General features: G+C 40.6%; 1 protein-coding gene across 1 annotated transcript; it reads left to right on the top strand.

Moving 5' to 3' along the window:
• The first annotated feature begins 6,962 nt into the window (after positions 1 to 6,962).
• LOC117434591 (rho-related GTP-binding protein RhoN-like) lies at positions 6,963 to 58,944 on the top strand. Its single transcript, XM_034057176.3, has 5 exons — positions 6,963 to 7,245; positions 7,691 to 7,778; positions 33,021 to 33,130; positions 52,928 to 53,062; positions 57,078 to 58,944. The coding sequence occupies exons 1-5, from the start codon at positions 7,102 to 7,104 to the stop codon at positions 57,324 to 57,326; spliced, it is 726 nt and encodes a 241-aa protein (XP_033913067.3). The 5' UTR covers positions 6,963 to 7,101; the 3' UTR covers positions 57,327 to 58,944.
• Positions 58,945 to 64,676: the final 5,732 nt, after the last annotated feature.

Raw genomic sequence — 64,676 nt, 5'->3', positions numbered from 1 at the left:
TTATCAGGTGTGCTGCGGCGCGAACGTGATGCAGATCAGAACCTGTAAATGTCTGACAAAGCAGCACCTAGGAGGTATGAGAGCGACGCTGAAAAGCAGAAACACAACAAGTACAGCGTCATCGCGAGGAAGATGTTAAACAAAACACCAACGCTGACAGCAATGTGAAGCTAGCAACAATAAGCAACAACAGCAACTTCCGGTAAAACTTACTTCCGCATCTCACTCTGGAAGCGACGTTTTTTTTCCCCCCAGATAAAAGTCTCTCGTTACTCTCATACAGCGGTTGTCTCTAACTCCTGTCAATCTCAGTTAACGGTTGGAGGAGAAAGAAGCAGCAAACAGAAGAGCACAAAAACAGCACAAAAATAGCAATATTTCAATCTACGTGGAAGGTCTACAATAAATATACGTAGGTAATTACATATTTTAAAATGACCTTTTATATTTATATGATATATATTATAGTATTTTCATTGTTATATTGTAATCTACATTAAATATCTACTTTAAATTGTATTAATTGTACGTGATTATATGTATATGCAATAAAAAAAACGCAGACAATAAATATAATTTAATTAAATACATAAATTAAACTTTGTGTACATCAAATTTATTTTATTATTAATTTTCTTTTTATCCACCCATTTTTGCATTGTATAATTAATGCTACTAATAAAGAACTAACTTTTTCTGTACTTTAGTGGTAAACGGCACAAGACTAACATGTGGCCAAGATCAGCAGTCACCAGCCACTACCACAAGACAGCTTTCCCTGAGAATGCAGGAAAGAACTCAAAGGTTTGTAAAGAACGAGCATAATCTATTAATTCATTTTTTATTTAGAAATTGTTTTTAAATAAAATGATCTGGCCATTTTGTGTTCTTTTTTTTAGTTTGTTTTGGTTTTTGGCGACTCGCATCTGAGGAGCCTGGTAGATGGTTACATTCAGATGCCCAAGGGTGACCTGCGCTGTGGATACAGCAGCACTCCAGGCGCTTGTGCAGCTGCACTCCATAAAGAGGTGCTGAATGAAACCCTACCTGAAGAGCCGGACCTGGTGTGCCTTATTGCACCAGGGAACAACCTCTAGAAAAACACCATCCAACAAGCAGGGAAGGAGTTTGCCAGCCTTATCCGTTCAGCCCAGGGCAGATGGAATAAGGTCATAAATTAAACACTTTATTTTATTAATCTATTCTTTTTTTTTAAAATAAATAAATACATACATACAATGTTATTATTCTGTTTTTAAAAGGTAGTGGTAATTGATTTTCCAAACCGGCTGACAGTGGAGTTCCCGTATCAAGACATGTTGTGACAAGAGTACCATTGAGTTGCAGCCAGCATGAATGTAAGGTATGTAGGAGCAATTGTGAATATTTTTGACGTTTTAAATAACCCACACCAATTAGCAATTATGGTTATTATTGATAATAATTATTTTTTTTTTCTTCATGGTTTTGTTGTTTGGATTATACACAGCTACCCACTTTCTCTTGGTGGTTTATCGGTTCAATCACTAGATCATGCTTTTTTGTGACAGCTCTGATATTAGCATGATATTAGTACTGTCCATTAAAACCTGTTTAACTCTTCCTACAGGTACCTCTCCACTGTAGATCACTCCCCTGCAAGGAGCTCTGACCTGTGGTGCCGTGACGGGGTGCATCTAAGTGATGACCATGGAATGCCCATTTTTTTAAATTCTTTTCACTAAGATATTGTATTAACAAAGATTTATGTCGGTTGAAATGTCGTTAATTATAATTAATCATTTTTACATACCACATGCTAAAATAAATTAATTGATTGGATTACTTTGTAATATTTTTTATAATAAAAACATTAATGTTAACTTGTGTTTTTGTGATACAAAAGTTAAACTGCACACATTTGTTTAATCGAAAAAAAAATCCAATACTTAACAATAACAGGAAATATATTTTATCATCCTTTAATTCTACAGCTTTTACATTTGTTGTGCTATTTGTTTTTCTTGTTATGTTTTTCATGGTAAATGCCATCAATAAAAATGCTTATCAGTAATATATTTTTATTGTCTTTTTTAAATTAATTAAAAGTGTGTCTGATATAAATCTCACTTTAATTAAAGTGTGTTATATCTATTTTTTGTTTTTACCATCGAGAGTTATGATTTTCGTCCACTTTCAGGATGTGAATGGTGGCAATGTTTGCCGCATCTTTGACGTAGATGTCGTGTGCTACCCTAAGGCATACAGGCCAGGTCAGAGAGAGGTGCCAGAGCAGGAGAGAGGGAAGAGAAAGGGAAAGGAGAAGGGAAAGCAGCAAAAGAGAAAAAGAAAGGAGAAAAAGATAAGTGTGACAGTTCAGAGAAAGGCAGGTAGATGTGAAGGGATAGTAGGAGGTAAGATGGCAAGGAGAGGTGAGGCAGGAGGCAGAGAAGGTGAGGCAGAATGGAGAGGAAGTGAGGTAGGAAGGAGAGGTGAGACAGGACAGAGAGGAGGTGAGACAGGACAGAGAGGAGGTGGCAGGAGGCAGAGAAGGTGAGGCAGGACAGAGAGGAGATGAGGCAGGATGGAGAGGAAGTGAGGTAGGAAGGAGAGGTGAGACAGGATGCAGAGGTGAGGCAAGATGTGCAGATGGTAAAACAAACTATAATTCTATTAATTATAATTCTATTAATAATTTTTGTTCTAGACTTTGTCTGAAACTAAAAGGAGGCAGTGGTATTAAACATAAGAAATGTAAAGGGAAGAAAAATAATTTGGATTACAAACAAATAGCAAATGCAATACATTACATAAAGGAAACTACTGATAGAGGCATAAATAGCAAGGAATTTTGGCAATTAGTAGCAAAATCTATGAATTGGCCACACACACGACCTACAGCTTGCAGAAGGAGTCAGGTACTGCTGTCTAGAATATGGGAAGAAAATAGAAACAACATACAAACACTTGTAGAGGAGGTGAATATTTTAAAATCAGAAAATAATGTAGACAATGTTAGTACACTAGTACATGTTGAAATTGATACAAATGTTTTATTTTATGCAGACACTGAAGAGGAATGTCAAAGAAGCCAAAAAGGTAAAAGAAAAAATTATAAAAAAAGACTTTGGTAGTGATGAGTGGGTCACAGAACCAGTGTTAAAAAATATATATATTTTGTGTTTGTAAATCACCCAATACAAGTAAAAGGCCAATGCTAGCTTGTGACATTTGTAACCAGTGGTACCATTTTGATTTCTTAGGTATTCCCTTAAACACAGATAGCAGCTCGGACTCATTTGGTTTTGTCTGTAGTTTAGAGACATGTCAGTTACAAGTAAATGCAGCACAAAAAGATGCACATAAATGCAGGTACAAAAAGAGTACCCTTTAAAACTGACAGCACATAAGAAAAGTAATATTCATGTTTGCAATCAAATTAAACAGAGTCACAATCTAGTTAAAGAATTAAGCTCTTCAAAAATAAGTAGAGGTGTACAAGCAGAGGTAGAAGATAAAATAGAAAAATCGCTTTCCGGGGCATTTGATGTTGTTGAGTTAAACTCTTTTATAGCTGTACCAAGTTTTAAAAACAGTACAGCAACACAGGAATCAACCGACTATGATCGCATTGACACTGATACGCACCCGAGTTCTAGCTCCTGGTATTATTCATATAGTTTTAAGTGATGGAAAGAGAGAACATTATAATCTCAATTCAATAGTGTGTCACACAGGAGGTTCCGGAGCAGGTGGGCACTACTGGGCTTTGCTGATGACGGACAATAAATTAAAAATCCATGCGAATGATTTAAATATATCATATGACTCTCCAAATAGTAAGCAAGAGGAAAACTGCAAGTTTATTTATTTTTTTGATAAATTAAAATTTTGTAAACAAACCACTACAGGTAATATAGAACACAATGTTTTTGGTAATGGAGATGTTAATAAAGTAGCCGATGTTGACGCTGAATTACCAGGCATGCATAACATTAGAGAAGATGAATACGTGCCTTTGCTAAAGTGTCTTAATTCCACAACAGCATTTAAAGAATCTTATCACCGATTAATAATCGCAAACAAAACATTTGCATCGTCATTTCAAAGATGCAATTTCTAAATTAGAAAAAATTAATGCTCAACATTTTTCAAAATCATCCTTGAACCATATCCCCTTTGATAAAATAGTAGATTTTATAGAATGTTTTGTAAATAACACCCTTTTGACTAACTTTTTAGTTAGTGACTTGCTTCACTTAAACATTTTGCTTGTGTATAATTGCAAGAAATGTAAAGGGCAACCCATTGCGCACGTTAAATATAAATCTTTACTTTTAATAAAACCAAAAGAAATATCCGAAGACGGGATTAAAAAATATATATTATCCCATGTATCTGTACAAAAACATGGTGCCTGCCAAAAATGTGGGAATGTAAATGTTGATCTTAAAACATTCCATGTATTGCATCTCCCAAAAACATTAATAATAACTCTTAATACAACCACTTCTAGACTACCTGCAAATATTTCTTTGTCTTATATTTTCAACTATTATGTCATGCTCTGTTAAATATCCATTTGTTACGATATTTAAAACAGACCAGAAACAGGAATGGTACTGTAATAATATTGATAATGTTTCCTATTCTTTTGAAATAGTGAAAAAAATGATTTCAAAATCCACATTTCTAATAGTTGCATATGATTTCATGTCATCTGAAGAAATACAAAAGTATTGCACAACAGAAGTTATGCGTTATTGTTCTATTCAATGCAAGAAAATGGTATGATTTGAATTAAACCAACCTATTCCTCTTGAAATTATAAACTTACTATTTAATTTGACAAATGAGGATATAGAAATAATACGTAATGGAAATTGGTTAAACGACAACATTACAGATGCATACCTGTGCCTTTTAAGTAGTAATGTCACAGACAAAAGTGTGTTAACTATTCCTTCCACATTTGTCAGTCAAAGTTTGAATAGTGTCTATTGTGATGACATTGAAGTACTGCCAAAACCCTCCGAAAATTAAGGAATTGGTGGTGCTTCAAAACTGTTCTTGTTCCTGTTAATATAAAGTCATCCCACTGGATACTTATTGCAATCGATATGAAGCATGATGCAAACAAGGCGAAATGTACAGCATTAAAAATATATATAATGGACTCATTAAAGACGTATGAAAAGGAAATTCAAAATATACTTCCCTCATTACAAAGATACATCACCATGCAATACTTGGCACTTTATGGTGTTGTTCCTAACATAACATTTTCTTTAGAATTTTGTCATAGGTGTTCCTGTTTTCAAAAGCAGTCTGACAGTAGTAGTTGTGGAGTACTCCTCTGATCTCTCTATCTCTGTTCCTCTGGAATCTACCACACTCTCTCCCTCTTCCTCCGCTAAGAACCTTGGAGTCACCCTGGACCCCTGCCTCTCTTATTCCCAGCACATCTCCACTCTGGCACTCACTTGCCGATTCTTCCTGAGCAACATCCGAAGAATCCGACCCTTCCTCACCAACTATGCTACCCAGCTCCTGGTCCAGGCCCTGGTACTCTCCCGGCCTAGACTACTGCAACTCCCTCCTGGCTGGCCTCCCTGCGTCCGCCACCCATCCGCTCCAGCTCATCCAGAACTCTGCTGCCCGCCTGGTGTTCTCTCTGCCTCGCTTCGCCCACACTACTCCACTACTCCGCTCGCTCCACTGGCTCCCGATCACCGCTCGCATCCAGTTCAAGACTCTTGTACTAGCCTACAGATGCCTTGACCAGACTGCACCCAGCTACCTCCAGACCCTCATCTCTCCCTACACCCCCACTCGACCTCTCCGCTCCGCCTGCACTAGAAGACTAGCTCTACCTCCGCTACGCTCCCCTGCCTCCAGAGCCCGCTCCTTCTCCACCCTTGCTCCGCAGTGGTGGAATGACCTTCCTACAGATGTCAGGACTGCCCAGTCCCTGACCACATTCCAGCGCCTCCTTAAGACTCACCTCTTCAAACAGCACCTGTAGAACTCCTCTGTTTGTATCCTGGGACACTATCACCCTTCATGTAAATGTGCTTTATTTTGCTCTTATCTGCCCCCTATTTTACTGCATTTAATCCTGTACTTCAGAATACTGTAATCTGCCAAGTGTTTAACCTGTAGTACTTTGTATGTAATCATATCCTGATGTAACTATCACTATTTAATCATATCCTGATGTAACTATCACTATTATCTGCTGTATTATTGAATTGTGGTTTGTCACACTTGTACTTTGCTTGAACAAAAGTTATTGTATTTCTTGCTCTTATTGTATTACTTGTATTGTAACACTTGAAATGTATTTGCTTACGATTGTAAGTCGCCCTGGATAAGGGCGTCCGCTAAGAAATAAACAATAATGTATGTTTGTTTGCAAAAACATTGCTATTTGGTTGTAATCACACTGCACTGTGTTGCCATAAAATGAGGGAACTTTTAATATATGAGTTAGCCTTCCAAGGAATTATTCCTGTATAAATAAATTTAAAATTAATCAAAAGTTATGTTCCTCTGTGTTCCATACCTCAAAATTAATATTTCAAGTGCTTAGTTTTTTTTCTAGTTCTCACAGTGTTTTGAGTAAATAATAAGTGTTATATTAAGCGGGTTTGACGGATACTGTTTGACGGATATCTGGAAAAACTCATCAATGCTAATGTTACTACACAGCAGTCAAGAGTTAAATACGACTGAGAGAATTACCTAACCTAACGCACAAGTGCACATTTTTCTGAGCATAGAGAAAGAGCCTTGCTAAATGTATGCGGCGCTACTGGAAAGACCGGCTTTTCCACGCTGCGTATGACCATGTTCAGACAAAATGTGTGATGACGACTGCGAGAACTTGCAGTTTTCACTCTGAAAAGGTCAGGCAGAAATCTTTTTCATTGGAAGTTTCATCTTGTGGGCGTGGACACCTAATGATGTCGCTCAAACTCAGGCATCTTGAACAGGAGTCTGAGATGCAGACTGTAGTGCACCATAGTGGGGACGAGGGGTTTTCACGTTCGGATGCTGCTCGTGTCTCTTACATATACGCGTGTAGGTATCACAGACTCTATATCCAACTGGGGATTGTAAATGAAGAATATACATCACAAAATTAGGCACAGATTTATCACAATGGAAAGACAGATGACCCGCTGTAAGGTTGTTGTGGTTGGAGATACTCAGTGTGGAAAAACTGCGTTGTTACATGTATTTGCAAAGGACTGCTATCCAGAGGTAAGGAGGACTGCATGCACTAACTGACTTAAGAAGTTTAACATTTTAAGAACCAAGGCATCCTTGTAATTGAGATGCTCTTTATTATGGGAATTAACTACATTTAACCCGGGCTATACTTACGTCAGTGATATATGATGTAATTAACTTTAAAATGGATTTAGCCGACTGTCGTTTGTCAGCGATTAATGTATAATAATAATCATAAAATTGTGTTAGCCTATTGTCAACATTAGCAATATACCCAGGTACCTTAAAATCAAAGAGAAAAAAAAGACACCTGTTTTTTGAAAGTGCGTACTAACGTATAACACAAAATCGAGCAACATATTGCGGCTTTTAAAATACATGTCTGATATGTACTGGGTACTTTTTATTTTAATAACATTTATAACGTTATTAATAAAGCATTTTAGTAACTTAAAATTACGTTGTTTTTTTTTAGAATTATGTTGCTACCGTGTTTGAGAACTACACTGCAAGTTTTGAAATTGAAAAACAGAGGATTGAGCTGAACATGTGGGATACGTCAGGTAGGGATGCATCGGATTTCACCAGCAGAGTGGATATGTGTATAATGAGCTCTATTGGGCACTGTGTGTGTTTCCTAATGGCACTAACATCCATGCCCCCTAAAACCTGTAAATTACAGGATCCTTGGTGTCCTGAAGCATCAGACAGATGGCAGATTATTGGGTTCTAGTGCCCGTAATTTCCGTTTAAACAGAGGTGTGCGTTTTTATTGTTATTATTATTATTTATTTCTTAGCAGACTCCCTTATCCAGGGTGACTTACAGTTGTTACAAGATATCACATTATTTTTACATACAATTACCCATTTATACAGTTGGGTTTTTACTGGAGCAATCTAGGTAAAGTACCTTGCTCAAGAGTACAGCAGCAGCGTCCCCCACCTGGGATTGAACCAAGTCCAGAGCCCTAACCACTAGTCCGCACTGCTGTGTAACGTACTAGCCTAAGCTATGAAGACCTTCTTGCTGTTCACATGTGATATGCCAGATATGATTCAAAGTGTTGGTATAGGATTAAAAGATATATATATATATATATATATATATATATATATATATATATATATATATATATATATATAACAATACCCAACTAATTGAAATAAATCAATAAAATAAATCAGTGAATAAATAATCATATAATCCTGGGGTGGCAATGGAATGTGAAGGAAGCAATGTGATTAGTCGAGCAACGTTCCAGCTGTTCGTATATAGGATGGATATGGACAGTTGAAGCCTTGTCACATATTCGAAATCACTGCACTGCCTAACAGAATTTAAAATATCGGTAGCCATCTTGCTTACAGTTACAGGTGTACACAGTAACTATGAAACTGAATGAACAATTACCTGCAAAAAATCCCAAAAGTAGTAAGTAGACATGCAGATTTGGAAAAAGGATAATTAAATGAACTGGAAGATAGCAAAAAAAAATATTGCTGTCTTTATACTGATTCACCCCAACTTTGTCACTTCAAATAATGTATTTTTAGCGGTTTGTAAACGCTACAGAAAAACACAGAAAGCATCTTCTGCACATTATCCACCCCTTTCAGACACATACCTTGAGAAATTACTGAAATCTGAGATGTCATTGTATTTATTTTTCTTCCTCCCATCTGTTCTGCTGAAACAGTGTGTCAGCACTGTCAGTGACAGGAAAAAAATAACTTGGTGTCGTCTCAACTCTGCCCCCTAGTGTGTCTTTTCAATGAAAATGTCCACAGTATCAAAAATGCAGATGTACTTTCTTTAGCATGTTCCAATAAAATGAATTTACTCAGCTTAACAGTGTGTAGCTCAAAGTTATAAATGAGACAACTTTATTGGCGTAAGGATATTTAATAAATAACTTTTTTTTTTCTTCAACTACACTTTTTTACCTGGATTATAAATGCAATAAGGACCTTCACAGTGTCCATATATGTGAAATATATGGACTTCTTGGGGGTTGGAGGCACTCAACTTCATCTCATGGTGCACAACGCCCCGAGGCGTCCGTACATTCGACGTATACGGACCCCCTGTTGGGCCTTATTGTGTGTGTGTGTGTATATATATATATGTGTACACATACACACACACAGAGGTCACGCTAGCTTTTCTGTTCATGCGTTCCTGAAATGCACATGCCCAAAATTTTGCCCAAAGATTCTTGAAAATGTGTACATCTGCGTGTATATGCATTTTTTTTTGCCTAGCAGCTTTTTCACACACACTACAGTACATCTTGCCATTTTGATAAACATGCCACGGGTACTTCATCTCCCATTCAGAATTAAGAACGTATTTTTCGTTTGTGTTTTTTTGCATTACTACTGCTTGCAACTGCATTGGTCACTGCACCGAACTCCCTGCCTTGCTATTTACAGTATTTATGCCAGACAAGCATGTGCAGCGGAAATTAAACTCGCTAAGAGAGATTATGAAGTTAACCAGAATTTATCATGTTGGCATTGTTATTCGAAGGGGAAGGGAGACCCCTTGTGGTTGTAACAGTCAATTAGCTAATTTGTGGCAGGAAGTGCACGACTTCCTTTATGGCTTTAGTTGGAAATCTGCTATTACCTGATGGAGAGAGAGAAAGAGAAATACTGCTGTATGAAGTGCCTGTTCCAACGACAGTCTGTTCTTCATCAGAAGTAATAGCCAGCCAGAGTGTAGAACAGCTAGCAAGATGAGACCGGTTACACATGCGCTTCTTTTCCTGCTCGTGTTAACCAGCATCTGATTTGCTGGTCCCATCCTACCAGCGAATCAGTTTTGAAAATGCTTTGTAAGTACGCCCCTCTATGTAAAAAAAAACAAACAGTGCCGCCTTGAATCCAGAGCAGGATAACAGGCTTGTTTTCCTGGCAAACAGCCTGTAAATAAATTGTGCACTTGAAAAAAAACTGACTATATAGTTTACGCTTCTTTGGGGTTTCAAAATGAACTGTTATGTAATGAATATTTAACAATATTCAATAACGTTAAAATATATATATATATATATATATATATATATATATATATATAATAAATGATCAGTGATGTTAAATACAATTTTGGAGTAACGATCAGCTTGATCTGTAGTGGGTCTACATGTTGTGGTAAGTAAATCAATGTATTGTTGTTGTTGTTGTTGTTATGTTTTAGGCAGGGATTTCCGCATTGTGTGTTTTACAGATAGCGAAGGCTAGGTGTTACAGTATTAACAAGATGCAATGCGTGATGCTGCAGCTGTCACTGAATAAAAATAAGTTTTTCATAAACCCGTGTCTAGTTTATATAGATTACATTCCAAAGTACTATAATCTGTTTGGAATAAATATTTTAGTAACACCTGTAGTACTTTAAACTTGCTTTAGGCTTATTGCGAATATTTTTACTCCTGATGCTACCAAGGCCTTATTACCCCTCGCATACAATTGTTGTGCACAAGCTTTTACTTAACAGCAATGATATTAAAATAATAATGTTGCGGGGAGAGTAATGGAGTGAAAAATGTATGCGGGCAGTACAATCATTGATAGTTACTCAACGATTATATTTTGTGTGCCCAATTAATCAGTTGCTATTTTGAGGCTTAACTGACAGCCCTAGTAGCAATGAGGTGCACTTGTGGAAATCAGTATACAATATGTCATATGACGGCGGTTCTGGAAAGATTTAATAAACCAATCGGTGTGCCTCAGACACTCTCGTGATGACAAGTCGCTTTTGAAAAGACTGAACAAACCATTTTAATTTCAGTTTGATGATAATGAGTTATCAGGTTACAAAACAGTACTGTATCGGTTGTGAACGAATCACTATAGGTGTCAAAAAGGTGTTCTTTTATGCGATGTTCCTGTTCCTTTAGCCAGAGTATTTACAATGGGAAAAATCAGTTTCACCCAAAGTGTGTTTCCTTAGGTAAAGTGTTCTCTTATGAGGTGTTCCGCAGAGACTACTGTACAGTCAGAAGATGCTGACTGCTTAGCATAAAAACTTGAGATTGACAACTGCTTCGCCATATTGTCACAGACACTGGTCTGGCGCCAGAAATGCCTAAAAGTAAATAGCATTCTTAATATTGCAGTGTAAGCCAAAGGCTTATTGATGCTACCTACAGGACTGGAGTGTACTTTAATCAAGGCTCTTACATTCCAGAACAGTTTTATTAAACAAATATTTTACGGTCATTTTGCTGCAGTGTAATAGATTACCACGAATATGCATGTCTGCGTCCCTTTCCCATTCTGTGCATCCCGTGAATGCAAGACAAAATGTGTTTCTGTCCAATGGATATATTTTGTGTCTAGGATGCAAAATTTTGCGTTAACGTGACCTCTGAGATTATATATATATATATATATATATATATATATATATGTACACTCAGTGCACAAAACATTAGGAACACCTTCCTAATATTGAGTTGCACGTCCCCTTTTGCCGTCAGAACAGCCTCAATTCCTCGGGGCATGTACTCTACAAGGTGTCGAAAGTGTTGGCTGGTAGTGGATCTCTACTCCGAATAGCTCGTTCCATCTCATCCCACAGATGCTGAATTGGATTGAGATCTGGTGACTGGGCAGGCCACTGCATTAAGCTGAATTCACTCTCATGTTTGTGGAACCATTCCTGGACAATCCTAGGCCTTGTGGCATGGGGCATTATCCTGCTGAAAAAATCCATTAGCAGATGGATACACTGCTGCCATGAAGGGATGCACCTGATTGGCAATGATGTTCAGATATCCTGTGGCTTTCAAACGTTGCTCCATTTTTATCAAGGGGCCCAATGTGTGCCATGAAAACACACCCCACACCATCACACCACCACCACCAGCCTGCAATTTTGACACGCGGCATGATGGATGCATGTACTGATGTGGTTTTCTCCATACCATAGTCCTCCCATCAGCGTGAAACAGCAGGAACCGGGATTCATCAGACCAGGCAATGTTTTTCCAATCCTCCAGTGTCCAGTGTTTTTGTTCCTTAGCCCACTGCAACCGCAGTTCTTGTGTTTTACTGAAAGAAGTGGAACTCTGTTAGGTCATTGGCTGCCATACCCCATTCGTGTCAAGGTACGACGAGTTGTGCATTGTTTTATGGTTCTTTTGGCACCAATGTTGTACTGGACTGTCAGTTGACTAACTGTAGCCCGTCTGTTGCTCTGCACAATTCGTGTCAGCCTCCTTTGGCCTCTTTCATGAGCTGTTTTCGACCACTGGTTCGTTGGCTGGATGTCCTTTGGGTGGTGGACCATCCTTGATACACACGGGAAAGTGTTGAGCGTGAAAAACCCAGAAGCGTTGCAGTTCTTGACACACTCAAACCAGCGTGCCTGGCACCTACTACCATACCCCGTTCAAAGGCACTTAAATATTTTGTCTTGCCCATTTACCCTCTGAATGGCACACATACACAATCCATGTCTCAATTGTGTCAAGGCTTAAAAATCCTTCTTTAACCTGTCTCCCCTTCATCTACACTGATTGAAGTGGATTTAACAGGTTACATCAATAAGGGATCATAGCTTTCACCTGGATTCACCTCGTCAGTCTATTTAATGGAAAGAGCAGGTGTTCCTAATGTTTTGTACACTCAGTGTAAATATATATATATATATATATATATATATATATATATATATATATGTATAATTACTACTGTCATTTAAATAGGAATAGAGAAAAAAAATGGAATGCAGGAAAAGACCACAGGCTGCATTCTCAAACATGGCAATTTGGAAGAGAATTGGTTCTCCTATCTTTAGCAAATCATATTTTTAAAACCTTCTTTTTGCCCCTTCAACAGAACTTATTAAGTCGATATAATCACTAAAATTTGTGGATTATAAAGAAATTCCTAAATACGTTTACAAAATATAGTGAACAAGATACAGCTGTACCGTTGGTCTATTCATTTTCGAACACCATTTGTTTGCGCATCTGAGTTAATTAATAACAATAATTAATAACAACTGTCTTTATTTGCGTGTGACATCAGTAGCATGGCTTGGCTGTACAGTGGAAAAACAACCCAGGCTCTCCTTAACCGCACTGTGAGGGCTCGGTTTACACTATTTTTGCCTGTTTTGTTTTTGCCATATAACATGAGGATAATACATGCTCACTGTCTGCTTTTTTTTATTAAAAGTGTTTCAAATGTAACCAGTGGTCCCATAATATGCATTTGCTCTTTGCTAGATTAAAAACTGATGCATCCCAAGCCCTTTTAATTTGCACAAGAAAGGCAGTTGTGATGTTTTGCCAGTTCACTGCATGAATATGGAGGATGCCTGTTCGTGTTTATGCAGTAGCCAGCTTTTGGATTGTGTGCCTGTGACAGTCTGGCTCGCAGTGGTGAAGTGTGATGACGTCACGGACCAGAAAGTACAGAAACCAAACAACAGTGGATGGGCGGGTGAAGCTGAATGCAATTGCATTCAGCGTATTTAATAAACAAACAAATGATTTTAACAAAACACAAAACAAAAGGGCACGAGGGCCAAACGAATAAACAAACAAACAAGTAAGTGTCCCGGTTAGCAGTCCCGGCGCAGGAACAGGGGCAGCAACAGACCAAAGGTGGCGGCCACGGTGGGATGTCCTCCTCCCACCCAAACAGCCGTAGCGTTCCAATGGCCCGCGCACCGGCCGGCTCCTCTGGCCAAAACATTTTTGGGGGTGGTCTCCAGACCTGCCCCCCCTTCTTCATGGCCGGCAGCTCCCCTCAGTGGGGCTCCGGCCACCCTTTCTCCTGCAGCGAAATTGCTGCGGGGGGAGCTGGTCTCCTGACCTCCCCCCCCTTCTTCATGGCCGGCAGCTCCTCTCAGTGGGGCTCCGGCCACCCTTTCTCCTGTAGCGAAATTGCTGCGGGGGGAGCTGGTCTCCTGACCTCCCCCCCTTCTTCATGGCCGGCAGTTCCCCTCCGTGGGGCTCCGGCCACCCAATTTCCGGCAGCGAAACTGCTGCGGGGGGAGCTGGTCTCTTGACCTCCCCCCCCTTCTTTGTGGCCGCCAGCTCTCCTCTGTGGGGCTCCGGCCACCGTGTTTCCTGCCACGAAAGTGCGGCTGGGGGAGCTGGTCTCCTGACCTCCCCCTCCTTTTCCGTGGCCGGCAGCTCCTCTTCATGGGGCTCCAGCCACAGTATTTCCTGCCGCATGGCAGGACTGGTAGCGACCCCAGGCAAAACAGGACCCTCGGGAGGCGAAGGTAGCAGCTGCAGACCTTCGGCAGGCAATGGCAGCAGCAGCGGACCCTCGGGGGGCGATGGCAGCCGCAGCGGGCCCTCGGGGGGCGACGGCAGCAGCAGTGGACCCTCGGGAGGCGACGGCAGCAGCAGCGGACCCTCGGGAGGCAACGGCGGCAGCAGCAGCGGACCCTCGGGAGGCGACGGCGGCAGCAGCAGCGGACCCTCGGGAGGTGACGGCAGCAGCAGCAGCAGCGGACCCTCGGGAGGCGACGGCAGCAGCGGACCCTCGGGAGGTGAACTCGGGAGGGGAGCCCCTGGCCATGGAGGCGGCAGCGGGAGCTCCACTTCTCCCTCATTCCCTGAGCTGGTGGCTCTCCAGGCGATGCGGAGCAACAGGCAGCCCCAGGCGATGCGGAATAACAGGCAGCCCCAGGCGATGCGGAGCAACAGGCAGCCCCAGGCGATGCAGAGCAACAGGCAGCCCCAGGCGATGCGGAGCAACAGGCATCCTTGGGCGAAGCAAGGCAGGCATCCTTGGGTGAAGCGAGGCAGGCATCCCTGGGCGGAGCGAGGCAGGCATCCCTGGGTGGAGCGAGGCAGGCATCCCTGGGCGGAGCGAGGCAGGCATCCCTGGGCGGTGCGAGGCAGGGCAGGAGCAGTCCTTCCCATGACGGTGGATGTGGAACCAGCAGGTATTCACCCTCTGCTGGTGGAGCTGGGAGCGGCAAGCAGTCCTCCCACGGCGGTTGAGGCGGAACCAGCAGGCATTCACCCTCTGCTGGTGGAGTTGGGAGGGGCAAGCAGTCCTCCCACGGCGGTTGAGGCAGAATCAGCAGGCATTCACCCTCTGCTGGTGGAGGTGGCGGAGGCAGAGGCAGCTCTTGCTGCTCTGCTCCTGGCGATGGTGGAGACAGAAGCAGCTCCTGCTGCTCTGCTCCTGGTGGTGGTGGAGACAGAGGCAGCTCCTGCTGCTCTGCTCCTAGTGCTGGAGACGGCAGCGATGGCTCCTCTCCCTCTGGCGTTGGAGACGGCAGCGATGGCTCCTCTCCCGCTGGCGCTGGAGACGGCAGCGATGGCTCCTCTCCCTCTGGTGCTAGAGAAGGCAGCGATGGCGCCTCTCCCTCTGGCGCTGGAGAAGGCAGCGATGGCTCCTCTCCCTCTGGCACTGGAGACGGCAGCGATGACTCCTCTCCCTCTGGCGCTGGAGAAGGCAGCGATGGCTCCTCTCCCTCTGACGCTGGAGACGGCAGCGATGGCTCCTCTCCCTCTGGCACTGGAAACAGCAGCGGGGCCCCTCCCATATCTGCAGCCAGGTAGTTGAGCACCATGGCAGCGATGTCTGGGAGGGATGCTGGGTGGTGTGTCTGTTCCCAGGCCTCCCAGCGCTCCCCATCTCTCGCCCACAGGAGGTTGATCACAGCAGGGAGGGCGACCATTATATCCCTCTCAGGCTCTGCCAGCCAGTCCCAGATCCCCTCAGAGGAGACAGGATTCTTCCGCCTTGGAGGATGCGGGTCCTCTCTCACCCTTGCTGGATGCTCAGGCTCCTTCCTCTCCTGCCATGGAGGGGGATGGTCCGGTGCCACGTGGCCACCCTTCAGGCAGGTGAGGCAGACGTCCAGCGTAGTAAGGACCCGCTGCGCCTCCTGCTGCTGTTGTTGTTGCTGCTGCTGCTGCTTTCTCCTCCAGCTACTTTTCCCCATTATTTTTTTTTTTTTCAAAAAAAACCACACAAAAAATACTTTGAAAAAAAACAAAAAAAAACCGCCCTATCCTTCCTGGTCCGACTGTTGGAGGCGTTTGTTTTGTCCCACGTAGGACACCATATGTGACAGTCTGGCTCACAGTGGTGAAGTGTGATGACGTCACGGACCAGAAAGTACAGAAACCAAACAACAGTGGATGGGCGGGTGAAGCTGAATGCAATTGCATTCAGCGTATTTAATAAACAAACAAATGATTTTAACAAAACACAAAACAAAAGGGCACGAGGGCCAAACGAATAAACAAACAAACAAGTAAGTGTCGTGCTGGATAATCCAGCACGCTTTAGCAATTGTTTTTAAATGTTGTTCTTTCTCTCCGCTGCCCGTACTCTCCTCTCTACACTCAACCCCGAGTGCAGAGAGCTGCAGGTTTATATACTCTGGCCGAGGGATTAACTAGTTGTTAATTATCTTACTACTCCTCGGCCAGAGTCTGCACGCGTTTGGTAAGGATGCATGACTGTCAGCTAGTTAAATTGTCAGTAGCTGATCAGCCATGCATCCTCACAGGGTTTTTCAATATAATAATAAAAGACGCTGCGCTTTTATCCGCGCCGCAAACAAAAATACAAATAATAATACATAGGGGTGGGACACTCCGCCACAGTGCCCCTGTGGCAATGTGCCAGCACGCTACTTGTTTAAACGTTCGTCCGCTTGTTTTGTGTGTTAGTTCGTTTTGTTTATCTGTTTATTTTGGCTCCAGTGCCGTGTCCTGTTTTGTGTTTAAAACCCTTTTATTTCGTTTAATAAACGCTGAGTGCCACCATATTTTACATCAATATTACCATATACGTCTGGCCACCACACAGCTGTTACTAATAAGAACATAAGAACAAATGAGAGGTGGCCATTCAGCCCATCTTGCTCGTTTGGTTGTTAGTAGCTTATTGATCCCAGAATCTCATCAAGCAGCTTCTTGAAGGATCCCAGGGTGAGCTTCAGCAACATTACTGGGGAGTGCCTCCTATCTTCTGTTCTGAATGCCCCTTTATCTGTTCTCCATTTGTGACCACTGGTCCTTGATTATTTTTTCTGGTCAAAAGATCCCTTGGTTCGACATTGCAAATACCTTTTAGAATTTTGAATGCTTGAATCAGATCACTGCATAGTCTTCTTTGTTCAAGACTGAATAGATTCAATTATTTTAGCCTGTCTGCATACGACATACGTTCTAAACCCGGGATAATTCTGGTTGCTCTTCTTTGCACTCTTTCTAGATCAGCAATATCCTTTTTGTAACGAGGTGACCAGAACTGAACACAATATTCTAGATGAGGTCTTACTAATGCATTGTAAAGTTTTAACATTACTTCCCTCGATTTAAATTCAACACTTTTCACAATATATCCGAGCATCTTGTTGGTCTTTTTTGTAGCTTTCCCACGTTGTCTAGATGAAGACATTTCTGAGTCAACATAAACTCCTAGGTCTTTTTCATAGATTCCTTCTTCAATTTCAGTGTCTCTGTGACAGGGATGACGAGTGGTGACGTCAGACCTGAAGAAGGCACAACAAAAACAAAAGGTACGGTGCAGTGGCGCGGGCGCCGTTTTATTTAAAGAGAACCAAAAATAAATAAAATATTTAAACAAAAAGCACTTGCTCACAGAGCGAAAATAAAACAAGTAAACAAAAACAAATCTCGAACACAAAATAAATAACAAAACCCAGGTCAGGCTGAGCAGATGCCTTCACTGTTCCTGGAGTTTTAAGTTTCGTTTTGTTTCGTTTTCTCTCTGCTCTCGTTCCTCCTCTGAACTCCCACCCCGAGCTGGAGAGCTGCAGGCTTTTTATATTCAGGTGACCATCTCCCGATTAGCAACAAAATTAATCACTTAATTAATCCGGGAGATGGCCACCTTCTGCACAAGTTTAATTATTACTTCTGTGGATGGGACTACCCATCCACGCTACAAAACAAATCGGCTATGCCGTCAAAATACAAACAATAAAAAAACATACGGCTCTCGTCGTCATATAAATACAACTAAATCATCAAAATAAACAAACACAAAATAACACAGGGGTGGAGGGGGAACCCTCGTTCTGAAAATAAAACAAACAAACACATATCAATAAACAGGGCTTTCTTCCGCCCTGCTACAGTCTCCCATATGATATTTATAATGCACATTTTTATTGCCTGCGTGCAGTACCTTACACTTTTCTCTATTAAATGTCATTTGCCATGTGTCTGCCCAGTTCTGAATGCTGTCTAGATCATTTTGAATGACCTTTACTGCTGCAACAGTGTTTGCCACTCCTCCTATTTTTGTGTCGTCTGCAAATTTAATAGGTTTGCTCACTATACCAGAATCTAAATCATTAATGTAGATTAGGAATAGCAGAGGACCTAATACTGATCCCTGTGGTACACCATACTGGTTACCTCACTCCATTTTGAGGTTTCTCCTCTAATCAGTACTTTCTGTTTTCTACATGTTAACCACTCCCTAATCCATGTGCATGCATTTCCTTGAATCCCTACTGCGTTCAGTTTACATATAATAGAAGTCAGGCTTACTGGTCTGTAGTTACCTGGTTCGGTTTTGTCTCCTTTTTTGTGGATTGATATTACGTTTGCAATTTTCCAGTCTGTCGGCACAACCACTGTGTCAAGAGACTGTTGAATGATCTTGGTTAGCAGTTTGTAAATAACTTCTTTAATTTCTTTGACTACTATTGGGATGATCTCATCCAGCCCAGGGGATTTGTTTATTTTAAGAACTCCTAGTCCCTTTAACACTTCTGCCTCTGTTATGCTAAAGTTATTTAAAACTGGATAGGAACAGGTGAACATGTGGGGCATGTTGTCCGTGTCCTCCTTTGTAAAAGCCTGTGAAAAGTAATCATTTAATATATTTGCTATTTTTTTTTCTTAGTCTATGATTTTGCCATTTGTGTCTCTTAGACATTTAACCTCCTCTTTGAATGTTCTCTTGCTGTTATAATATTGGAAAAACATTTTGGAATTGGTTTTAGCCCCCTTAGCAATATTGATTTCTATCTCTCTCTTGGCCTTTCTAACTTCCTTTTTGACTTGTGTTTGCAGTTCCAGGTACTCTTTCTGTGTATTTTGTTTTTGGTCCCTTTTAAACGCTCTGAAAAGTTTCGCTGAATATTTTTTTTAATTGATCTATTAAACCATTTTGGCTATTTTATTTTAGATTTAGATTTGTCTACTTTTGGGATGTAATTGTTTTGCGCCTCTAGTACTACATTTTTTTTTAAAATAGCGATCCTTTTTCTGTGGGTGTTTTCTCTATTTTACTCCAATCTACTTCTGTTAGTCTCTGTTTCATACCTTCATAGTTTGCTTTTCTAAAATTGTAAACCTTAGCTTTAGTCATTACTTTTGGGGTTTTAAAAATCACTTCAAATGAGACCATGTTGTGGTCTAAGTTTGCCAATGGCTCTCTGACCTCTGTTTTAGTTATTCTGTCTTTGTTATTTGAAAAGACTAAATCAAGGCATGCCTCTCCTCTAGTCGGTGCCTTGACAAATTGCGTTAGGAAGCAGTCATTTGTCATTTCCACCATGGGGATGATTATTATTATTATTATTATTATTATTATTATTATTATTATTATTATTATTATTATTATTATTATTAAATGTATGTATGCATGTTTAGTGTATGGGGTGTTTGGTTGCACTTTTCTTTCTTGTTTCTGTGTTCCTGGGCAATTGCAATTGAAATGCAATTTTGATGTGCAAAGGGTTACGTCAAAAGAGACGAAGAGGCTCTATCAAAGCGCAAACGGCGGCGCTTATAATAAGATAACTATAAAAAGCAAATGTCAATCATAGGGGGACATATCCCCCTCACTTTTTCAACGACGGGGAAATGCCCCCTTCACATTGCAGCAGTACTAAAAGTTAGGCTACTGATGTCAATTGCAATTGCTCAGGGAAACAGAAACGAGAAAGAAAAGCACAATTTAACTCTTTGCGGTCCTATGTCGGACCTTGTCCGACATCGCAATTTTCCCTTTCCGGTCCAATGTCGGACCCTGTCCGACATCATCAAAAAGATGCAAAAAACAGGTCTCTAGTCGTTTTTTCACCAGAAAAAGCAGAGAAAACCATTCAATGGCCGAGTGAGACCGATAGGAGCCAAGAGAAGCCGAAAAAAAAGGGCGTATCTCATGAATACTGATAGACCCGGCATCACATAAATAACACAGATATAAACAAACAAGATAGCTACTTCCACATCCAGCGCTCAAAGTATATCACTTTTTTTAGATGTTATAGTAATAAAATTTACTACTTGTTTTTATCTGAGGCAGAAATGATAGGGAATTGTCCAACACAAGACTCCAAGTCCTATTCACTAATAGGGGAAAAGTTCCATTGACAGTTAACGACAATGCCATATGCCTCAGATTGCCAAGTTTAGCCTCTGACCTAACCCACATGTATTCTGTTTTATCAGGGTTAAATTTCAACCAATTGCCAGACATCCAGCTATTAATGTCAGACCGACAAGCGGACAGAGTATTAAAGTCCTGCTCATGCCCGAATTTCAAGGTATAGCTGAGTGTCATCGGCATACTGGTGGAAAGAAAGGCCATGTGCCCTGATCAGTTCCCCTAGCGGCTTAACATAGATATTAAACAATAGGGGAGATAATACTGACCCCTGTGGGACTCCACACGTGACTGGCCTGGCTGAAGAGGAATAGGGACCCATTGTTATTTTTTGGGAGCGATCAGTCAGAAATGACCTGATCCAATCGGGTGTGGTGCCACAGATGCCCATATCCTGCTCCTCCCTCTGCAATAAAAGACTGTGGTCTATAGTGTCAAAGGCTGCTGAGAGATCTAACAGGATTAAGATGGCGAAACACTCTTTATCTAACACGCTAAGTAACTCATCAACAACACACAAGGTAGCTGTCTCAGTACTATAGAAGGGTCGGAATCCAGACTGATTAGTGTCAAGGAGTCCACAGGAGGACAAATGTTCTTGCAGCTCCTGAGCAGCACGTTTTTCAATGAGTTTGCCTAAAAACTGAAAATTTGATATGGGTTGATAAACACATTATGGTCCAGATTAGCTTTCTTTAACAATGGGGAAATTGATGCAAGCTTCAAGTTCTGAGGGAAGGGGCCCTGAGAAAATGACTGATTAATATTTTTTTGCATTACAGGCCCAAGAATTGAACAGCTCTGCTTGACCAGTACTGAAGGACATGGGTCACTGTCACAGAAAGTAGGCTTCATCTTAGTAAGGTTTGCTATGAGCTCAGACAGAGTAACCTGTCTGAACTCGTGCAGAGAGTGAGACTGTGGAGCTCTCCCTGAAAACCAGAGGGGGCTTGAACAGAGGTGTTGGAAATGGACATTCTAAGATCTTGTATTTTATTGTCAATGAAAGAAAGGCATGTCAAGTTACCGCTGAGTTAGAGAGAACCTGCTTGGTGGATTGAGGGACTGTGACAGGCTAGCTGTAGGGGTGACGTCAGGTCAGAAAGAATCACCAAGCAGGCAGTACTGTGGTTGAAATTGAGACGCAATGGCTGCGCTCAGTACGTTTAATGATAAACAGAAAATAAAATGTTGAACAAAAACAGAATACAGCACTTGCGGCCAAAATAAATAGACAATCAAAACAAACAGACACTAACAAACAGGGACAAACACTAAACAAACACGTACCGTGATGGTCCTCCAGCACCACGTAGCAATTGCTTACTATTATTTTTTTTGTTTTTCTTTCCTCACTCTCTCCCGTTCCTTCGCCCTGAACACACAACCCCGAGTGAATGAAACGTGCATCTGTATATACAATTGTGCTGGGATTCAATTACCAATTAATTATTCACTTGAATCCCAGCACGTGAACTAAATCTGTGCAACCCCTTGCTCACATATCATTAAATACTTTAAATGCACGTGAAGTGAAGTGCAATTAAGTGCAGTTAATGTTGGGGTATAGATATTGCTGCATGGGATGTTAGTATCGGATCTGATACAGGAACGAAAGGAGAGGGAGTTAAGATAGATAGTACTGTGGTACTTGACTGCAATTCTTTCATATCCCTTGCAAAGTAAAATTATTGATCAGAAATAAATGTAGCAATCTTTCATTGCTTATGGTTACATACTGATTACAACACTGGGAGACGTGTGCAGACTGTGAAGTACATGCCATGCAACCAGGTTTTTATTATAAAGGGAAGCTGTTTTTTATAATAATTAAAAGTAGGTCTACAACCAGAACTCACTAAGGACATTAAACAAAATCCACACAGTGTGGCTACTACTGAAACAATGAAATACATTTTACAAAATTTAAATGAAGATTGGCAGGCTTTTTTTTTTGTTGGTACACCGGTGTACAGTGTAATATATCAAACGTAGTTCTACATAAATTCGATTGGGTGGTAAGGATGATGCCACCTGCTTTGTTCTCTTCTTTGATGCAGCCACATAATAAAGTTATGCTTTATTTAAACAAAGAAATATGTTTTTTAGTAACTGAAAATCATCTTTATATATTCCGTAGTTATTTACACCTTCATTTGAGATTTTAAAATAATTGTGTAGTTACTTGAGTAAAGTTAGTAGAGAAATGTACATGAAAGTAAAAATGCATTACGTACTGTATCCACTTCTAACATAGTATACAGTTACACAGAAAATCATCATATAACCTACAACTTACTCTCTTGAACAAAGATTGCATAAAGTTACTGAAACACACTTTCTCAATGGTAAGCACCATTATGTTCCTTTGAAAATACCCCCTCTGTCTTAAGTCTATCTTCACTTAATTTCCAACTGTTTCCCCTGTCTCTGGTTTCTGTGTTCCACCTAAAGTACCGGACAGAGTTTCTCTTTTAAAGGGAATGTCAGTTGTTCTTGATTTGCTAGCACCTTTTGCCTTACGCTTGTTCTCGATTGGCTAGTTCTAATCAATTTGCGGCAGCATCCGGCTTAAACTCACTTTAAAATCACAAGATGAAAGGGACTGTAATCCTGTGCAAGCATAAAGCACTTTTTATGTTTTACATCGTTTCTACCACACCAGGCCCAGGGTACTCTGTGGTATTCTATGATCCTCTCAATAAAGTTCCATTGCAGGTGGTGTTCACTGAACATTAACTATAATTGGTTGCTCTCCTCGGGTATGACGTAGACAAGGCTGTGAAGTTGACCCGCCCTGGCAACACCCTCAGAAAGAATGTTACTGTCCAGCATTTCTTAATAAATTAATGTTGGACAGATGACATGAGCCAGAGTAATCCCGAATTGACTGTTTTCTGTCTCAGCCAATGAATCCCGTGGAGACACAGTGTTTTCCAATAATTTATATTGTGACCGTAATGACTAATTAAAACATTGTCTGAAGGCCAAAACACCTTCATTCAGTGCTGTCAAATTAAGAAAATAAGCCATGTTGCCATATCGACAGCTCTACCCCCAAATGCTGCCTGTTTCCTTCTGCAAGCATCATTGTAAGCGACTTTGTGAACAAAACTCAATACTACTCCCACAACATAAACATTTAACAATGTTCCATCTTATTGCAATGTCAGTTTAGTGTACTATAAAATAAATACAAATTTGAGTCAGTGAAACACAACCCACAGTACATCTTTTCCAAAGATCCCCATGGAGTAAATAGACATAAAATCTGCATTTCCCAGGATCTAAAGGTTATGTACTGCAGGTCAGGAAGAGTCTTCCAGACCCCAGTGGACCTCAATCACAGAGTGAAAGGAAGGGCAGGTGTCTGCTGCATGAATTTATTTCTGCTAAGAAATAAGAAGAAATAAATTTGCAGGCATTTCAGAGGCTGCACCTGACCATGGACTATTGGAAGATTTTTCATCAGCTTTTAGTATTGCAGAAGAGTCGCTCAAAAACAAATGAAACACAAAATCAATACTCTCCTGGTCTTGGGTTGTCACACTGGTTACTGATTTCCCAGCGCTTCCTGTAACATTATCTCCAGCAGTCTCCCGTGGTTATATTAGGCACTTAGAAAACCTCTTGAGGACATTTCCTTTTTGACATGAGCACTTTATAATTTTGGGGTAGAATTGCTTTCCAGTTGAATAAATAATACATGAATGACAGGTGGTGCACACCTTGACTACCATTTTGATGTGCATTACCCTCCAATATACACTTGTAGAGACCACTATCTGGTTTGATCATCCCATAATTTAAAACTAAAACCTTCATTGCCTCAGCACCTTTGTCTATTACATTGCCTGTCAGCACTCAATTGCCTGTGGACACTGATGCAAATTCTAAACACTAATGGAGGGCTTAACTCTCTGATATAATAAATGTGTGGTGGTTCTATCTTAATTTGGGCTTTCTTCAGTTGGCATGGACCAAAGCCCTAACCTGGGATGTGCAAGAACAACATATCAAATAACACAGGTGGACTTTTCACACAAGCTGTTCATTTTACACACAATGTTTAAAAGTAATTTTATTCATAGTAAAACAGGTTTAAAAGGCACTGCATATCAACAGGACACTCAGTACTGCATCTCCAGCCCTGCCCCACTCCTTGTTCGCTGTATTTATCACATATCTCTTCATAGTCGTGCATACTGATAAATCATCTCCTGGTCACTCGTTTTATCACCAAACTCCTCAATAATGCTATCCAAGTCATTATTTTGTTACTATAACATCTCAAAAAGCTTGGTAAACGTCTGCAATATTCTTTGAGCGCTGGATGCGGAAGCAGCTATCCTGTTTGTTTATGTACGTGTTAAACCCCTAACTTTGCACTTTAATAACTTTGCTGTGGTTTGTCAGAATTGCCCACAGATTTACATGTTCCATTGACTTGCAATGTTGTGAAAGTGTGTAGAGTTTCATGATGCTGCCTTGTGCGGTTTCTGAGTTCTGGATACCCGTTTTTTTGTAAAAGTTCCCTTTTTTCCCTTATACTTAATTTTTTTTTTTTTTTCTGGCGTTTTTCGCTCTCATGTACAGGCTACACGGTACAGAATTTCTGCACCAAACCGAGTATGTTACACATGGTCTGTGCCTTTCGAAGGTTTGGTGAAAAAATATGAAACGGTTCATGAGTTATTAATAATAAAATAATAACAGGCTAGACTTTTTGAAATCCTCTCCGAAAGGAATCCCGCCCCTGAAGGAGTGTGCTTGTTACACGAACCGTTTGCTGATTGGGTGGGTAAAACCGTGTGTAAGTGACATCAGGCCAAAGGGATCTGTAGTTCTGGGGGAGCCTGTAAACAATGCAATCACACAGACATGTCAGAATTCATACCAAATGTGTCAGTCAGTAATACAAGGTGAATGAGCATTCCTTGTAACACACACTCACACACACACACACACACACACACATATATACAGTGCCTATAGAAAGTGTACACACCCTTGAACTTTTTTCACATTTTGTTGTGTCAGTTCCTCAGAGTTTCATGCATTTAAATGAGGATTTTTTTTCCACTTATCTACACACAATATTCCACACTGTTAAGGGGAAAAAAGTTATATATTAAAAATACAAAACTGAAAGATCAATATTGGATAAGTCTCCACCCCCCTGAGTTAATACTTGGTGGAAAAACCTTTGGCAGTAATTGCAGCTGTTAGTTTGTTGGGATTGGTCTCTACCAACTTTGCACACTTAGATTTGGCAATATTCGACCATTCTTCTTTACAAACCTGTTCAAGCTCTGGGGAGCGTTGATTGACAGCAATCCTCAAGTCATGCCACAAATTTTCGATTGGATTTAGGTCAGGGCTCTGACTGGGCCACTCAAGGACATTTACCTTTTTGTTCCTTAGCCACTCCAGTGTAGCTTTGGCTGTGCTTTGGGTCGTTGTCATGCTGAAAGGTGAACTTCCGTCCTAGTTTCAGCTTTCTTGCAGAGGGCAGCAGGTTTTCCTCAAGGACTTCTCTGTACTTTGCTCCATTCATTTTCCCTTCCATCCTGACAAGTGCCCCAGTCCCTGCCAATGAGAAACATCCCCATAACATGATGCTGCCACCACCATGCTTCACAGTAGGGATGGTGTTCTTTGGGTGATGCGCTGTATTGGGTTTGCGCCAAACATAACGCTTTGCATTTAGGCCAAAAAGTTCCATTTTAGTTTCGTCAGACCACAAAACCTTTTGCCACATGGCTACAGAATCTCCCGAGTGTTTTTTTTGCATACTTCAAACGGGATTCAAAGTGGACTTTCTTGAGTAATGACTTCCTTCTTGCCACCCTACCATACAGGCCAGATTTGTGGAGTGCTTGGGATATTGTTGTCACATGCACACTTTGACCAGTCTTGGCCATAAAAGCCTGTAGCTCTTGCAAAGTTGCCATTACTGGGAAGTTGGTTCCAGACCCTCACAATTCTGTGTAAAAAAGTGCCTCCTATTTTCTGTTCTGAATGTCCCTTTATCTAATCTCCATTTGTGATCCCTGGTCCTTGTTTCTTTTTTCAGGTCAAAAAAAGTCCCCTTGGTAAACATTGTTTATACCTTTTAGGATTTTAAATGCTTGAATCAGATCACCGCGTAGTCTTCTTTGTTCCAGACTGAATAGATTCAATTCTTTTAGCCTGCCTGCATACGACATGCCTTTTAAACCTGGGACAATTCTGGTCGCTCTTCTTTGCACTCTTTTTAGAGCAGCAATATCCTTTTTGTAACAAGGTGACCTGAACTGAACACAATATTCTAGATGTGGTCTTACTAATGCATTGTAAAGTTTTAACATTACTTCCCTTGATTTAAATTCAACACTTTTCACAATATATCCGAGCATCTTGTTGGTCTTTTTTTATAGCTTGCCCACATTGTCTAGATGAAGACATTTCTAAGTCAACATAAACTCCTAGGTCTTTTTCATAGATTCCTTCTTCAATTTCATTGTCTCCCATATGATATTTATAATGCACATTTTATTGCCTGCGTGCAGTACCTTACACTTTTCTCTATTAAATGTAATTTGCCATGTGTCTGCCCAGTTCTGAATGCTGTCTAGATCATTTTGAATGACCTTTACTGCTGCAACAGTGTTTGCCACTCCTCCTATTTTTGTGACGTCTGCAAATTTAATAGGTTTGCTCACTATACCAGAATCTAAATCATTAATGTAGATTAGGAATAGCAGAGGACCTAATACTGATCCCTGTGGTACACCATACTGGTTACCTCACTCCATTTTGAGGTTTCTCCTCTAATCAGTACTTTCTGTTTTCTACATGTTAACCACGCCCTAATCCATGTGCATGCATTTCCTTGAATCCCTACTGCATTCAGTTAACATATAATAGAAGTCAGGCTTACTGGTCTGTAGTTACCTGGTTCGGTTTTGTCTCCCTTTTTGTGGATTGATATTACGTTTGCAATTTTCCAGTCTGTCGGTACAACCACTGTGTCAAGAGACTGTTGAATGATCTTGGTTAGCAGTTTGTAAATATCTTCTTTAATTTCTTTGACTACTATTGGGATGATCTCATCCAGCCCAGGGGATTTGTTTATTTTAAGAACTCCTAGTCCCTTTAACACTTCTGCCTCTGTTATGCTAAAGTTATTTAAAACTGGATAGGAACAGGTGAATATGCTTTGCCGTTATCCATTGTCGATGTTGCATCCTCAAAAAAATCGAATAATGGTGAAAGACCTACAACACTGCTCGGACTTGCTGCTATCACACAGAATACTTTCACCACTACTTTCTCCTCCAGTGCAGGCTGAGCAAATGCTTTCGCTGCACTTTTCACGTTTGATGCTGGAAACACCACCCAGCACCTTCCGTCTCTCCCCCTAGGTCTTTTTGCTTTCACCTTTTAAAACTCCCTGAGTTCCTGCGGATAGGTCACCTGACTATTGACCACCGGGATCATGGGAGTTGAAGTTTCTTTAATATACACTACCACTACAGAGCATACTGCTCTAGCACCATAACACACGTCTTTCTAGTTTTGAGCTCAGGGGCAAGATATCAGAAACCCCACGTTTCTGATACTTTCCTCGTGTGCTCATCACGGACAGTCTGTTACAGCTGTTAAATGTATACTGTTGAAATTGTTTTTGTTCAGCAAAAAATATTTACGACATATCATTGAGTTATGCAGAGATTGTGTATGATTTTTGCAGCTGAGGTTTTATAAAAGTAATATTATGCGAATTGGGCATTGTGGCAAGCTGGTGGATGACGTCAGAGACCCGGAAGATACAGACACAAGAGGCAGTACTGGGGTATGAAAAGTGCGGCTTGCACAGCTATTTAATAAATTAAAAGTTTAAACAAAACAAAAACACTTTTCCAAAACAAAAAGCCCCGCTGTCTCCAGCATGAGAGGGAGAAGCGCCGCGGCCGGTAGAGTCTACAGGACAACAGCTAGGCCAACCTCAGCAGGCACTGCATTTGCTGCTGAGGGGAGCCCAGCGAAAGCCAGTTGCACGTCCGCATACGGAGTGCCCAGTGTTGCCTCGCGAGGGTCCGCCGCTGCCGTTGCCTCGCGAGGGTCCACCGCTGCCGCTGTCGCCTGGGGATGCCAGCTCGTCGTTACCAGCGGATGCCAGTTCACCATCACCTAGGGGTGCCATCTCCACCAGCAGCATTGTCACTGCCACAGTTGCCTCTGCCTCTGCCTCTGGTCCTGGAGGAGGTCGGGAGGTGGCCATTGGGGACAGGTGTGCTTTGCACAAGAGGAGGGATATGTGGCAGAGCAAGAGCTCTGCCTGTAAATAGTGTAGTGCTTCATGATGTTTTGGTGGTGGTTGGCAGGGATGGGGTTCATGCCTGTCCCTGCCAAAAACATGTGAGAATGTGGCTGCTTCTTAATTGAATGATTAAGTATTAATTGGGAGCAACCACATCACATAAAAGGAGAGTCCAGGGCTCCATTAGGGAAGAGGTGTTTGGTGAGTGTGCACTGTGTTTCTTACTGTGTTTCTGCACATTTTTGTTTTTGTAAAGTAGTGAAGGCGAATGCCTAGCCTACGTTTTTGTGTTTTGTTTAAACCTTTGTTTTGGCCCTTGTGCCCTTGTTTTGTATTCGGTGTTATTTTGTTTATTAAATTTGTGCTTTGGCACTCAAACTGCAGCTTTCTGACTGCTGAGTCTCTGTCTCGCAGCTGTTCTGTCACACACACCATATATTCATGACAAGTCTTGTTATTGTTACATTAGGAGAGGCTGTAAAATGTTCTTAACAGTTATAAGAGAATCTTTTTGTTGTGAGACATACTTTTAAATATATATAATAAACTGGGTTTTGTGGTGCATCTGGTCCTACATTTATCTGCGACTGTCAGTCTGGAATGTGTTTATGGGAGCTTGCACTACAGCTCTGTTTAGAAAAAGGAGAGATTAAATTGACCCTGCATCCTACAAGTAAACCAGACCAGTCCATTTAAACAGGGCTTGAACTGCTTTCTTTTTAAGCCAATGGATCATGCAATTGCTCTTGCCCTTGAAAAGGCCAGCTTCCCATCGGACCTCGGCTCACCCAGGGTTAATTGTGCTGCAACCCCTGTACCCCCAAGCAGAACTAAGTCCAAAAAGCAGCTGTCGCTTAGGGACCGAGCGACAAACAAAAGCCTTGGCACTCAAAGTGAGAATTCTCCTGAAGAAACCCTTGTGTCCCTTCTTTCCATTGCAAAACTGACCGCCTCTCTTTTTTTCTGATTACCATGTGCATTAATGCTATTCATTGGGTCCTAAGCACAAAGACAGTTTGAGATACACTGGGTTGCTAGGACACATTGGGCAGCTATGAGCTTCTGCACTAAAATGATGGAAGAAAACCTCTAAAAACAAGAAGTCATGCTTGATTTACTTTATACTTTATAGAAGTTTCCATTTAAGGGCAGTGACTACATCAGTTTCATTCTTGACAATGCCACTGAAGTTTAGCCTACAGTAGCTAATGGCCTATGAGGTATTTAATTGTTTTTTTAAATAGATCCTACTTGGGCTACTTCACTCACTCAACTTTCTTTCTTGATTGGTACAACAATGTTGGTAATGTTGGAGGTAATTTATCATGCGTGACTACTTAAAATAATAGAATCAAACAAAACAAAGTAATTTGCATTCCTTTAGGTGTTAAGTGCTTTAATTTACACCGTGTGTGGCGGGGGGAGGAGGGTAGCAATCCCTTTTTATGTTCTGTTCTAAACAATGTATTTATGTTATGTGGTCCTGAGCTACATTTAAAGGAAGTGTGTGATGAAAACACATATTTGCTAATGAACTCAGTTTGATGTTTTGTCAAGAACCCAAGAGTGTTTCTTGGTATCTCGACTAACAATTGAAATGTCAAAATCATGACATCTCACAATCTTGACATAACCAATATAAAATGTCCTGTGATCATTTATCTAGTGATTTGAATATAACAAATCATTTTCTCCATGCTGTCAATGTACCATTACCACTCTGTTACTGTATTGTAACAAAATATAATATTATGTCACAGTCTAGAACGAGGTGTTGGTAATGCGAATATTACAGTGTCCCAGTCTAGAACAAGGTGTTGGTAATGTCAATATTGCACTGTCCCAGTCTAGAACGAGGTTTTGGTAATGTCAATATTCCACTGTCCCAGTCTACAATTCTAAGCATTTCAGTGAAACTGATTTGCCTATAGCTAGGGTATCAGACTCGTTTCGTTTGGTGGGCCTGATCGGATACCCTGGCACTTGGCGCGGGCCAAGTGACAGTTATAAAAATACAAAGATGAACCCAAAACCTCAAAATGATTGTATTTTAACAAAAAAAATATCATACATAGCATATTTACATTCCCCTAAATAGCACTGTCACAAAGATGGCTGCTGGGTGACTAATTTAAATGCACTTTAAAAGAAACTCAAGTTCACTTAAATTTTTCTGGTGTGAAATGAACCAAAGCAAACTTAAAATAAATTAGTTTGTTTGCAAGTGAACCACGATTCGAATCACTTGCAATTAAATTAGGTGTGAAAGTGCCCTAACTGACACACACCTTAACTTGATAATCAAGATATCCTCAGCTCAGTCATTTGCTCCAGATGTTGATGTGCTGATTCAAGCAAAGGTCCCAGGTTCCAGGTATCAGGAAGTAGCAGTAGCAGTCACTCATATTCTTTGTCTTTATCTTTTGATGAGTGTTAAATAAAAATAAAAATGGATCAGTATCTATTTATATTTTGTGAAATTTTTGCAATTTTTTTGCAATTGTTTTTACCTGTATCCTATTGAATAAAAAAATGATATCCCATGGGCCGGATGACATCACTCCAGAGGGTTAGATCCGGCACGCAGGCTGTATTATTATTATTTTATTATTTGTTTATTTAGCAGACGCCTTTATCCAAGGTGACTTATAGAGACTAGGGTGGGTGAACTATGCATCAGCTGCAGAGTCACTTACAATTACATCTCACCCAAAAGACGGAGCACAAGGAGGTTAAGTGACTTACTCAAGGTCACACAATGAGTCAGTGGCTGAGGTGGGATTTGAACGAGGGACCTTCTGGTTACAAGCCCCTTTCTTTAACCACTGTACCACACAGCCTCCTTGTATGCTTGACACCCCTGGACTTTTTAAGTTTTTTGTTTGTTTGTTTTTTTGTTTAAGGAAGCTGCTTACATTAACAGCTCAGCTGGTGTTTGCATATTGATATTGGGTATGTCCTGTTTGTCTTGCTACAGACCTGGAATTATTAGCAGAATGGTGCTTCTGGGGACTTTGGGCTCTGGGATGTGAGTGTTTTTAGACTTGTTATGACTTTGCTAATTGAGTGGCAATCCTGAAGTCCAAAAGCTTCCTTTCTGTCATTGCCGATCACTGTCTGAGTGAATGAATCTATACAGAGTCCTGTGTAGGATCATTCCATATAAAAACAATTGTCGCACCATGGCTCAATTTCAGATGAAAACTGAATGGCAGCTATCTATCACCCACAAAGTAGTTCTGATTGAGCTGCAGAGTCCATTTTGAAGCTCTTTCCAATGATGTGTCACATCTGAGGGTGGTCTGGAGGTAGACATCTGTCACTCCACCCACAGGATGTCAAACCATATGAGGTAATTAATGATGCCACCAGGAATGAGGAGATTCACAAAAAGCTAAATATTGTTACAAGTCTTATTTTGGAATGACACTTTTTTACCTTTGGAAAAAGCACAAAGTTTAAGGTTACATTTCTAGTGATGAACACTGCAGGACACAGATCACTGATGCGGGACTTTTGACAAAGTCCTGCATAAAAGATTAATTCTCAAACTGAACGCAGTAGGGATTCAAGGAAATGCATGCACATGGATTAGGGCGTGGTTAACATGTAGAAAACAGAAAGTACTGATTAGAGGAGAAACCTCGAAATGGAGCGAGGTAACCAGTGGAGTACCACAGGGATGAGTATTAGGTCCTCTGCTATTCCTAATCTACATTAATGATTCAGATTCTGGTATAGTAAGCAAACTTGTTAAATTTGCAGACGACACAAAAATAGGAGGAGTGGCAAACACTGTTGGAGCAGCAAAGGTCATTCAAAATGATCTAGACAGTATTCAGAACTGGGCAGACACATGGCAAATTACATTTAATAGAGAAAAGTGTAAGGTACTGCACGCGTGCAGTACCTTACACTTTTCTCTATTAAATGTTACTTCTTGCACTAATTGTTAGCTTGGTAAAATAGTTTGGATTACTGCTGCTGTAGGACCAGCCACTCAGTTCCAAAGTTCCAGCTGCAGAAGGGGTGAGCTCTACCAACAGAAGCAAAATGTTAACATTTGCAACAGTAGAAAAGGCAAGTAACCACAAACCTTTACTGTTAACATTTCTGCTCTATTCCAGGTTCACCATATTATGACAACGTCCGCCCACTGGCGTATCCGGACTCGGATGCTGTTCTAATCTGTTTTGATGTCAGCCGTCCAGAGACCCTTGACAGTGTACTTAAAAAGGTCAGTGAATGCTCAGGCTTTGTTGATTCAACTTATTTAAACCATGGGTCTCACTTACAAAAGGGTGCTAAACTGTATGGTGCACGATAATTGCAATTAGTGTACATGTTAATGATTTCTGTATTTACTATTGCAATTTTATTCATTATCGTGTGCAATACTTGCCATATTATGGCACGCACTAAATTTAGTGCTTCACACTATGGTAATCAGCACGGATCCTAGTTTTCCACAATGAAAAACACAAAATTCTCAGATTAAAAAAAATTAAAAATATTTAGAAGTATTATTGGTACACTTTCAAATTCGAAGGAAGTTACAAGCTCACCAGAGTGCCATCAATCAATAATATAAACAACCGTACCATTTTACTTTAAACATTACAAATACGTCTGTGCACTAATAATAAACCCCCCAAAATAGTATTTATATTAGTTTATCTCATGTCTTTGCCACTGGATGGCTAACTCATTAGCCCAATTTCTATCGTTTTCGAGTAGTAAAAACGCACTGAAGTAAACTGCAGCTACGTTTCAGCATGAATGTGACGCGAGTGTGTCCCGTTCACCAGAAGCAGTTTTATTGAACAAGTATGTTTACTAAATCTAAAGCAAATTGTCTGTGTTGTGGATTATATATGATAAGTGTATTGATTTGGTTGTAAACAACCAAAAAAAGCCTTGCATGTTTTTTGCAAATGTAAAACTAAAAATTCTCCGACAGCATAGAAAATCTGTGTTTTTCCGCGTTATTCCGCAGCAAACGGATTCCTAGGATCCCTGGTAATCAGAATGAATATGTGATTTCTATTGTAATGCATGCTGATGTATTTACATGAGCATCCAGCTCAGAATAATGAGATGAGCTGTATTCACATGGTATTTACTAAAGGACCTTCATTTTAGTGCTCGCATTAAAGCGATCATTTATTAGTGTGTATGGGAACCAGGCTTTAATTTGGATACATTGGGTTTAGTGAATCAATTCAACAGATTTGTTTTTTTGATTCACTGATTCACTGACATGAAATACATCCTTACTGAATTACTTGGTTATGAAAATTAGTTTGAACAGAAAAATCTGGCAGCAAGGGCCATTTAAGTTAAGAATGATCACTTGGAGGGCCGCATTGTAAAAAAATATATATATAAAAAAAAATATATACATATATACAGTATGTATGTATACATCGTAATGTATGTGAAAATGTCTATATAAATTGTATGTATGTCAATGTACTCAAATATACTACTTTACACAAAACACATTACCCATCACTGCACGACTCCTAGTCAGTAAGTATGCAGGCATGGTTTCAATCAATTAATCAACATATTACTTAATGTATTTTATAGTACAGAAATAGGCAGATATAACTAGAAGCAGCTTTCCTAGAACACTTTCCTGTGGTTGTGTTGTTCATGGCATCCACAGAACTTTCATTTTTTATGCTTATTTTCAGAAAAACCTTTAGTTGAGATTCATCCATAGCTTCTTCCAGTAAACTCAAACTGTGCGTGAGGAAACGGATCCTGGGTGCTATTTGATTGGCTATTTATACTACCTCTGTGAGATGTGATTGGCTTATGGGAATGTCACTCATACAATGCAGACTGCACATGTTGAATATGTGTGTTATATTAAAGAGGTGGGTTGTTTTAAATAAGAATTCCAGAATGATACAGTACATCAATGCAATTTTAGAAACTAATGGACGGACTGCCAAAAATTGCCCCGCGGGCCGTATGTTTGAAACCCCTGCTTTAGAGTATTAACTATTTATTTTAAACTGTGTCATTCAGCTTTAACTGCAACCTATTTAATAACCTGCAATTTACAAAAAAAAAAGCTGTGCTAAAGCACACAGGGAATTATATTTAATCCCCCCCCCCCCCCCCCACAGAGGACAGGTTTACAGGATGTGAAAGTGGGCTTCTACCAGGTTGCTGGCTTCCCCAATGTGATGGATGCTATTGATTGTACTCACAAAACACTGTCACCCCGATCCATGGAGCCTGCTCAGGGTGACAATGCAGACAAGAGAATTGAGGCTGCGTCTCATCAATTAACATTTTCGAGTAAGCAGAACAAAAAGAAAAAAATGCCATTCCAGAACATGACTTTTATTGTATATGCATTAAAGGAGAAAGAAAAAAGGCTTTTATTTTATATTTTTACATTAGACAAGGAATACATGTTAAAATGAGAAGGTAAGCAGTGCAGTTTCACTTTACATGTAGTGTGCATGGTATGATATGTAAATTAGCCAAATGTAGTGCTCATTCGTAAATGAGGCCCCATATCTGTTCTCTTTTCATGTTTTATTCCGTAAGAATTTGAAAGTGGTATGGAATTTTTCCTTTTGAAAAATCTAGTTTTTAATTAAAAGGTATGTGTATATACTGTGTGTATATATATATATATATATATATATATATATACAGACGTGCTCAAATTTGTTGGTACCCTTACAGCTCATTGAAATAATGCTTCATTCCTCCTGAAAAGTGATGAAATTAAAAGCTATTTTATCATGTATACTTGCATGCCTTTGGTATGTCATAGAATAAAGCAAAGAAGCTATGAAAAGAGATGAATTATTGCTGATTCTTCAAAGATATTCTAAAATGGCCTGGACACATTTGTTGGTACCCCTTAGAAAAGATAATAAATAATTGGATTATAGTGATATTTCAAACTAATTAGTTTCTTTAATTAGTATCACACATGTCTCCAATCTTGTAATCAGTCATTCAGCCTATTTAAATGGAGAAAAGTAGTCACTGTGCTGTTTGGTATCATTGTGTGCACCACACTGAACATGGACCAGAGAAAGCAAAGGAGAGAGTTGTCTGAGGAGATCAGAAAGGAAATAATAGACAAGCATGGTAAAGGTAAAGGCTACAAGACCATCTCCAAGCAGCTTGATGTTCCTGTGACAACAGTTGCAAATATTATAAAGAAGTTTAAGGTCCATGGAACTGTAGCCAGCCTCCCTGGGCGCGGCCGCAAGAGGAAAATCGACCCCAGATTGAACAGAAGGATAGTGCGAATGGTAGAAAAAGAACCAAGGATAACTGCCAAAGAGATACAAGCTGAACTCCAAGGTGAAGGTACGTCAGTTTCTGATCGCACCATCCGTCGCTTTTTGAGCGAAAGTGGGCTCCATGGAAGAAGACCCAGGAGGACTCCACTTTTGAAAGAAAAACATAAAAAAGCCAGACTGGAATTTGCTAAAATGCATATTGACAAGCCACAATCCTTCTGGGAGAATGTCCTTTGGACAGATGAGTCAAAACTGGAGCTTTTTGGCAAGTCACATCAGCTCTATGTTCACAGACGAAAAAATGAAGCTTTCAAAGAAAAGAACACCATACCTACAGTGAAACATGGAGGAGGCTTGGTTATGTTTTGGGGCTGCTTTGCTGCGCCTGGCACAGGGTGCCTTGAATCTGTGCAGGGCACAATGAAATCTCAAGACTATCAAGGCATTCTGGAGCGAAACATACTGCCCAGTGTCAGAAAGCTCTGTCTCAGTCGCAGGTCATGGGTCCTCCAACAGGATAATGACCCAAAACACACAGCTAAAAGCACCCAAGAATGGATAAGAACAAAACATTGGACTATTCTGAAGTGGCCTTCTATGAGTCCTGATCTGAATCCTATCGAACATCTATGGAAAGAGCTGAAACTTGCAGTCTGGAGAAGGCACCCATCAAACCTGAGACAGCTGGAACAGTTTGCTCAGGAAAAGTGGGCCAAACTACCTGTTAACAGGTGCAGAAGTCTCATTGAGAGCTACAGAAAACGTTTGATTGCAGTGATTGCCTCTAAAGGTTGTGCAACAAAATATTAGGTTAAGGGTCCCATCATTTTTGTCCATGCCATTTTCATTTGTTTTCTTATTTACAATATTATGTTGAATAAAAAATCAAATGCAAAGTCTGATTTCTATTAAATATGGAATAAACAATGGTGGATGCCAATTACTTTTGTTAGTTTCAAGTTATTTCAGAGAAAATTGTGCATTCTTCGTTTTTTGTGGAGGGGTACCAACAAATTTGAGCACGTCTGTATATATATATATATATAATGTAAGTGATGTAAGTGATGTATCACGTGTCACTTTCTACCAGTACAACAATACAATTCAACTGTCCTTTAGAGGAGGTTAAAAGTAGTAACCAAGGTTTTAAAATCTTACGATTCTTTGCTTGTGCAGTGTTGTTTTTTATACTTGTGGCATACTAATATAGATAAAAAAAAAGTTCCTACAACTTCTTTGTATCATATGACGTCATGTTTTGTAGTTCAAGTTCACTCCAATGGTCTAACTGCAATCAGACCATGTGACCTACCATAAAGATACCAGATACCCATCGTGCTGCATTTAAAATATACAATTAAACAACGGAAAGATTATCAGCACATTAAAAGGAAGACCAGTAATAATGTTAATACAGCTAATAAGAGGTAATACATTGTTTTTAAAACATTGGGCTGCACTCCTTTAAAGGAAGTTGTGTCAACTTTGCAGTAAAGTTTTATTGGGACACCTGTCATGTTCCCAGGCGTTTTGTAAAATAAGGCTTCCCTTTTCCACTCATTGCTTCTGCACTGGCAAGGGGAGATCCAGAGAAGCTGTCAGAGTGATATACTGGGCCAATGGACAAAGAACCCTCAGATGAGCTGGTGGTCAAAAGCTTGAGTGTTTGCAAAACATGTCCTGCATGCTTCATCCTCGCTGACATCATCAGAGGTTGTGAAGTTGCTCAGGGAGTCTCAACAAGAGACTGTGAAGCATGTGGATGGATCTGGAGGTGTGTGCCTAATTAACGTCCCTTTGAGACACATTAGCTCAGCAACGAGTCGTGAAGCTTTGTTTTGACATTTCCCTTTAGTTTTGTTATTTATTTATTTGTTCATTTTAGAGTATTTATGAAATCACTGTGTACATGATAGCTCTTGTGTATGTACTGGATCACTGTGTAAATGACAGCTCTTGTGTATCTACTGGCTCGGTTTTACTTTGCTCACGCAAGTGCAGAAGTTCCTTCAGCAGGCTCATTATTTTTAGTGCCAACTGTTGCTATTCTTGGAAATAGTAAAAGTTAAATCAGACAAATTATTCATTACCAAATACCATGAGGTATAATACCCAACACTATATTATGTTCCTGCATGAATTTAATTGATATTGATATTTGCAAGCAAACTTGCATTTAAAATGCAATACAATGAAATAAAGTAATGACAGTTGTTTTGACTAGAAGTCTTTCTCAATGTCTTGAACTCCTTTACAGCCAAGCCTTTTGTCATAGATGTCACCCACAGCTTTGTATGACTGTTTTTGCTGCACTCAAAGATGATCTCGAAGAGTGAGAGTTTTTCTGGAGGTTGTATGCCAATGCTGAATGTGCAGAGTGAAATGACAAAATCAGGAGGGCCGTTTTAAACTGAACTGTTTAGTACCATTAAACCAAATACAGCTATAGTATCGATATTCAGTACTAAATGTATCTAGCAATGCCCCACCATTATCTATGAATTTCCTCCAATTATTGTAAAATGATGTGCTTGCTTAAAAAAATAGTAACAACATCAAATGAGTTAAACTACAACAGCATATTATGACTTTTGAACTTACACTATCATTTCTGTAGTATTTGAGAGAATAACTACTACCACAACTATCAATAATAATAACAATGTATTGCTACTGTAGCCTCCTAGTGCAAGTGTATATTTTGGAATGTCAAACGAATTCAGCTTGTGGATGGAGAGAAGGAAATACATATTCACATATGGATCACATTACTAACTATTATGGCAAGTTTCAGTCAATTTCTAAGTGTTTATTTAGTAAATCCATGTCAAAAACATTGGAACAGTGGGAACGGTGTGGTTTTGTTGTTATTTGGCTGCAGATAGATAGACCCTTCATTGCTAATTAAACATGCATCAAGGAAAATAAATAAAGGCAGGACAAAACTCAAAGTCAGTTCACATATTTTATTAGTAACAAGATACAAAACTGGTAAAAAGGTCAAACAAAAAACATTTTCCCTTGATGGTTGCATGTTAACAGATGCCCAGGACTGTACAGTTCAGAAATCTATACACAGGGCCACATGGTTTTTACATAAGGCCATATAACAATGTCAAGGCTCTGCCTGCATTTTCCACAGTTTCCCCATGTTTGTTATACACCCTGCCTGGTCTCCTGGGTAAGATTTCTCAGGATCACGGTTGGTTCTATGTGGGGTTGGTTGGTCATACACCTGCCCAGGAATCTGATTTCAGTACTTCCTCATCACTGCAAACACCATGCCAGTTATTATATTCTAGATCTAAAAAGAACAAATAAATATACACACAATAATAAATATAAATTATATATATATATATATATATATATATATATATATATATACCGTAACAGCATCCCCCCCGACTTCCTAATAATTTAGCAGACACATTTACATAGTTATAATATAGGTGTATGGAGAAATAAAATTGGACCTGTATTTGATTATTACATTTTAAGTCTGCCCATAATACAGATTTAGAACTACAAAGAATAAATATAAATCATAGGGTCTCCTCCTACTTGCATTCTATCTGCGTTTTGAAACTAATGTAATGAAAAAACACTGAACAAAACAAATAGCTACTATTATTTTAACAGATTATAAAAAAACTATATAGAATAATATGAATATATGAAATAGCTCATAAAGAGATTACATGGGATGTTTATACATGCATATATTTCCAAATAAACATTTCAAAAGTTTAGAATATCACAAAAGTAGTTACTTACATGTATTAGATGTTTACGCTGTCCTTTGAAATAGAAAATAGAAATAGAAATTGGGTTTTTTTGAGCCAAAAAAAAAACTCTCCGTGCAGACTGACCCCTCTTGCTTCAGTGGCCAGGCGCTGGGAATACTGATCACAGACAAGCTATGCAAGTGAACACTGGTAAATCTGTCTGGTTCGCAAAAGGCTTGGTTGTCTGTATGCGAAGTTTGGTGTAGTTTGATGACAGATTGCAATAGTTACATAGCTAAGAAGGCAGACACAGCATGGACTCCAACACAGCCGATGGCAGCAACGAAACACCACTAGAGGAATTGAACACAGCCGATGGCAGCTACCAAACACCACTAGAGGAATTGAACACAGCCGATGGCAGCTACCAAACACCACTAGAGGAATTGAACACAGCCGATGGCAGCTACCAAACACCACTAGAGGAATTGAACACAGCCGATGGCAGCTACCAAACACCACTAGAGGAATTGAACACAGCCGATGGCAGCTACCAAACACCACTAGAGGAATTGAACACAGCCGATGGCAGCTACCAAACACCACTAGAGGAATTGAACACAGCCGATGGCAGCTACCAAACACCACTAGAGGAATTGAACACAGCCGATGGCAGCTGCAAAGGGGTTAATAAAATAAAAAAACATGTTTTGCTTTAGGCCACATCAGCGTATTTTTTCAGTCATCAAAATTCTGATACAGATAATGGCATCGGGACTTTTGCTGTCAAAGATTTTAGGATTACCATTAATCATTTAGCAAAATCAGTAAAATGTAATTAGCATTGTTAAATCCTATATCATCACCTACTTTGGCTCATGCACTGAAACAATCAATGTGCTTTACAAAGTAGCCAGTTGGTATTTCAGTGCAAATGTCTTAAGCATTTCCACTGAGTGAGAGGGCTGACATTTGCAATGTTTTTAGTGTGAAGTTGAACCACTGGCACATCGCCCTGCAACGGGATTCAGGCCAGTCTCTAAGCAATTGAGTTTCTCCTGAAACACCCTGAGACACTGGGGCTAATGACAGATCCTCCAGCCACTTGTGCATGACATTTTAACTTAACAGAAAACAAGCACAATTGAATTCCCTGTGACCTGCAGTTAGCATCTAAGCCTTGCTAATCGGAGATAACTGGTTAGTTCCTCTCAATGTGGAAAAGAGCACTTCACTTTTTCAGTTGCATTGAAACCTTTTGAAGTTCCCGACCTAAATCAAGCTTTTAGAAAAGTCAATTGAGCCAGTCCTCAATAAAGATACAAGCCAAGTCTAGGCCAGGGCTTTGTAATTAAACAAAAACAAACTGCAAGTATGTGGGGAAAAAAAGAAAAAGAAAAATGCAGCAGCCAAACCACTCTTTTGCAGGCATTTTAAAGGTTCGTGAGAATTCATTTTTGTCAGATTATCCATTTTTTTTATGCCCCAAATATAAAAATGGCCTGAAATGTTGTTTATGTCAGTTCTAGTGATACCACACTTCCAAATATATCATCTTTTCAACTGCCCTGGTATTAAGGAATTGTCATTACATGTGAATAACAGCAGCAACGACATATGTGTTGTGCTTGGGGGAGGGGGGGGGTGTCACCAACATTTCAAAAGAGGCTCAAACACCTGACACATTCCATAGATTCATTGTTGTAAAGCCTAAGATTATAATAGGCACTGTAGAACAATAATAATAATAATAATATTTATAATAATAATAATAATAATAATAATAATAATAATAATAATAATAATAATAATAATAATAACTAGAGTTGCCACCAACTATAAGGCTTCCAAGGTACTAGCGAAGCGTTAGAATATGTGTTCCATAGTAAACATGGCCCTTTCTGCACTATCTAATGAGTAACAAGCCATTTGACCGTTAGGAAAGGTCAGAGGTCACAGGCTAACATTATTTCATAGAGCAAACATGGGTTGCTATAAGTGTTCCATAGTAACTATGGCCCTATGTGCACTGTATAAGGAGTTATAATCAAGTTTTGCATTTGGACTTTAGGAGAGGTCAGAGGTCACTGGCATGGACATATTTTCATAGAGCATGTATGGCTTACTATATGTCTTACATAGTAACCATGACCCTATCTGCACTCTCTACAGAGTTATAAGCAACATTAGTCCATGTTGGCCATCTTGGATTGACGAAAACTCACCATTTGAATAACTTTTGATGCTCTCATGTTTAACCCTTTGCGGTCCTATGTCGAACCTGGTCCGACATCGCAATTTGGAGTAGTGGTTAGGGCTCTGGACTCTTGACCGGAGGGTTGTGGGTTCAATCCCCAGTAGGGGACACTGCTGCTGTACCCTTGAGCAAGGTACTTTACCTAGATTGCTCCAGTAAACACCCAACTGTATAAATGGGTAATTGTATGTAAAATAATGTGATATCTGTATAATGTGAAATAATGTACAATGTGCTATCTTGTAACAATTGTAAGTCGCCCTGGATAAGGGCGTCTGCTAAGAAATAAATAATAATAATAATAATAATAATTTTCCCTTTCCAGTCCAATGTCGGACCCTGTCCGACATCATCAAAAAGACACAACAAACAGGTTTCTAGTCGTTTTTTCTCTGGAAAAAGCCGAGAAAACCATTCAGTGGCTGAGTGAGACCGATAGGAGCCGAGAGAAGCCGAAAAAAAAGGGCGTATCTCATGAATACTGATAGCCCCGGCATCACATAGATAACACGGACATAAACAAACAAGATAGCTGCTTCCGCATCCAGCGCTCGCATTGTTGAGGAGTTTGGTGATAAAACGAGTGATCAAATGATGATTTATCGGTATGTACTATTATTTATTTAGCAGATGCCTTTATCCAAGGCGACTTACAGAGACTAGGTTGTGTGAACTGTGCATCAGCTGCAGTTTCATTTTATGGGCTGTTAAAGATTTACCATTGCGGCGGAAGAAAAGAAAATAATAATAATAATAATAATAATAATAATAATAATAATAATAATAATAATAATAATAACCTCTTGAAGAACAATAGGCTTCCAGCCATTCTGCTTGGAAGCCTAATAATAATAATAATAACGAAGATAAACAGGATACGAGGGACGCCCCAGCTGATTGGCAGATTGAAAATGCATTCCAGATATTTAGGAAGCAAGATGAGGTGGAACTGGGGAATTACAAACCAATCAGCCTCCCCTTCATAGCATGTAAAGTCATGTAATCAATTGTAAGGGGTAAGGTAGATGATTATTTATATGTTGTAACTTTCTGATATAGCCATGCACCAGTGTAAATGCACTGTGATGCATTACGCATATATATATATTTTCATTCCTGTAATGAGGTTTGTAGTATTACATGCTCCTGTGTATAACCAACAAGAAGCTATTTGTGTGTTGAATATAAAAATGTGGCACTGAGCTTGAAGGTTAAATACACTGCCGGAGGAGGATCCCAAGCCTACCTCGTCACGTTTGAACATGTGGCAAGATAGCCCCGGGAATGGTGGGCCACTCAACGTGCCCCTGCTTGATTGGGGAAGCACAGGCGGCCTACTGAGCCATGGCAGATGAGGCTGCTTGGAAAATGACCTGGTCAAGCAGGCAATCCTCCTGCTTGAGGAGCCCTATCGCTGCCGGTTCCGGGAGTAGCAGCGCACACCTGGAGTCAGGCCCTGCATGGTGGGGTAACAACTGAAGGACCAGCTGACCCAGTGGCTCTACCATACTGGCAAATTTCACTTACTCACAGCTCGCAAGAGAAAACTGCTTTTTCTACCCCATTTCCATTTCCAGACCATGCCGTTCAGACTGCATGGAGCCCCAGCAACATTCCAAAGACTTATGGACAAGGTTCTATACCCCCATTGGAAATATGCAGACCTATATATTGATGATGTGGTAGTTTTTAGCTCTGGAGAGAGCATCTTGCTAGACTTTCGGCTGTCCTACAGTCTCTGAGGGAAGCGAGGCTCAAGTGCGCATTTGGCAAAAAAGAGACCCGATATCTGGGCTATATTATGATTAATGGGCAGGGAAAGCCGGTAGCCTCTAAAGCCCAGGCTTCGGTGGAGGCGGCGATCTCGAAAAGCAAGTCTCAGGTGGGGTAGTTATCACTACTGGGGTTAGCAGGCTATTACCAGTGCTTTATCCCAGAGTATTCCACCATAGTTAACCCCCTGATTGATCTCACCCAAATAAATGTACCAAATTTAGTGAAGTGGACAGGTGAGTGTCAGGGCGCCTTTTAATTACACCAGATTTTAGTAAGGAGTTCATCCTTCAGACTGACGCCTCCAACGTTGGTCTGGGGGCTGCCCTGTCCCAAGAAGAAGACGTGGTGCCCAGGGAGAGAAACTGTTTGGCCATTAAGTGGGCTAAACACCCTCTTCAATATTACTTATTGGGACATTTCTTCCTCCTCGTTACGGACCACACCACTCTGAATTGTTTAAATACGATGAGGGGCACGAACACCCGGATAACTCATGGTATCTGGTGCTATAACCCTTCGACTTTTGAGTACAGGCAAAGAGCACCAAAATACAGTTTTTTTTCTCGGGGGGGGGGGGGGCAATCTGGGGATTTAGGGTTGGCCGAGTGTTTCTTCGGCTCCACTCTGAGGGGTGGGATATGTGAACGGGAGAGAAGGAATCTGAGCTGCAAATCTACCGCCCGACCAGGAAGGTCGCAAAGTAAAGTTGCTGCGCTTGTTGTTTTTTGTTTATTACAGACGAGTAGCAGCTTGGGAGCTGCAGCCACAGAGTCAACACACACACCCTGGAGCACCACTACCTCTGCACAGCACAGCACCTCAACAGCAACCAACCGGGAGCACTTGTGGACTGTTTTGTTATTTGTTTAATCTTTTTGTTTGGGCCTGAAGACCCACCGTTTTAAACCCCTGTACCATTGCTGGTGTCGGGGGTGGCCTGTATTTATTAAAACTGACTTTTTTCATGTACATATACCTCCTGTTTGGACCTTCATTCATTTACACACCCCTCACGTTAAACTTGAGGTAGTATACTAAGTCAGGACATTATGAAAAGATCCCAGCATTCTCACAAGTAAATCTGGAGTGTGGCTGGAATCCAGTGATTTCCCTTAGACACAGCCAAGCCACTGCTTTTATCTGTTTATCTGGTCTGCAGGGGGCTAGCTGGAGCTGATGACATTTCCTGCTGTGTTAATCTACTTTCAATAGCCAAGATCACATTAGGCAAGTAAAGCAACAGTTAGGGAGTCACTTCTAGTTAGGCACTAAATCACTTCACTCCTGTATAGAACAAAAAATCCTACCTTTGAAATTTAGCAGCTCCAATGGACACAGGAGCACGTAAATTACGTTGCACCATAGACCGCTTACTAAAGAGTCCACAATGCACTTGACCAGACTTCCTTCCAAATGCATACTCACAAGCTGACTTGAGGAGTGTAAATTACCTTGCTGAAAATCATGATGCAGTCATGTGACAGGCTGGCTGCAGGGAGTAACTCAGACCAGAGAGAGAAACACACAGACAGACGGTGATGATGAGAGAAACTGAGTGCGATGGTTGCACTCAGCGTTTAATAACAAATAAATAAAAAGGTTGTAACATACAAAAACACAGGGCACGGGGCTTGAGGCCAAAATAAACAGACAAACAAAATGAACTAACACTTAACAAACGGTGCACGGAGACAAACAAACACGGTGAGTACAAAACACTTTTCTCTCTCACCCGTTCTCCACTCTCGAACACTCAACCCAGAGTGAAAGAAATGTGCATCTATATATACTGTTGTGCTGGGATTCAATTACTAATTAATTATTCACTTGAATCCCAGCATGTGAATTAATTCTGTGCAACCCCGTGCTCACATACTATATTATTATTTATTTCTTAGCAGACGCCCTTATCCACTATACTTTAAATGCACATGCAGTGATGTGCAATCCCGTGCCTAAATACAAATATACAATTTAAATCACACGTGAAACACAGACCTGTTTATATTCCGTGTACCAATCTCTATACACCAACATTAACACACGCAACATACAACACATAACACACACATGCACACAGGGGCGGGGCACATTGCCACAAGTCAATGTAAACATTTTAAAATAATTATATTTTCATATAATTTTTTTTTCTACCTTGATAGAAAAGTGTATTATGTACTGCTTAGAACTATAGTAATTGTGAAATAATGTTTAATGCCCAATTGAAAGGTATTGTTTATATATATATATATATATATATATATATATATATATATATATATATATATATATATACAGACGTGCTCAAATTTGTTGGTACCCTTACAGCTCATTGAAATAATGCTTCATTCCTCCTGAAAAGTGATGAAATTGAAAGCTATTTTATCATGTATACTTGCATGCCTTTGGTATGTCATAGAATAAAGCAAAGAAGCTGTGAAAAGAGATGAATTATTGCTTATTCTACAAAGATATTCTAAAATGGCCTGGACACATTTGTTGGTACCCCTTAGAAAAGATAATAAATAACTGGATTATAGTGATATTTCAAACTAATTTGTTTCTTTAATTAGTACCACACATGTCTCCAATCTTGTAATCAGTCATTCAGCCTATTTAAATGGAGAAAAGTAGCCACTGTGCTGTTTAGTATCATTGTGTGCACCACACTGAACATGGACCAGAGAAAGCAAAGGAGAGAGTTGTCTGAGGAGATCAGAAAGAAAATAATAGACAAGCATGGTAAAGGTAAAGTCTACAAGACCATCTCCAAGCAGCTTGATGTTCCTGTGACAACAGTTGCAAATATTATTAAGAAGTTTAAGGTCCATGGAACTGTAGCCAACCTCCCTGGGCGCGGCCGCAAGAGGAAAATCGACCCCAGATTGAAGAGAAGGATAGTGCGAATGGTAGAAAAAGAACCAAGGATAACTGCCAAAGAGATACAAGCTGAACTCCAAGGTGAAGGTACGTCAGTTTCTGATCGCACCATCCGTCGCTTTTTGAGCGAAAGTGGGCTCCATGGAAGAAGACCCAGGAGGACTCCACTTTTGAAAGAAAAACATAAAAAAGCCAGACTGGAATTTGCTAAAATGCATATTGACAAGCCACAATCCTTCTGGGAGAATGTCCTTTGGACAGATGAGTCAAAACTGGAGCTTTTTGGCAAGTCATATCAGCTCTATGTTCACAGACGAAAAAATGAAGCTTTCAAAGAAAAGAACACCATACCTACAGTGAAACATGGAGGAGGCTCGGTTATGTTTTGGGGCTGCTTTGCTGCACCTGGCACAGGGTGCCTTGAATCTGTGCAGGGTACAATGAAATCTCAAGACTATCAAGGCATTCTGGAGTGAAACGTACTGCCCAGTGTCAGAAAGCTCTGTCTCAGTCGCAGGTCATGGGTCCTCCAACAGGATAATGACCCAAAACACACAGCTAAAAGCACCCAAGAATGGATAAGAACAAAACATTGGACTATTCTGAAGTGGCCTTCTATGAGTCCTGATCTGAATCCTATCGAACATCTATGGAAAGAGCTGAAACTTGCAGTCTGGAGAAGGCACCCATCAAACCTGAGACAGCTGGAGCAGTTTGCTCAGGAAGAGTGGGCCAAACTACCTGTTAACAGGTGCAGAAGTCTCATTGAGAGCTACAGAAAACGTTTGATTGCAGTGATTGCCTCTAAAGGTTGTGCAACAAAATATTAGGTTAGCGGTCCCATCATTTTTGTCCATGCCATTTTCATTTGTTTTATTATTTACAATATTATGTTGAATAAAAAATCAAAAGCATAGTCTGATTTCTATTAAATATGTAATAAACAATGGTGGATGCCAATTACTTTTGTCAGTTTCAAGTTATTTCAGAGAAAATTGTGCATTCTTCATTTTTTGTGGAGGGGTACCAACAAATTTGAGCATGTCTATATATATATATATATATATATATATATATATATTGTAAAAGATTTGCACTCACTCGGGTTCGTTGCCCCTTTAAGAACTTGACCCAGGAACACAGGAATGGATTTTTCAAGCGCTGACGCGCTATTTTTTAATAAACACAAAAATAACACAAACAAAATACAAAAGCAAAACATACACCTAGCTCCTCTTGGAGCACTAACTCAACTTTCTGTAACACCCTGACTAACGCGGGACAGCTATGCTGTTTACCCGCCCTTCTCAAAACACACCGGTTTGAAACCGCACTTACTTTTTCGCTCTCTTTCTTTGGCTACCTGGAGACAGCGCACCTCTCTGCCTCCTTCCACTCTGCAGCCCCGAACAGACTGCCTGCTCTCCTTTTAAACCCCGCACCTGGGCCTAATTTCCAATAACGCCCAGGTGCGGATGATAATTAAATAATAAAACAATTAGCAAACTAAATGAAACACAAATTAAACAAAAAGGTGCATTTCTCGCAGGGAGGTTTTAACCCCCTCCCTGCTGTCTCTCACAACCCGCTATCTTACATTTCCCCCCCCTTGTCTTTACAAGACACAGGCCACGAGACGGCCACCTCCTCCCCTAAAACACAACCACCCACCCTCAAGTCCATAAATGTCCTTTCTTGCCCTCTTCCACGGGCAGGCTTGAGGGTGGATCGGTCCACGTCCCGGCTCAGCCAGGTAGGGACCTCGCACCGGCGACAAGGGGACCCAACGGCTCAACAGGGGCGACCGGAGCGTATACCGTGGCACTGGAGGATGCAGCAGTGGGCAGAGATCTTCCCCTGGGAACCGGCGCAGTGACGTCCGATCACCCAGGGGAAGCGAAGCAGCGAACAGGGGGAGCAAAAGCGACGTCTGGCAGCAGCCCAGCGACGTCTGGGTGCTCGGGAAGAGCGGAGCAGGGGACCAGGGGAAAAGCTGTGGCCAGTGCTGCACACTCCTGGGCTCAAGGTCCAGCGCAGGAAGGTCCGGGAAGACCGGCCGGGTGTCCTGGAGCAAAGGGTGAGGGACTGGACGCAGCGGTGCCGGACTGGACCGTAGGGGCGGTGGTCGGGGCTGTGGTGGAGGTAAACTTTTCACCTCCCCCCTGGGCTCCGGAAGCGGCGGCTCCTCCCCTCTGGGCTCCGGAAGCGGCGGCTCCTCCCCTCTGGGCTCCGGAAGCGGCGGCTCCTCCCCTCTGGGCTCCGGAAGCGGCGGCTCCTCCCCTCTGGGCTCCGGAAGCGGCGGCTCCTCCCCTCTGGGCTCCGGAAGCGGCGGCTCCTCCCCTCTGGGCTCTGGAAGCGGCGGCTCCTCCCCTCTGGGCTCCGGAAGCGGCGGCTCCTCCCCTCTGGGCTCCGGAAGCGGCGGCTCCTCCCCTCTGGGCTCTGGAAGCGGCGGCTCCTCCCCTCTGGGCTCTGGAAGCGGCGGCTCCTCCACTCTGGGCTCCGGAAGCGGCGGCTCCTCCCCTCTGGGCTCCGGAAGCGGCGGCTCCTCCCCTCTGGGCTCCGGAAGCGGCAGCTCCTCCTCTCTGGGTTCTGGCAGCGGCAGCTCCTCCCCCTCTGGCTCGGGAGGCTGCTCCCATTTTTGGAGTAACAGCTCCAATTCGGTTGGCTCTCTTCTTTTCTGCGGTGCCAACCCCATCTCTCTCCCCCATCTCTCAAGTTGCTCCTTCTGAGCAACGGCATTTCTGGTGATCTGTTCGATCATTTGCAATAAATCCATCTTCTGGGTCTTAGGGGCGCCCACACTCTCTGCCACCATATGTAAACGGATTTGCACTCACTCGGGTTCGTTGCCCCTTTAAGAACTTGACCCAGGAACACAGGAATGGATTTTTCAAGCGCTGACGCGCTATTTTTTAATAAACACAAAAATAACACAAACAAAATACAAAAGCAAAACAAACACCTAGCTCCTCTTGGAGCACTAACTCAACTTTCTGTAACACCCTGACTAACGCGGGACAGCTATGCTGTTTACCCGCCCTTCTCAAAACACACCGGTTTGAAACCGCACTTACTTTTTCGCTCTCTTTCTTTGGCTACCTGGAGACAGCGCACCTCTCTGCCTCCTTCCACTCTGCAGCCCCGAACAGACTGCCTGCTCTCCTTTTAAACCCCGCACCTGGGCCTAATTTCCAATAACGCCCAGGTGCGGATGATAATTAAATAATAAAACAATTAGCAAACTAAATGAAACACAAATTAAACAAAAAGGTGCATTTCTCGCAGGGAGGTTTTAACCCCCTCCCTGCTGTCTCTCACAACCCGCTATCTTACAATATATATATATATATATATATATATATATATATATATATATATATATAAAATGTATTCATTTAATATACCAGTATTTTTTAAAGGCCCCATTTAAACAGTGCTGTTTAATTTACTGCAGATAGTTACAAAAAAAAATAAATGTTAAAGTGGCAGTTTTAGTGGTGACACACTCCACCGACGAAAGTATTATTAAATCCTTAACAGAGGTGTTAGCGTTCTTCTCTATCAGACAACATGATGTGACACATATGTACATCTCTGGGGATGCATTGAGGATGCAGTGGAAGCGATTGTCTGTGTATGCGTACCTATTTCACACTTGCATCTAGAGAACCACTTGTCCAATTGTGATGAAACTGGGTTCAGACCCATGAGGTATGGCATGATGATTCACTTGTTCATATTACTGATTGCTTTTGTATTTACAGTACAGCCACTACAGTGGATATGCATGTTACTATTTGTATTTTTCTTAATTTTATGAACTGGAAAGTAACCGAAAACAACAATTTCATATATAAAAAGCGAAAGCCCCGGGGGAAAAAAAAACGATTTGCATAAAACTAGCAAAAACAGCTAAAAATAAGCACTGAAAAATTACATTAATAAAACCCAAAAAACAGAAGCCCTAGTTATATAATATAAATATAACTTTTATTGATAAATACCGTATAGATTGAAAAAACATTTCTACTACTTATTAACATTTTTACAGGTTTCTGAACCTGCCTAGAAATGTATTTGATTTTCTAGAATTATTGTTTTGGCAATATACTCTAGAAGGGCCAGTGCTTATTGCTTCTTGCACACAAGAGTTCTGCATAAAACGCTTGTCCTATTGTGATAAAATTGCTAAGGACCTTCTTTATCAATAATTATTGACTGTATCGTAATTTCAGGGTATATAAAGACTTTTTTGTCATTTTCATCTGTTTGTCATTTTTGCATATATCTAGGAAACCACTTGTCCTATTGTGAGAAAACAACAAAGTTGCTCACAGACACCTGCAGGCCTAGCCTTTGTCCTGCAAGGGTCATTATCTCGCCGACATTGTCTGTGGAGCTCCTCTGTGTAAGGAGGAGATTGTCTTGGTCGTGGGATCATGATTGGACATTTTAAATTGGAGGGAAAATCACTTTCCATTAAAAGTACTATTGTTTAATTTTTTTATTTAAGATTTCCATGTTTCTCTGAAAGGGAAAGTCAAATTAAATATTTAATATATAATTCAAGCTCAACGTTATACAACAGTCCATATATAACATACTGTATGTGATGTAACTTAAAAAAGAGGATGGTGAGTAAGTAGATTCAAGAAACTGCACAGAGTCCTTTTCTTCAGTCAGTTGTTAGGTTTATTGAAATATGCAGGGAGTCTGGTCCCAGGTACAGGACACAGAATACTCCTTCTTACAATTGTTGCATGACATTAAATACCCTTCTGCATAAGTGTCTCTCTCCTCCTCTTTCTCTGACACTTAACCAATAGAAAAGGTACAACTCATTATCATTATGTGTGTGTGTGTGTGTGTGTGTGTGTGTGTGTGTGTGTGTGTGTGTGTCACAAAGACGGCCAGAGTGGGTGGCGTCAGACCAGATGGAGGAAATAAATAAACAGAGAGATGGGGTTTTGGTAAAGCTGAGCGCGTGATTGCGCTCAGCATTTAATAACAGACAGAAAATAAAAGGTTTGAAACAACAAAAACACAGGACACGGCACTATACGCCAAAGTAAAAAGACAAACAAAACGCACTAAACACAAACGGTGCTCGGAGACAAACAAACACGGTGAGTACACACACTTATCTTCACTTTTACGATCTTTAACTTAACTCTCCTCTCTCTCTCTCCCGTTCTCCTCTTCCGAACACCTAACCACCAGTGAGTGAAAATGTGTCTCTATATATACTGTTGTGCTGGGATTCAATTACTAATTAATTATTCACTTGAATCCCAGCACGTGAATTAATTACGTGAAACCCCGTGTTCACATATTATATTTTAAATGCACGTGCGTGATGTGCAATCCCGTGCCTAAATACAAATATACACTTTTTAAATACACGTGAAACACAGACCCGTTTATATCCCGTGTACCAATGACTATACACCAACATTAACACACACACGCACGCAACATACAACACATAACACAAATGCACACAGGGGCGGGGCGCTTTGCCACAGTGTGTGTGTGTGATCTAGTGTGAAGATCTCTGAACTCAGTGCTTTCTTCAGACCCTGGTGTCACAAAGGTCCATACATCTGGTTTTTGTCATCTTCCTTGTTCCTATCTCTCCGATTTGCCTAAGACACTTTGATCCCAGTTTCATTATCTCTTTTTGGCTCTTCGGTCCCCCTTGAAAACTAGCTTTATGACCCTGTCATAAACCAGCTGTATTTTCTAAGCAAAAACCTGTTAACTAGTTTTATAACCCAGTGGACTCCCGAAGGGCATACTTCTTTCATGTCAGGGCTGGAGATCAAAGGACTTGTTTATACAGCCGTGTGCTGCTGGCCAGCCATTTGCTTTGACACAAAATAATCTTAACTTCTCTACCATATTGCAGCCTTCATCTATCACAGCAGTGCTTGCATTTTTGGAACTAACAGTTTTTTCTATCCAATGTTAAATCACTTTTCAGAAAAATAACATGAATACAGCCGTCATTCCTCATGCGTAGCAAACTGCTATTCAATACTTGTTCCATGTTTTCCAACAGTATGTATAATGATTTGTAAAATGTTGTATCTTTTTCTTTTTTCCTGCAGTGGCAGAGTGAGACCCAAGAGTTCTGTCCCAATGCCAAGGTGGTTTTGGTCGGGTGCAAACTAGACATGAGAACAGACTTGAGCACTCTGTTGGAGCTCTCCAAACAGAGGCTAATCCCCGTCACGCACGAACAGGTGACAATAGACTGCTAAATTCTAGACCGCCAAACTCAGACGCCAAGCAAAATAATCTGTTATACAATGACATTAGAAATGCGTGTAGAAAAGGAGAAGCCATACTAATGGGGGGTTTCAACTTCCCCTGTATAAAATGGGAGAACCCGGTGGTGAGCACGATGGATGAAATTGAAATGGTGGAAATGACAAATGACTGCTTCCTAACGCAATTTGTCAAGGCACCGACTGGAGGGGAGGCATGCCTTGATTTAGTCTTTTCAAATAACAAAGACAGAATAACTAAAACAGAGGTCAGAGAGCCATTGGCAAACTCAGACCACAACATGGTCTCATTTGAAGTGTTTTCTAAAACCCCAAAAGTAATGACTAAAGCTAAGATTTACAATTTTAGAAAAGCAAACTATGAAGGTATGAAACAGAGACTAACAGAAGTAGATTGGAGTAAAATAGAGAAAACATCCCATAGAAAAACGATGTCTGTTTTTTAAAAATGTAGTACTAGAGGCGCAAAACAATTACATCCCAAAAGTAGACAAATCTAAATCTAAAACAAAATGGCCAAAATGGTTTAATAGATCAATTAAAAAAAATATTCAGCGAAAAAAGACACTTTTCAGAGCATTTAAAAGGGACCAAAAACAAAGTACACAGAAATAGTACTTGGAACTGCAAACACATGTCAAAAAGAAAGGCCATGAAAGAGATAGAAATCAATATTGCTAAGGGGACTAAAACCAGTTCCGAAATTTTTCCAATATTATAACAGCAAGAGAACATTCAAAGAGGAGGTTAAATGTCTAAGAGACACAAATGGCAAAATCATAGACGAAGAAAAAGAAATAGCAAATATATTAAATAATTACTTTTCACAGGTTTTTACAAAGGAGGACACGGACAACATGCCCCACATGTCGACCTGTTCCTATCCAGTTTTAAATAACTTTAGCATAACAGAGGCAGAAGTGTTAAAGGGACTAGGAGCTCTTAAAAATAAGCAAATCCCCAGGGTCAGATGAGATCCTCCCAATAGTACTCAAAGAAATGAAAGAAGTTATTTACAAACCGTTAACCAAGATCAAGCAACAGTCTCTTGACACGGGTTGTACCGATAGACTGGAAAATTGCAAACGTAATACCGATCCACAAAAAGGGAGACAAAACCGAGCCAGGTAACTACAGACCAATAAGCCTGACTTCTATTATGTGTAAACTTATGGAAACTATAATAAGATCTAAAATGGAAAATTACCTATATGGTAACAATATCCTGAGAGACAGCATGGTTTTAGGAAAGGGAGATCATATCTAACTAACCTGCTTGATTTTTTTGAGGATGCAACATCGACAATGGATAATTGCAAAGCATACGACATGGTTTATTTAGATTTCCAGAAAGCTTTTGACAAAGTCCCGCATAAAAGATTAATTCTCAAACTGAACGCAGTAGGGATTCAAGGAAATGCATGCACATGGATTAGGGAGTGGTTAACATGTAGAAAACAGAAAGTACTGATTAGAGGAGAAACCTCAAAGTGGAGCGAGGTAACCAGTGGTGTACCACAGGGATCAGTATTAGGTTCTCTGCTATTCCTAATCTACATTAATGATTTAGATTCTGGTATAGTAAGCAAACTTGTTAAATTTGCAGACGACACAAAAATAGGAGGAGTGGCAAACACTGTTGCAGCAGCAAAGGTCATTCAAAATGATCTAGACAGCATTCAGAACTGGGCAGACACATGCCAAATGACATTTAATAGAGAAAAGTGTAAAGTACTGCACGCAGGCAATAAACATCATATGGGAGATACTGAAATTGAAGAAGGAATCTATGAAAAAGACCTAGGAGTTTATGTTGACTCGGAAATGTCTTCATCTAGACAACGTGGGCAAGCTATAAAAAAGACCAACAAGATGCTCAGATATATTGTGAAAAGTGTTGAATTTAAATCAAGGGAAGTAATGTTAAAACTTTACAATGCATTAGTAAGACCGCATCTAGAATATTGTGTTCAGTTCAGGTCACCTCGTTACAAAAAGGATATTGCTGCTCTAGAAAGAGTGCAAAGAAGAGCAACCAGAATTATCCCGGGTTTAAAAGGCATGTGGTATGCAGACAGGCTAAAAGAATTTAATCTATTCAGTCTTGAACAAAGAAGACTATGCGGCGATCTGATTCAAACATTCAAAATCCTAAAAGGTATAGACAATGTCGACTCGGGACCTTTTTGACCTGAAAAAAGAAACAAGGACCAGGGGTCACAAATGGAGATTAGATAAAGGGGCATTCAGAACAGAAAATAGGAGGCACTTTTTTACACAGAGAATTGTGAGGGTCTGGAACCAACTCCCCAGCAATGTTGTTGAAGCTGACACCCTGGGATCCTTCAAGAAGCTGCTTGATGAGATTCTGGGATCAATAAGCGACTAACAACCAAACGAGCAAGATGGGCTGAATGGCCTCCTCTCGTTTGTAAACTTTCTTATGTTCTTCTTATGTTCTTAATTATTATTTGTTTATTTAGCAGACGCCTTTATCTAAGGCGACTTACAGAGACTAGGGTGTGTGAACTATGCATCAGCTGCAGAGTCACTTACATCTCACCCGAAAGACGGAGCACAAGGAGGTTAAGTGAATTGCTCAGGGTCACACTATGAGTCAGTGGTTGAGGTGGGATTTGAACCGGGGACCTCCTGGTTACAAGCCCTTTTCTTTAACAACTGGACCACAAGCCTCCTATACAACAAACAATGCATGAAATTGAACCTTGGGACTTCATCTGGGGCATGTGTTGCTCATTTTCACCCCAGTAAGCCATTTGTTTACTAAATAAGTCTGCTGTTAAAATATACAAGAAATATTCTGTATGAGCAAGCCATCTGACAACCATCTGGGGCATTTCTAAGTAACAAGAAATTACTTTATTTGTTTAATAAATATGTTTATAATAAATGTCACAAATAGTAAAAACATTTTAAAAAAGCTAATTCCTTTAAGTCCTGGAATTAGTTTGGTTGCTCTTTGATGGTGACTCTGCAAAGCAACAATGTATTTTTGGTAATGCAGTGACCAGAATGAACACAATATTCAAACTGTGGTCTCACCAGCGTTTCAACCTCATCATAACCTCCTTGAATTTGCACTGTACAATTTTTACAATATGAGACTGAATGCAGCACCCTGGAGTACCCCGTGCAAATTCACCATCTTTATCAAATTATTTATTTTTGACACAGTGCCCAAATACATATAGCAAAACCATAAAAAAATGTATATCACTAAGACATATGTTATTGGATTTATGACATTGCACAAGAAAACTTCCAATGTTGTTACAATGATTATTACTTGTCTATTATTATTTTGTTTATTTAGCAGATGCCTTTATCCAAGGCGACTTACAGAGACTATTACACAGATTTCTTTGAAAAAACACTTACAGAATAAGTAGGCATTTTAATTAAAAAAAAATGTACATTGAAACTTTTATGACAGTTTCCTCCAAAACCAATAGTGGGAAATCAGTAGTTCATAAAATCCACAATTAATTTCAATAGCATGTTATTTTGATGTCTAGCACCTGGAGGTGCATTGCACATTTCAGAAGTCAAGTGGCCATAAATAAGGACCACTTAGAACTGAATGCCTTTTTATATAGAAACAGCAAGAGGGTTGGTCAGCTTAATGGGAATCTTTACAGACCATTAGCTATCAAACTAAAAGAGAACTTGGTCAGCAAAGGTCAGCACATTCCTGAAAAGGCTCCACACTTGTAAAACCAACCTAATCGGCCTTGTTTAATTCCCCTTCGAAAGGGCTCAGGCCATTATTACTGCTTCTGTGGTGTTTCATGCTGTGCTTGAGCTACCCGTAGTGGACAGAGCAACAGACAGAGGTTAAATTGATGTGAAGCACGCATTTCATGCTTTTATTTTTCACAGTGTGAGCTGACATTTTGGCTTGTCACTCTCTCACTTTAACCACCCTTCTTCCCTTTTTTCTGATTCCCAGGGAAGCATGTTGGCGAGACAGATTGGGGCGGTTGCTTACATGGAATGCTCCTCCAAAGTTTCTGAGAACAGTGTTCGGGATGTCTTCCATGTAACAACGCTGGCTTCAGTCAACAAGATGCACAAACACTTGAAGCGCAGCAACTCTAAGCGAGGACTGAAGCGAGTGTCCCAAATGCCCGGCCGAACAGATTTGTTGGAAAATACAGAAATGAGGAAGGACCGTGCCAAAAGCTGCTCTATAATGTGAAGGAACAGGGAACTGTAAATGATCTGTATTTATTTTTTGTTTTACAGCCAAACTGGCATCAATGAAGAAATGAAGAAAGGCCCATTGGTGGAGCCTGTGTATTTTTGTTTTTTTGCTTTGTAACCTGGGCTTTTCTTCATCCACTAGGCCTCAATAAAACTGTCTAGTCTTGTATGTGAGTCAGTAGTGCAGTGGAGCAGGTCCATTAACCACACTAAACCACACCTTAAAGTGGAGATGACTTGAATGACTGTTGCAATGCTGGTTGCTTGTGAAAGTAACTTATCAGAAGAACGTTTATACAAGTGAGGAATGTCTGTGAACTGGTGGAGCAAAGAAGAGATGATGTAACATTTTTCTGTACCCTTTTGTTTTCCAAGATGGTTTTTTGAATATATGGCATTTTATTGTTTTTTGTTCTGGACAAACTACTGTTAAAAGTGGCAAACTCAATGGATATGCCATCACAGGTAGAACCATGTTTTTGGAAATGTAATTAAGTTAAAAAATCATGATTCTAAACCATTTTTAAAAATGACATTTATTTGACTCGTTGTCTCATTCTTGCCATAGTCTTCATTAACAGCAGACACCATTGAGGCTTGAGCAGTTTAAATACAATACAAATGAAAATCGTGATGGTTTGCATTCCTTGACCAGGAATTGGCAAGTCTCACCTTCCAGACCAGGTCTTTGTTTGAATAATGTTCTTAATTGTTTCATGGAACGAATTAGACCTTTCTGGTCCTAAAGCAAATACCTACTTAATTTTAGCTGTTAAACGTAAGTCTGAATGAAGTCATAGCTTATGGCCCTGCCAGAGCTATACTTTATTATGGCTGTGGCACTGTCATAGTGTTGATCCCATCCAGGCCTTTCCCTGCCATACACCCTAATGATTGTCAATCATATCACAAAATAACACTGTTACCAACAAAGTTCATGTACTGTACAGATTCAGGCTTTCTTATTGCAGACGAAAAAAGAAAAAGGGGTTAATTTTAAAAATATATTTTTATCATGATTAGTAAAGGTTAATGGTATCTAAACACCAACTTGTGTGCTTGTTGCCAAAAGAAATAAAAATCTACCAAGCATAAAATCAGGTTAAATCATATCGCCTGATGTATAAAACAACAGTTTTACCAATTTGAGAAAATTATCTTCCTGTCATGAGTATCCTTATTATATTGGACATAAGCCTGCACTATATAGCCTGTTTTAAAGGATGCAACATATCAAAGGATTGCAAAATATACAAAGAGCAGTTTAAAATCTCAGTGTTCCAGCAGTACTTACAGTATGTAGTTAGTTTTCTTTTACATGAAATTTATTTAATTTAGGCCTACAACAGCATTGCTACTTTATCGAACCTTAGTTGTTGTTATGAACCCTGGAATACGACTGATGGGTGACTTGTGACCAGCCCTTGGTATCCTATTACTTATTTAATCTGTCATTGCCTTTAGTGTATAACCGGGATGCCTTTCTGTAAACAAACTGCTTAACTTTGATTTTTCGCCATACTATGCATAGAGGTTTATTTTCTGTATCAAATGTTCCAGATTGTTAAATTTACTGTGCTAAATAAATTATCTGAATGAAATGTATTGAAAAACCCTTTGGTCTGTGTCAATAATTTAAATTGGATGGTACTCATCATTGATTGCAAAAAATATCATTTACAGTGTCTTGTACCTATTTATACGTGATGGGAACTTCTGAATTAGTCAGGCTATGGGGAAATTTGTAAGGCCTGTATTGAAATTTGTTTTGAACAATGGCGAAATGTTCCCTTGAGATATTTCAATAAGGTACTGTAGGTAGATATTCTTTACAGTAAACAGAGCTGAATAATCAAATCTAAGGTGGCATATTGGTCCTGAGAATATGTAAAAAGTGAGTAGCGCTGTAGTTTGCAGTTTCACTTCCGTTTAAATATATAAAAAAATGAAAATGATGGGGGCCACACAATGGGTGGGGATTTGCTGTATAAAGTAAGTATATAATTATTCTTTGGGAGATAATTATAGCTATAGTTATGATTTCAACTTCGTTTCCATGTTAAACCATTTTTCAACCATTAATACCTGAGCAATGGTAGGAGGTAGAATGATGTCCTTTGTGACATTGTCTCTTGAAATCTTTAAATAGTCTTTCAATAGGATTAGTATTTTAAAAGATAAAAGGGAGATCAAATTGTTACAATTTCCTGTGTACAATACAAATTATAATGTTATTTTTTCAGTAGACTTGGAGAAAAAAAAAAACTAATAGAGACAGCTATTATACTCCGTGCCGAGGTAGCGGTCGCAAGTACATTCAGTTGTTTGCTAGGTTTGCTCTGTGGCCGGCCTGATGTAATACCTCTCCCTCTGCTTTTCTTGTGTTTGTTAATCATTTTCGTTTTGTATTATTTCTTAAAAAAAAAAAAAAAAAGTAAGTTTGTTTTTTGTGTTTGTAGACCCCCATCATGGGGTCTCACTCTGGAGGGCTGGGGGCTCTGACCAGCCGACATGGTGTATGCTGCTTGCCGAGTGCCGGGGTGTCGGTGGAGGAGTGCCTGCTGGCAGTAGGAGAGGTGGTGGCTTTTGAAAGCATCAAGTTGGCATCTCGTAGGAACAAAGCCCATGTCATATTTTTGAGATAAGTGCCACTTGCTAATAAACTAGAAGAGGAAAGGTTTTTTAAGGTGAATTTGTTCAGGTGTCGCCCCTAGTAACCCCAGTAACATAAATAATTATATGAAATGTACCTCCTTTTTTAAAAAACGAGACACTGTGGAAAGAACTGGCCTGATGTGAAACAAGTGTCTCCCATTAAAAATATTCCTCTGGGTTGTAAGCATGACAGTATTAAGCACGTCCTGTCTTTTCGGAGACAGACTCTTACTGCTTCATAACCCAGGACAAGTAATTTATGTCGCCTGGAGCTTCAATGTTGAGGGCACCGGTTGTGTTGTATTCGCCAGCTTGGACATAATGCGGTGCTACGGCTATGGAGAACGGGCGTCAGAGAAAAGCCTGCCCATGACAGGCTGCTGGCTGGGGGGATGTTGGGGGTGAGTGGGAGGAAGAGCCGGATCCCACAATGCAGCGGCAGCTGAAGAACTCATAGACCCCAGAGAGCTGCCAATACCACGGGGCAGGCAAGGAGACCCAGCCACAGCATTTCACAAATCACTGTTGCAGAAAATAATGTTACTGAAAGTGGTGATAAACCTTTTAAAATCGTAGCAAAAAAAAAAAATTCTGCAGAGCTGTCTGATGGTGAAAGGGAGATGGAGCAGAGTGCCAGTCTGGTATTGGAGGGAAACCTACAGTCTCAGGCTGGCACTGCTGTCCCTCCCTGCGAGTGAGAGGGGAGTAGCGCTGAATTGGGCTCCAGAGCGGGGTCTGAACCCAAATGGACTTGTCTGCTTTGGGAACTACAACAATGGGTGCTGCCCAGCTGCTCCTCTCAATCTTGGAGATTATGCCATCTTTCTCCAACCTGCCCGTGACAGAAATACAAGGGAGATGGAGCAGAGTGCCAGTCTGGTATTGGAGGGAAACCTACAGTCTCAGGCTGGCACTGCTGTCCCTCCCTGCGAGTGAGAGGGGAGTAGCACATTTTTATTGCCTGCGTGCAGTACTTTACACTTTTCTCTATTAAATGTCATTTGCCATGTGTCTACCCAGTTCTGAATGCTGTCTAGATCATTTTGAATGACCTTTGCTGCTGCAACGGTGTTTGCCACTCCTCCTATTTTTGTGTCGTCTGCAAATTTAACAAGTTTGCTTACTATACCAGAATCTAAATCATTAATATAGATTAGGAATAGCAGAGGACCTAATACTTATCCCTGTGGTACTCCACTGGTTACCTCGCTCCATTTTGAGGTTTCTCCTCTAATCAGTACTTTCTGTTTTCTACATGTTAACCACTCCCTAATCCATGTGCATGCATTTCCTTGAATCCCTACTGCGTTCAGTTTGAGAATTAATCTTTTATGTGGGACTTTGTCAAAAGCTTTCTGGAAATCTAAATAAACCATGTCGTATGCTTTGCAATTATCCATTGTCGATGTTGCATCCTCAAAAAAATCAAGCAGGTTAGTTAGGCGCGATCTCCCTTTCCTAAAACCATGCTGACTGTCTCCCAGGATATTGTTACCATATAGGTAATTTTTCATTTTAGATCTTATTATAGTTTCCATAAGTTTACATGTAATAGAAGTCAGGCTTATTGGTCTGTAGTTACCTGGTTCAGTTTTGTCTCCCTTTTTGTGGATCGGTATTACGTTTGTAATTTTGCAGTCTGTCGGTACAACCCCTGTGTCAAGAGACTGTTGCTTGATCTTGGTTAGCGGTTTGTAAATAACTTCTTTCATTTCTTTGAGTACTATTGGGAGGATATCATCCAGCCCAGGAGATTTGTTTATTTTAAGATCTCCTAGTCCCTTTAATACTTCTGCCTGTTATGCTAAAGTTATTTAAAACTGGATAGGAACAGGTCGACATGTGGGGCATGTTGTCCGTGTCCTTCTTTGTAAAAACCTGTGAAAAGTAATCATTTAATATAATTGATATTTATTTTTCTTCGTCTATGATTTTGCCATTTGTGTCTCTTAGACATTTAACCTCCTCTTTGAATGTTCTCTTGCTGTTATAATATTGGAAAAACATTTTGGAATTGATTTTAGCCCCCTTAGCAATATTGATATCTATCTCTCTCTTGGCCTTTCTAACTTACTTTTTGCCTTGTGTTTGCAGTTCCAAGTACTCTTTCTGTGTACTTTGTTTTTGGTCCCTCTGAAAAGTGTCTTTTTTCGCTGAATATTTTTTTTAATTGATCTATTAAACCATTTTGGCCATTTTATTTTAGATTTAGATTTGTCTACTTTTGGGATGTAATTGTTTTGCGCCTCTAGTACTACATTTTTAAAAAACAGACATCGTTTTTCTATGGATGTTTTCTCTATTTTACTCCAATCTACTTGTGTTAGTCTCTGTTTCATACCTTCATAGTTTGCTTTTCTAAAATTGTAAACCTTAGCTTTAGTCATTACTTTTGGGGTTTTAAAAATCAATTCAAATGAGACCATGTTGTGGTCTAAGTTTGCCAATGGCTCTCTGACCTCTGTTTTAGTTATTCTGTCTTCGTTATTTGAAAAGACTAAATCAAGACATGCCTCCCCTCTAGTCGGTGCCTTGACAAATTGTGAAACAGTCATTTGTCATTTCCACCATTTCAATTTCGTCAGTCGTGCTCCCATTTTATATGGGGATATATAAAAAGAATTTGAAATCCCCCATTAGTATGGCTTCTCCTTTCTACATGCATTCCTAATGTCATTGCTTGGCGTCTGAATTTGGCGGGCTATAGCATGCTGCTGTTATTATGCCCTTTGAATTTTTGTCCATTATTCTGACCCATATTGATTCGGCGTTGTTTTCTTCGTCCAGATTTAGCACCTGGGCTTCAAGACTATTTCTTAAGTATAGCACTACCCCTCCGCCTCTTCTGTCCTGCCTGTCTTTCCTATACAGTGTGTACCCACTAATATTATATTCGTCTCCATCACTCCATCAAACCTATCATATCGTAGTTACTTGTTAGTGCAGTAGCTTCAAGTTGTAACATTTTGTTTCTGAGACTTCTAGCATTAAGATAAATACATTTAATAGCTGTCTTACCTGAGTTGTTGCCTTTGTTTTGATGTGGTCTCCCTTCTGTTTTTTTTGTTTTCTCCCCCCTTCCTTTCTAGTTTCAGGCCATGACGGCGTGTGCGCCCCACCCCTTTGGTTCCACTGCCGATTATTTCCACTCCTTTTGAACGCATTGCAATGGACATAGTGGGCCCTTTGCTACCTTCTGACTCTGGGTATACGCATATATTAGTAGTGGTAGATTATGCAACGGCAGTTCCATTGATGTCCACTAGTGCCGCTGCAATAGCCACCGAGTTAGTACAGATTATGGCTAGGGTAGAAATCGCCAAGGAGATCTTAACTGATCATGGAACCAACTTTCTGTCTAAAACGTTACAGCAGGTATATAAAATATTAAAAATACGTCCCATCAGGACGTCTGTTTATCATCCACAGACGGACGGTTTGGTGGAACGTTTTAATCAGACCTTGAAGTCGATGCTGAGACGGTTTGTAACGCAAGAGCAAAAACATTGGGCATCGCTTCTCCCCTACCTCCTTTTTGCAGTGAGAGAGGTGCCGCAGAGTTTGACAGGGTTCTCCCCCTTCGAGCTCTTGTATGGCCGACAGCCTCGCGGCATCCTCGATCTGGTGAGAGAGGGGTGGGAAGAGCACAAAGGCTCATCCAAAAATGTAGTGAAGCATGTGCTCCTACTAAGAGATCGCCTAGATTTGGTCAGTCGTTTGGCCCAGGACAACCTCAGATCGGCTCAGCACCGACTACTAAGCATTACAACAAAAATGCACTAATTCGAACCTTTCGACCAGGAGACAAGGTAATGCTTGTTATGTGCTAAATGGCAGGGGCCATATGAAGTGATTTGGGCTATAGGAAAGGTGAATTATGAAATTAGACAGCCCGATTGCCGTAATGAACGTGAAATTTATCATGTCAGTTTATTAAAGCCCTGGCAGGCAAGGGAGGTCTTGCTTATAGCCCCAGGCAACATAGAGGATGATTTAGGCCCCTGTCCAGAGACTCCTAGCACAAAAATCATTCCGATGGGGGAACAATTGGTTCCAGACCAGCAACGGGAGCTGCATAAGCTTATTGAGGAATTCAGCGATATTTTTTCTGACTTGCCCGGCAGAACTAATTTGGTTGAATATGACATTCTCTCCACCATGTGTCATCGTGCGGGAGAGACCTTATCGGATCCCAGAAAGTCGACGAAGTGGCGTTCGCAAAGAGGTATGGGACATGCTCGAGCTTGGGGTGATTGAATCTTCCAGGAGCAAGTGGTGCTGTCCTATTGTCATAGTGGCTAAGAAAGACGGCACCAACCGCTTCTGCGTGGATTTCAGGAAGGTAAACGCTATTGCCAAGTTCGATGCGCACCCTATGCCTCGGGTTGACGAACTTTTAGACAGACTGGGTAAAGGCGAAGTTTATCTCCACTTTAGACCCGACGAAGGGATACTGGCAGATCCCTTTAACCCGCAGTTCTAGAGAGAAAAATGCATTTTCAACACCTGAGGGGCTGTTTCACTTTAAAACCATGCCGTTTGGGCTACATGGTGCGCCCGCTGCCTTTCAGAGACTGATGGACCAGGTTTTACGCCCACATCATGAATATGCAGCAGCGTATATTGATGACGTGGTCATTTACAGCTCCACCTGGCGAGAGCATTTGGCTAGGATTGCAGCCGTCCTTCA

This window comes from Acipenser ruthenus, chromosome 28 (assembly GCF_902713425.1).
Source record: "Acipenser ruthenus chromosome 28, fAciRut3.2 maternal haplotype, whole genome shotgun sequence".
In the NCBI taxonomy this organism is placed as follows: Eukaryota; Metazoa; Chordata; class Actinopteri; order Acipenseriformes; family Acipenseridae; genus Acipenser; species Acipenser ruthenus.
Note: the sequence above shows the minus strand (reverse complement) of the source record. Positions and strands in the feature narration are given on the sequence as shown.

Coding starts and splice junctions, on each gene's coding strand:
- LOC117434591 (XM_034057176.3), top strand. CDS start 7,102: ATGAAGAATATACATCACAAAATTAGGCACAGATTTATCACAATGGAA. Junction 7,779..33,020: donor GAACATGTGGGATACGTCAG/GTAGGGATGCAT, acceptor GCTCTATTCCAG/GTTCACCATATTATGACAAC. Junction 53,063..57,077: donor TCCCCGTCACGCACGAACAG/GTGACAATAGAC, acceptor TCTGATTCCCAG/GGAAGCATGTTGGCGAGACA.